The sequence below is a fragment of the Podarcis muralis genome, chromosome 12 (genome assembly GCF_964188315.1).
Source record: "Podarcis muralis chromosome 12, rPodMur119.hap1.1, whole genome shotgun sequence".
Lineage (NCBI taxonomy): Eukaryota > Metazoa > Chordata > Lepidosauria > Squamata > Lacertidae > Podarcis > Podarcis muralis.
The window spans coordinates 5,577,741-5,649,829 of NC_135666.1; the positions used below are offsets into that span (position 1 = coordinate 5,577,741).

General features: G+C 47.8%; 1 pseudogene across 1 annotated transcript; it reads left to right on the forward strand.

The window, feature by feature from the left end:
• The first annotated feature begins 1,175 nt into the window (after positions 1-1,175).
• On the forward strand, positions 1,176-25,324 carry LOC114607900 (uncharacterized; annotated as a pseudogene). Its single transcript, XR_013390241.1, has 4 exons — positions 1,176-1,685; positions 5,463-5,648; positions 22,917-23,096; positions 25,056-25,324. The product of XR_013390241.1 is annotated as an uncharacterized LOC114607900 (transcript).
• The last annotated feature ends 46,765 nt before the right edge of the window (positions 25,325-72,089 follow it).

Consider the following 72,089-nt stretch of genomic DNA (forward strand, 5'->3'; position numbering starts at 1 on the left):
GAGTCTTCTCTTCTCATGAGGTGGCCAAACTATTGGAGCCTCAGCTTCAGGATCTGTCCTTCCAGAACTCAGGGCTGATTTCCTTCAGAATGGAGAGGTTTGATCTTCTTGCAGTCCATGGGACTCTCAAGAGTCTCCTCCAGCACCATGATTCAAAAGCATCCATTCTTCGGCGATCAGCCTTCTTTATGGTCCAGCTCTCACTGATTACAAAATTTAAAAGCCCAGGACAAGATAAAATGATATAACATTGCATATACATAAAAACCCCCACAGTTCTAGGGGGTCATTTAACTGTCCAGAAACCCTTCTGACCTAGAAGTTTCCCATCGGTCGATATATATACTACTAATTCTGGGAGCTAATCGTTGCATGTTGTAATTTGATTGCTGCAGCACAAAATTTGGCCACCTTGTACGGTGGAACCTTGGTTCCCAAACTTAATCCATTCTGGGAGTCTGTTCGATTCCCAAAACAGTTCGGGAGCCAAGGCATGGCTTCTGATTGGCTGCAGCAGCTTCCTGAAGCCAATTGGAAGCCGGGCCGGGTGTTTGGCTTCCAAATCACGTTTGAAAACCAGAACAATTACTTCTGGTTTTCGTTCTTTCGTGAGCCAGAACGTTCAGCTCCCAAGGCGTTCGGGAGCCGAGGTTCCACTGTATATTATAACAGGATCTCTACCGAGCAACAAAGTGGCAAGAAACCGATTGCAGCATCCAGTATATTTCTGGAGTAGTGACAGAATAAGGCCAAGCACCGAAGAAGAACTTGTTGTTTGGCCAGAGTCATAGGGACAGCACCTCTCCAAATATTTTTCCCAGCCTAACCTACTTTGCAGGGGACGCGGGTGGCGCTGTGGGTTAAACCACAGAGCCTAGGACCTGCTGATCAGAAGGTCGGCGGTTCGAATCCTTGCGACGGGGTGAGCTCCCGTTGTTCGGTCCCTGCTCCTGCCCACCTAGCAGTTCGAAAGCACGTCACAATGCAAGTAGATAAATAGGTACCAATCCGGCGGGAATGTAAACGTCATTTCTGTGTGCTGCTCTGGTTCGCCAGAAGTGGCTTAGTCATGCTGGCCACATGACCTGGAAGCTGTACGCTGGCTGCCTCGGCCAATAAAGCGAGATGAGCACCGCAACCCCAGAGTCGGCCATGACTGGACCTAATGGTCCTTTACCTTTACCTTAACCTACTTTGCAGGGAGGAAAAAGTTGGCAGAGGGAAAGCCATGTACTTTCTTGGGGAAAAGTTTGGGTGTAACCGCAACTAAAGTGAACAAAGGCTCGAGCGAAACACACAGGTTGCAAAATGGGCTTGGCCAGGAAGTGGCTGCTGTTAGCTGGTGAGGCAACCTGGTTGGGTAAACTCCGGGAAACGTAGATGTCGACAGGTTGCATGCAAAGCCCGTTTCCTGCTCGCCTCCCCAAAGAAGGAATTTCCTGCGGGAAGTCCAGAGCAGTGCCTTAAAAAGCGCTCGGGACCTGCCTTGTTCTCAGAAGACAAGACGCTCAGCCACCGAAGCACACATCCCGGGAATGATGCGAGGTCCGTGGTTGCTTTCCCTGATTGTCGGCGTCACCCTGGTGGTGGCTGCCATCTCTGAGGCTGAAGTGCCGGCCAGAGAAGGAGGACCAACTTCGGAAGATGCACCTGAGAAGGAAGAAGCCCACCTTGAGCGCCAGCAGGTAAGTCTTGGCGATGTATCTGAAGGAGAGACTTCAGGGTTAAGATCTCGGCTATCGGTGGTTGCTAGCCATAACGGCTCTACTTTTTTTTTTTTTTTAAAGATTTTTATTAAAGTTTTCAAAATATTACAAAAAGAAAAAAGAAAAAATACAAAGTAAAAACAGTTAAAAACAATTCAATCTTTCCGTATCTTATCTTTCATTTGTTTGTTCCCCAGACCTCCTCACACCTCCCTTTTTTGTATTCCAGTGCAATTAGGTGGTTCAGCAAATCCTTTCCCTCTTTGTTTTTATCCTAATCTTTGATCTTAATATATGATAACTTTAGATTATCACCTGTTAACAATCCATTTTTGCACATCTTTATAACATTACTGCTAAAAACCACTTAACTTCAATCCAACATCATTCTAACATTCATTAATTTTGCAGTATTTCTGTAAATAGTCTTTAAATTTCTTCCAATCTTCTTCCACCGACTCTTCTCCCTGGTCATTTCCGCCAGTTCCATATAGTCCATCACCTTCATCTGCCATTCTTCCAGGGTGGGTAGATCTTGTGTCTTCCAATACTTTGCGATGAGTATTCTTGCTGCTGTTGTTGCATACATAAAGTTCTATCCTTCTTTGGCACCAATTGGCCCACGATGCCCAGGAGAAAGGCCTCTGGTTTCTTCAAGAAGGTATATTTAAATACCTTTTTCATTTCATTATATATCATCTCCCAGAAAGCCTTAATCCTTGGGCATGTCCACCAAAGGTGAAAGAATGTACCTTCAGTTTCTTTACATTCATAACGGCTCTACTTTGCCTCCACAATCGGAAGCAAAACGCTTCTGAACCCAGTTGCCAGAGCCCGCTGGAGGGTTGAGGGATCTTGTGTTCGAATCCTGGTTTTTGGCTTCCCACAGGCCACTCTGAGAACAGGATGCTGGACTAGATGAGCCATCGGCCTGATCCAGCAGCCTCTTACCTTCTTACCTCCACCCCCATCATTCTGCCCGGACACTGAAGTCCAGTGCCCAGGGCCTTCTGGCGGTTCCCTCCCTGCGAGAAGCAAAGCTACAGGGAACCAGGCAGAGGGCCTTCTCGGTAGTGGCGCCTGCCCTGTGGAACGCCCTCCCACCAGATGTCAAAGAGAAGAACAACTACCTGACATTTAGAAGACATCTGAAGGCAGCCCTGCTAGGGAAGTTTTTAATGTGTGATATTTTGATGTATTTTTAATCTGTGTTGGAAGCCGCCCAGAGTGGCTGGGGAAACCCAGCCAGATGGGTGGGGTACAAATAAATAATAATAATAATAATAATAATAATAATTATTATTATTATTATTACGATCTCTCCAAGGGAGATGGCGGCATCTTGGACCACTCAGAGTTCGGCGTGACATGTAGCAATATTTTTACCGATCGGGCTTTGCTGTTCAACACAGCAAAAGGCTGAAAAAAGAACAGATGGTGGACCTCTTTCAATGATGAAAATCTGTGGGTTGGTTTCCAAAGTGCCATTGTGGTCCAGGAATAGGCTTCTGTTATTTGTGGCATTTTGGTTGTGGGCATGGTACAGCGAGGGGGGAAAGTATTTGATCCCCTGCTAAATTTGCCCGTCTGCCCTCTGACAAAGAAATGACCAGCCCGTAATTTTAATAGTAGGTTTATTATACAGTGGTGCCTCTCAAGACGAAAAGAATCCGTTCCGCGAGTCTCTTCATCTTGCGTTTTTTTCATCTTGCGAAGCAAGCCCATTAGCGGCTTAGCGCTATTAGCGGCTTAGCGGGCTTAGCGCAGTGTTTCCCAACCTTTTTTGGGCAAAGGCACACTTGTTTGATGAAAAAAATCTTGAGGCACCCCGTGACGTCAGCGCGCAGCGTCACGCCGGGAGGGAAGGGCGCCGGGGCGCTGCTGCTGCTGCTGCCGCCGCCGCTCCCGGCAGGCATGGGCCCAGCTGAGGCGGCGGCGGCTGTTGTGGTGGTGGCGGCGATAGCGGGCGGAGGAGGGGCGGCGGCGGGGCCGAGGTGGCCGGCGGCGGCGGGGGAGGCGGCGGCGGGTGGAGCAGGAGGGCGGCCGAGGCCGGTGAGGGAGTAGGGTTGCCCGGGGCTTGAGGAGCCGTCGCCGGGAGTTGCTGCTGCTGTTGTTGCTGCTGCTGCCCGGACATGCCGGCCTCCTCCTCGTCCGCTGTCTCGCGCTCCTCCCTTTTGCGTGTGCTGCCCCGCCGCCGCCCCATTGGCCAGGTCCTGTCAGCTGATCCTGTGTTATTTCCTGTGTGTGTGTGTGAGGGGAGAATGGAGAGAGAAACCTCGGCACCACCACCGCGGAGCCGCCCCCGGCTTGACGCGGATCCTCGCCGCCGCCGCCCCGCCTCTCGCCGCCCGACTCGCCCGCCTCCCTCCCACGGCACACCAGGCAACGTCTCGCGGCACACTAGTGTGCCGCGGAACACCGGTTGGGAAACACTGGCTTAGCGGATCAGCTGATAAGCGGCTTAGCGGCTTAGCGGATCAGCTGATAAGCGGTTTAGCGGATCAGCTGATAAGCGGCTTAGCGATCAGCTGTTAAGCGGCTTAGCGGATCAGGTGCTTAGCGGCTTAGCGGATCAGCTGTTAAGCGGCTTAGCGGATCAGCTGTTAAGCGGTTTAGCGGCTTGGGAAAAAGGGGGGGGGAGGGAAAAAAACCCTGCAGGAACTCGCAAAACATTTTCGTCTTGTGAAGCAAGCCCATAGGAAATTCGTTTTGCGAAGCACCTCCAAAATGGAAAACCCTTTCGTCTAGCGGGTTTTCTGTCTTGCGAGGCATTCGTCTTGCGGGGCACCACTGTAGCTGTGAGAGACAGAGAATGACAACAGGAAAACCCCCCCAGAAACCCAGAAGGCTAAAGGCAGAGATTGATGTGCATTATAACGAGTGGAATAAGTATTTGATCCCTTTGCAAAAGATGACTTAGTACTTGGTGGCAAAACTCTTGTTGGCCATTACAGAGGTCAGACGTTTCTTGTCGGTGGCCACCAGGTTTGCACACATCTCAGGTGGTCTTTTGTCCCCCTCCATGTTTGACGGTGGGGATGGTGTTCTTGGGATCATAGGCAGCAAATTCCTCCTCCTCCAAACACGGCGAGTTGAGTTGGTATATAAATTTTCCCTTGGCTTTTTTGCTGGCCCAAGTAGGCCCAGCATGGATAGTTGGCTCGGGTGAATACCTGATGTTTCCTCCCTTTATGGTCTTGATTTATGGGCTACTACTAAAATGAGGCTGCATTTTAAACTGTATTTTAGTTAACTGTTTCTTTTTACTTTTTTTCTATTACGTTTTATTGTATTATTTTCTATTACGTTTTATATTCAGTGTTAGCTGCCCGGAGCCCCGCCCTGGCCAGGGAGGGCGGGGTATAAATGAAAATTTATTACAGTCATACCTCGGGTCGTGAACGTGATCCATGCGGGAGGCACGTTCGCAACCTGCCACACCACATCTGCGCATGCGCATGACACCATATTGTGTTTCTGCGCATGCGCAAGCGCCGAAACCCGGAAGTAACCCACTCCGGTACTTCCGGGTTCGGCACGGTCCGTAACCCGAAAATGCGCAACCCGCAGCGTTTGCAACTCGAGGTATGGCTGTATTATTATTATTATTATTATTATTATTATTATTATTATTATTATTAAATTCACTGTCTGGAATTCTGATTCCAACTATGGGTTTCCTGGGAGAACCTGGCGGAGGAATTTCATTCTGCCTCTTACCTTCCCTCTTAATTCTCGGCATCTTTTGTCTATCAGGGTGCACGGGTCGCTAAAGCCTGGTGGAAAAAGTGGATACGGGAAAGTAGGAGGGAAGAGCCCCCGACCCCAAGGCCTGGAGTGTTCGGCCCGCTCGGCAATGTGACAAGCACCGTGCATTGCAATACAACAGCAAGACATGGGAACGGAAGTCAGCCGGTCCCCACCCTCTCCGCCTCCCCCCACTGACTGTTTCCAGTGGACCCTTAGCTCTGTAGCACCCTAAGCTTTTTCAAGCCCACACTGGATCCGCATGCCTGCATTTCTGTAACTTGCTCCTGGTACCTGTTTCAGTGTATCTGTTTCAGTGTTTGTACCTGTTTCAGTGTATCTGAAGAAGTGTGCATGCACACGAAAGCTCATACCAAGAACTAACTTAGTTGGTCTTTAAGGTGCTACTGGAAGGAATTTTGTTTTGTTTTGACTATGGCAGACCAACACGGCTACCTATCTGTAATTGCTCCTGGTAGTTAAGGCTATGTTGACTAAGGCTACGTTACACACACACACACACACACACACACACACACACACACACACACCGTGTCGGAGGCAGATTGCCTCTGAACATCAGTTTCTGAGAATCGCAAACGAGGAGAGTTGCTGTCACGCTCTGGAGAACTTCCCAAAATGAGCGCCAGAGCGGCCACAGTGGGGAAAGGATGCTAGACCGGACGGGCCTTTTTAGATGCTTAGATCCCTTTCTTGACTTCAGCCACCGCCGGAGAAGGGCAGCGAAGGAATATTCTCTCTTTCTAGATTATCTCACAGTCAGTGATAACCATCTTCGGGAGATTGCAGACTGTACTTTCTTGTAGGTTTCTAAGGTTTTTTGGATGCCTGCCTGTCATGGATGCTTTTGCTGAGATTCCTGCATTGAAGGGGGGGTTGGACTAGATGACCCTCGGGGTCCCTTTCCATCTCTACAATTCTGTGTTTCATTGTCTTGTTATATGGAGCTTCTAATTTTATAGCAATAAACACTATTACTGGCAAGGCATTACTTGTGTGTTACCTTGTGTCAATGCACCGGATTGGATCCACTAATCTGGATCAGGACCTTGCAGAAAGGTGGTGTGTGTGTGTGTGTGTGTGTGTGTGTGTGTGTGTGTGTGTATATCCCTTTGCCCTTGCAGCACTCTCAACCTGGGTAAATCGCAAACCTCCCCCTCATTGCCCTAATTAGAAAAGAATTTTTTTGCTAATTGCACGGATGATGGAACAACTCGCTTGCCCCGATTACCTCTGTGTCATGAAGCAATGACCGGTGAGTGGTGAAAGCCGTCTCTTCTGCATTGCTGAACTGCAGAATTAAATTGTGGCGCACAGGGCGGAGGTGGGGTGTGCCGCATGTCATGGGATGTTAAAATGCATGCGCCACTGATCAATAGGAAGACGAACTGCCGCGCCATGATAAAACACTATTAACAGAAGGATTGATACAATTCCATAGGCTGGGGTCTCCAAGCCCTGCTTCTAGCGTATCCAGAAGCAGAGAGACAGGCAGACACAAGCTGCACAGTTGAGGGAGGAGCTGCCCAGCTACGAGATAGTAGCTAAGCAACCAGAAGGGAGGGAGCAGCTGGGCAAGACATCAATTGAGAGTAGGGGGAACCCCCTCCCTCCCCCCGAACTTGGAGGTTCGAGCGTGTCAGAGAACAAAGGAGACGTGGGGGGGAGGGACTTGTCGTTGGCACGCTTCTTGCTGTGGAAGTGGGCAGGAGTCAGAGTAGGCAACTGATCTCCAGGGTTGCTTGTTTGTGCTTGTAACATAATGCAATAAAAGGACTATAAATCTACCAGATGCTCGTTAATTCTTATTGGTAAGCCACCAGAAGGGAGAGGGGAACTCCTGTACTTGACGCTATCTCTCATGCAGCCACAGCCCTTGAAAACCCTTAAAGGTAAAGGGACCCCTAACCATTAGGTCTATTTGTGGCTGACTCTGGGGTTGCGGCGCTCATCTCACTTTATTGGCTGAGGGAGCCAGCGTACAGCTTCCAGGTCATGTGGCCAGCATGACTAAACCGCTTCTGGTGAACCAGAGCCGTGCACGGAAACGCCGTTTACCCTCCCACCAGAGCGGCACCTATTTATCTACTTGCACTCTGACGTGCTTTTGAACTGCTAGGTTGGCAGGAGCAGGGACCGAGCAACGGGAGCTCACCCCGTTGCAGGGATTCGAACTGCCGACCTTCTGATCGGCAAGTCCTAGGCTCTGTGGTTTAACCCACAGCGCCACCTGCATCCCTTGAAAACCCTTACTCAATCCTATTTTCTTACTGTACGTGAAGAGCCCTCCTCGCGCCTTACCTGGAGTTGTTTCAGCGACTCGGTTCCTGGTAAGCTATTTCTCACCAGTTTTGTGGCAGTCCACATTCTTGTGGCACTGGCCTCCCAGATAATGACCCCAACAGAAATCCCGCATCAGTAGGAAGGCTGAACCAACCTAGCATCTTTGGGAATGCAGGGATTTGCTGGTGGTGTTCTTGTTTTTTGCCTGGTTCTTTTAAGGATCCAAAGGCAGCAAGCACTCTTACGGGCAAGGGTTTATTAATGCAGAAAAGTAACAAGGCACACGTACGTCTGAACGAAACCTAAGCAGACACAGAACGAAAGTACCTAGGCAAAAATGAACGAAAAATGTGGAATAGCGTCGCTCGTGCTCCTTCTGTTGCTGCTGGGGGAAACAGCTGGTGGGTATTGGCAGCAGGCAGGTCCCCTCGTAGCCGAAGCTGGAAGATGCTTAACTCAATCCTGGGTGGGTCTGAGGCTGGGCTCCCTCACCGCCCGTCCGTGTAGAAAGCATTGAACTTTGTGGACCGATGGTCTGATTCCGTGGGAGGCAGTATCTGCGCAAAGTGTGCTTGGCGAGTTTTAAAAGGAAGCGTCGTGGCGAACCTCTCCAATAGATGGAGAAGCAACGTTCTGGTGTTGCAGCGCTTTTGCGCCAAGATTGGCCGCTCTCGTTCGCATTTCCCGGACCGGTTTGTGCGCGTCTTAGAAGGCTGGTTTGGGGGAGAGAAGAGAGGCTACAAAGGACGCCTTGCTAGCTGCCATGATGGTTGCAAGCGCCTCTTGGCGGATGAAGGCGATGGGGATGGATCAAACTGGTCCTGCACCCGGTCTTCCACCTGACGTCCCAGTGCCCTTTGACGCATCTGGCCACATAGCACATGCCGTGGATCACCTTCGCTTCCTGCAGCGGAAAGATCCGTGGGAGGCAGTGAGAAGGGGAAGAGGCCGCCAACAGCCGCTGGAACAGGCGTAGGCAAACTCGGCCCTCCAGCTGTTTTGGGACTACAACTCCCATCATCCCTAGCTAACAGGGATGATGGGAGTTGTAGTCCCAAAAAAAGCTGGAGGGCCGAGTTTGCCTATTGCTGAGCTAGAACTTGATATGCACGGAAGGGGAAGGACCCACTGAGGAGGAATGGCTTAGGAAACTGATGGGCTATGCTGAAATGGTGGGATGGACTGCAGAAATGAAGGGGACGTAATGGCAAAGTGTTTAAGGGAGAATGGAGACCACGGGTGGATTATCTATCAAATTATCATTAATACATGAAGTCTCTGGCAGGAGATAATAATAATAATAATAATAATAATAATAATAATAATAATAATAATAAATTTATTACTTATATCCCGCCCAGCTGCCTGGGTTTCCGCAGCCACTCTGGGTGGGTCCCAACAGAATATTAAAAATACAATAAAACATCAAACATAAAAAACTTCCCAAAACAGAGCTGCCTTCAGATGTCTTCTAAAAGTCAGATAGTGGTTTATTTCCTTGACATCTTATGGGAGGGTGTTCCTCAGGGCGGGAGCCACTACTGAGAAGGCCCGCTGCCCGCTTATATTGAAATATAAGCAGTGGATTATTGAAAGAATTAATGACAGTGGGGTTTAGAAAATTAAAACGTGTTGTAAAACAGCAAAAAGGAGTAAAAAACAAACATTAGGAAAGGAGGGGTGGGAAGTCAATAACACACACACACACACACAGAGAGAGAGAGAGAGAGAGAGAGAGTTTGGAATATTTTTGGAGATTTAATAAAAATATGGAGAAAAAGAGAATGGGAAGAGGCCAGGTGGTCAGTCAAGGGGTGGGATTTCCGAGTCCCCAATGAGGGTCAGGTTCAAGGAGGGCCATTTGTCTTCTGTTTGTGGCCCCCAGATGTGGTTCTCTGGTTGCAGCGGCAGAACTGAGAAGCCGAGCCTAGCCCTGCTTTCGGTTTCCCACAATGCGCCACACTGATGCTAAGTCATGGGCATTGTGGGAAATCATTAGAATGGCTTACCTGCCTGCTCAGGATGCCAAGCCAGAGGTGGAGGGGGGAAGGAAGGGGTCCCAGGGCAGGTGTTGGTGTCCTGGCAAGTGCCTTAGGATGCTGAGTACTAGTGAAGGACTCCTTCCCTCCCTCAAGACAGACAGATACCAACAAGATTACTGCAATGCGCTGTACTTGGGGCTGCCCCGTGCTTGGTTCAGAAGCTGCCTCTAGTACAGAGTGCAACAGCTAAATGGGTGCTCAGTGAGGCCCTGGCAGGACACAAACATCTCACCTAGGTGAAACAGTGGCCCAGGCTGACTATGAGCTAGAAAGTCAGGTCCAAGTTTCTATTTCGAACAACTTGGTGCCCCAGAGAGCCTGCTCATCTGCTCTGTGCCCTCACCTGTGCCTCCTGCTTGGCTGCATCCTTGGGGCCTCCATCGCCTACCCCTCTTGAATTTGTGTCTTCTGGTGGGGTGGCAGCCCCTCTCAGCACCAAGCCCACCACTAACGCCAGCAGCGAGAAGCACCGCATCGCCCGCGAGGTGCTCCGAGGCGCCACACGACTCTTCGCGTCCGGATTTGGGAGGGGAGAAGCTCCTGTTTGTGGAGGAGGAATTGCAGGGAGAGAATGAAAACCAGGAGCAGGGCTTTAAGGACCAAGGAAGTTCCCCAAAACATCACCTTTGCCTAGGGGAGCTGGAAAGGGGAACAAAGGCAGCAACTAAGTTGGGGAGGAGTACAGAAAGCCTGCAACCTATAAAGCCTTAAGCAGCTCAGCACCCCAACACCTCAAGGATCCCCTCTCCCCATATGAACCTACCCGGACCCTGAGATCATCTTCTGAGACCCTCCTTCGTGTGCCTCCTCCTTGAGAGGTCCGGAAGGTGGCAACAAGAAAACAGGGCCTTTTCTGCAGTGGCTCCCCCTCTGTGGAATGCTCTTCCCAGGGAAGTTCGCCTGGTGGCTTCATTATACATCTTTAGGCACCAAGCAAAAACCTTCCTTTTTAACCAGGCCTTTGGTTGATCCAATTTAACATCCTATGCCCTTTTAAAATATGTTGGTTTTTTTTGGAGGGGGGCCGGGGGCTATTTGGTGGTTGTTTTTATTCTTGTTAGGTATTTGGTGGTTTTATATCTTGATTTTATTCTGTGAATTGCCTTGAGACCCCCGGGTATAGGGTGGTATATAAATTCAGTAACAACAACAACAATTTGCTGGTGGTTTTTTTACTTTTTAAAAAAACGGCTCCGTTTTTGGTCTTCCTGACTTCAAGTTTTTTTGGGGGGGAAACGAACCTTTGTGTAAGTTGCGGGCTTACTGTATGACAAAAGTAATAAGGGATGATTTAGTATTGGCAGTTGTATGAACCTGAGCAGTAGGACCAATCGTCTGTACCCTTGGGAACATCGTCCAATGGTCAGTTTCCTTCCAAAAACCATTACAGGTTCTATGCTGTGCTGATGCCTAATTATCGTCTTCCAAAGCAACTACAGTGGTACCTCGGGTTACATACGCTTCAGGTTACATACGCTTCAGGTTACAGACTCCGCTAACCCAGAAATAGTACCTCGGGTTAAGAACTTTGCTTGAGGATGAGAACAGAAATTGTGCTCCATTAGCTAAATCCATTAGACAAACAAGGCCCCATTAGCTAAAGTGGTGTTTCAGGTTAAGAACAGTTTAAGAACGGACCTCCAGAACGAATTAAGTACGTAACCCGAGGTACCACTGTACTCTGTTCCGAACTTAAAAATGGAAAGCGTAATGCTGGTGGTCAACAGAAGAGGTTTAAAGATTCACTCAAGGCAAATCTTAAAAGATGTAGTATAAACACCGACAACTGGGAAACACTGGCCTGCGAGCCCTCCAATTGGAAACCAGCCTTTACCAAAGGTGTCATGGGCTTTGAAGACACTCGAACTCAGGACGCAAGGGAGAAACGTGCTAAGAGGAAGGCACGCTTGGCAAATCCACACTGTGATCAACTCCTGCCCGGGAACCAATGTCCCCACTGTGGAAGAACGTGTGGATCCAGAATTGGCCTCCACAGTCACTTACGGACTCATTGTTAAAAACGTGTTTATGGAAGACAATCTTACTCGACTCCAACTCTACAGTTCTATGATTCTGGGAGAGGGGGGTCACAGCATCAAGCAGAGCTTGGCCCTGGCACCTTTCTGTATGGGGATCCTCCACCCCATAAACTTAATTCGGTCCATTGGGCTCCTGAGGCCATTTGGCCAAGCCACACTAACTTGCCCTGCCCCTGATGCCACGTGTGGGGCAGGGAAGATCACAGCTGGGCCCATGGGACTCACCCGGTACTCCGGCAGACGCAAACGTCAGCTGATCTGCAGCGCAGGGAGACGCAGGTGACCTGGCGGCATTGTGATGTCAGGTGATTGGCAGGTGTGTGGCCCCGCCCATCTGCCCATCTTGGGGGGGGGGAGGCGGGGAGATAATAATCCAGCCCACCAAACAGATTCAGTCCCACATCTCTGGCGCTAAACTGAAAGGATTAAGAACGGGAAAGATTAGATGGCTGAATAAGCTGAAGGATTTGGGTAAACATCTCCCTCTTGTGGCGACTGGCCATGTGCGAATGAATCACCGGAGATCAAACTCCGCTGGCAGTTCCGTCGATCGATATGTCATTTATTTATTTAGTCCAAAAGAAATTACACGCCGCCTGATTGTAATTACTTAAAAAAAATTAAAAATCCAAAGTAGTTTATGAAAAGAACGAAACTACAAAATTTCCGATAAGAACAGTGAAAAGCAGCTGCTTAAAATCTTCGGGGAATGATTAAAATGAACAGTAAGCTAAACATTCTAAATAATAATAATAATAATAATAATAATAATATAATTTATTTATACCCCACCCATCTGTCTGAGTCTCCCCAGCCACTCTGGGCGGCTCCCAATCAAATGTTAAAAACAGTACAGCATTAAATATTAAAAACTTCCCTAAACAGGGCTGCCTTCAGATGTCTTTTGAAGATAGCATAACTGCTTATTTCCTTCACATCTGAAGGGAGGGTGTTCCACAGGGTGGGTGCCACTACCGAGAAGGCCCTCTGTCTAGGTATCTAGGGTAGTCCTGTCCAGACAAAAAAATGTTTTAAAGAGGCGCTGAAAACAATTTAGTGAAGGTGCCAGACTGATGTCAATCGGCAGGAAATGTCTGGGTGCGGCCACACTAAGGTAAATATTGATCCTTTACAAATGCAGAATGAATATTAGGCGGCACCTGGGACAATGTGAATTCCACAGTGCCAGGAATCCTGGAGGAAGTTCCCAGGTGAATGAATCATAGAGTGGTACAACTCCACAGGTGAAAAGGAAATCATTGCAGACCCGGAAGGCTCTGCCACACACGGAGAAAGGCCCAGGATCAGGTCCATGGGGCTGATCCTGCAGGCGCCTCTTATGTCAGCCTGCCTTTTGGGTAACCCAGCACTGACTCCAGACCAGACTTTCCAAGTGAAGTTGGAAGGGACAAGGTACTGTATTTTTCGCCCTATAGGACACACTTTTCCCCCTCCAAAAATGAAGGGGAAATGTGTGTGCGTCCTATGGGGCGAATGCAGGCTTCAGGAAGCTATCTGCAAGCGTTGGGAGCCCGGTGGGAACTCCCGCCAGGTTCCCAAGGCTTGCGGAGAGCAGCCTGCAGCCCAAAGCACGGGGCGTGCAGCGGATAGCAGCCTGTTCTGGGGGCTGGGTCGGGGGAAGCTCAGCTTCCCCCACCCCAGCGCTGCAGCTGGGGAAAAAAATAATCCCCCCCTTTATTCCCCCCGAAAAAACTAGGTGCGCCCTATAGGGTGAAAAATATGGTAACTGTTAGGTGGATTTGTAGCTGATTGGCTGACCAAACCCAAAGAGTTCTCATTTGTGTTTCCTTGTAATCCTGCAAAAAAACCAACCAACCAAGGTCTTTGAATTTTTTAAAAAAGGGGCAAATGTTTAATGCATATCTTTTAAGCTTTGTACAGAGATTTTTACATTAGTATAACTGACTCTGTATATTAAGGCAGCTTCCGATTCTCGTGCGATCCTTCCTGGTCTCTGCAACCAGCAAGGGTGTTGGGCAATTCCCTCGCGGAGTTGTATGGCTGGATGATTCACCTGGGAATTTCCTCTAAGATTCCTGGCGCTGTTGCAAGAGCCACATAATGTTCATTCCGCATTTCTAAGAATCTTTTTGTTTGGCCGCACCCACACTTCAGAACTCCCTGCCTGTTGAAATCAGAAAGGTGTCTTCACTGTTCTCTTTCTGCACCTGTTGTTGCTGTTTAGTCGTTTAGTCGTGCCCGACTCTTCGTGACCCCCTGGACCAGAGCACGCCAGGCACTCCTGTCTTCCACTGCCTCCCGCAGTTTGGTCAAACTCATGTTTGTAGCTTCGAGAACACTGTCCAGCCATCTCGTCCTCTGTCGTCCCCTTCTCCTTGTGCCCTCCATCTTTCCCAACATCAGGGTCTTTCCCAGGGAGTCTTCTCTTCTCATGAGGTGGCCAAAGTATTGGAGCCTCAGCTTCAGGATCTGTCCTTCCAGTGAGCACTCAGGGCTGATTTCCTTCAGAATGGATAGGCTGGATCTTCTTGCAGTCCATGGGACTCTCAAGAGTCTCCTCCAGCACTGTAATTCAAAAGCATCAAAAGCACCTGTTAAAAACACTATATTTCCGGGTGAGCCCACAAAGATATGTAGAAGGCTAGCCTGTGTTTTAATTGGTTTTCAGCTTATCGTTGATTTCAACTATTTCTCTGGATGTTTTAAACAGCTGGGTTTTTACTTTATAATATTTCTCATTTCTCATTTCATATGCTCATTTCGTAAGCTGCTTTGAGGGTTTACCCCTAAGCAGTATATCAATCCTATGAAATAGATAAAATAAAATAAAATTTAAAAATACTGTACTGTTGAAATGGCGGCGAGATCACACTGGCCTATTTATTCTGCCGGTGATGCCAATAAAGGTTTGATGATGATGATGATAAAAAAACCCAAAACATTACATATGGATTGAGGAAACTGTGGCTTGTTCACATATGCCAGCTATTGTAGAATCATAGAATCGTAGAATTGGAAGGTGTTAAGTTGTGGGTGAACATATCAGACGACACAACGATTCTTCAAACAGCTCTTGTTTATTCACAGGCCAGGACAGAACTGAAGGGTTCAGCCAGCCTGCTTATATAGAGCTCCACTACAATGCAACAGTAACCACTTTCTGTAACTATCCAATCAATGAACGTCACTCCTTATTTGCATATGTGGACCTGAGTGAAAACTATCTACAGTACCCCCCTGCTGGCCCAGGGTGAGAACTTCAGTGCATAACAGAAGGGACCCGAGGGTCATCTAGTCCAACCCCCTGCAAGATGCGGGCCGATCGCCCTGCAGGCCGCTATCTGGTGTATATCCTGCCCTCTCCCCCTTCCTCCCTCCCTCCACCCCCCTCAAAGAAAGCTGCACAGGCAGCTATCTGATAGAGGGAGAGGGGGGAGAAGGCGGGAAATACATCAGATAGCTGCCTGCAAGGCTTTCTCTGAAGGGGGGGGGTGGGAGTTGGAGGGAAGAAGGGGGAATTTCAATGCGGGGGGTTGACAATTATTATTTTTTTGCACCGGGTACCACCTCACCTTGCTACGCCACTGCCGGCGGCTCCTGCACCAAGTGATGAATTCCTTGAAGGCTGTATCTTCTGCCCCTGTGCTGGTTCCGGGGTGTGTGTGTGTGTGTGTGTGTTACCGTGCAGCGTGGTCTGTGTCCAGTCCGAGTCTAAAGCGGGGTCCAAGGCAGGGAGTCGGGTCTGGTCAGGAACTCTGGCAGAAAGCCAGACAGGGTGCCGGCAGGAACAGGTAACCAACGATGTTGCTCCCGCCACCTGGGACTGGGCAGGCTGGCCTTTATCTCCTCTGAGGCATAGGGCGGCCCCCTCCACAGGTGACTCGCCTCTCCTGGCCTGGATGCAAGCACTCCTCCTGCGGGAACTTAGTTCCCTCTGCCTCTCTGCCCTGAGCCTCTGCAGCTCAGGAGAGGCTGGAGGGTTACCGGACCCAGAGGCAACCTCAGCTTCCACTGACGGGGCTGAGAGTGGCGCACCTGCAGGCAATGGGTCCTCCATCACCTCAGGAGCCAGAGCAGACTCAACTGATGCCTGCACCTGAGGATCCAGCACAGGTGAGGACCCTTCAGGCTCAGGCCCCAGTCCTGGCTCAGCTGGTTCTGGAGACAGGGAATCCTGTGCAGCCTGGGATTCCTCAGGTTCAGCCTCCGAATCCGATTCCCAGGCCATCACAGCCCCTGTGGATTCTGCCGCCTGAGGCAGTTACCTCGCCTTGCCTCATGTGTGGACTGGCCCTGCATCTAGCCCAAGTCCCCGCGATGCAGGAATCGCAGCTAAAGAATCCCCGGCTGGCTCATAGGTCATGTCACATTTTTCAGCTTTTAGCTTCCCAAAATGAAAGGTGCTAAAAAGTTCTATCCCGGCTTGGGAATACAAAAGGTATTTTGGTGAAAGGAACGTGATTTGGTCTTGCTGGGCAAGCACAATGTGTGTAAACCTGAACAGAAATCACTAAACATGATTGCCAACTATTTGCAATCATATTATTATTATTGATTGCTGCTATTATTGTTTAGCACTGCCTGACATTTCAAGAAGGCAACATTAAAATTCTTTGGTTTTCCGAAAGCAGTTAATATGCTTCTGCATCAAATTTAGAAGGCAGGAGCGTCTCCAGCCCCATCATTCAGCCCGGACACTGAGGTCCAGCTCCGAGGTCCTTTTGGCGGTTCCCTCCCTGTGAGAAGTGAGGTTACAGGGAACCAGGCAGAGGGCCTTCTTGGTGGTGGTGCCTGCCTTGTGGAACACCCTCCCACCAGATGTCAAGGAAATAAACAACTATCTGTCTTTTAGAAGACATCTGAAGGCAGCTCTGTTTAGGGAAGCTTTTGTTGCCCAGTCACAAAAATAAGAATAGATTTGAATGCCTCATACCCAAATAAGCCACATTTTGAAGGCCACTCAGTGACGAAATTTGCAAAGATTCACCCCCTAAAATGATGGCTAAAATAGCCACCCAACCTCTGGTTAAAAACCACCTGTGGAGGAGAGCGTGCCAACTTGAATGGATCCTTCAACGAACCTGTCACTGGCCCTGCTTAGGGGGCTCAGACCCCATACCCGTTGCTGGTCACACTGTTTTCACCCTATCCTGGGAGTGCGCAGCCTGGGAGTCATTCTGGACTCACAGCTGTCCATAGAGGCGCAGGTCAATTCTGTGTCCAGGGCAGCTGTCTACCAGCTCCATCTGGTACGCAGGATGAGACCCTCCCTGCCCGCAGACTGTCTCGCCAGAGGTGCATGCTCTGGTTATCTCCTGCTTGGACTACTGCAATGCGCTCTACGTGGGGCTACCTTTGAAGGTGACCCGGAAACTACAACTAATCCAGAATGCGGCAGCTAGACTGGTGACTGGTAGCGGCCACCAAGACCATATAACACCTGTCTTGAAAGACCTACACTGGCTCCCAGTACGTTTCCGAGCACAATTCAAAGTGTTGATGCTGACCTTGACAGCCTTAAATGGCCTCAAAGGCCCAGTATACCTGAAGCAGCGTCTCCACCCCTATCGTTCAGCCCGGACACTGAGGCCGTGGGCCTACTGGTGGTTCCCTCCCTGCGAGAAGTGAGGTTACAGGGAACCAGGCACAGGGCCTTCTCAGTAGTGGCGCCCGCCCTGTGGAACGCCCTCCCTTCAGATGTGAAGAAAATAAGCAGCTATCTTCTCTTTAAAAGACATCTGAAGGCAGCCCTGTTCAGGGAAGTTTTTAATACTTAATGCTGTACATGCTGGAGGGGATTGCAGCCTACTGTTCCCATAACTCACTAAAGATAAACTATGACAAAACAAAAATTGTGGTGTTCACTAGAGCTCGCCACACCTTTAGATGGTCTTTAGACGAACATGTGATTTTTAAATATCTGGGTGTCACATTCCAGGCTACATCTAGTTGGCTAGCCCACTTTAAGGCTGTAACCATCCTAACACGAAGAACAATTGGTGTCCTGCTTAATTTCTTTCATACCCGGGGAGGACAATTGGTGATCCCGGCATTAAGAGCTTTTGTTGGGAAAGCTATTCCCCAGATGTTATATGGGATAGAACTCTGGGGGTGGAACCAGAGGCTGTTGGAACGGCTTGAAATTTTGCAAAATTATTATCTCAAGAGGATTCTAGGCCTTCCTCAAGGAACCCCAGCAGCTTTCTTGAGGGTGGAGGTTGGTTTACCCTCTGTGTCTGCCAGGGCCCACTTAAGATTCCTACGATTTTACATCAACCTTGCAAACACTTCAAACACCTTATTGGCCAAAGAAGCCTTTGTATCTCTTCAAAAGAACACCACTTGGCGTCAAAACCTATCTGAGATCCTGGTTAGATACACCCTACCGGAGTTTAATATCCTCAAACTGTGGAGCCCGGACAAAGTTCGGGAATGGATCCTGGAGAGAGACGCTTTGCTAGATATCACAAAAATACAGAACCCAGGGTCCTCCCACTGGTTTCCCCGACTGAAAACAGTCAAAACCTGCGCCAATTACTTGGCGAATATCACCAATCCCACCCTTCGGAGAGCCTTCACCATGGCCCGTTTTCAAACCATTCCTACGGCCTATCTGTCAGGCAGATATGCAAAAATCCCAGTAGAGCAGCGTATATGTCCTTGTCATATGAGAACCAAAGAGGATCTCACACATTACATGTTGTATTGTCCCATCTATTCGGCCTTCAGGGATGCGATGTTACAAATTATTCCCAAATCAATAGTCAACTCTGAGGACCAAGTAAAGTTTTTACTGGTGGACGCTGATCCACGGATTTCTCACGTGGTAGCGGTCTTTGTGGTGAAGGCTATGAAAACTAGAGTACGGTTCCTGGAGGAAACGGTGAGGTCCCTCCCATTGCTCTCTTAACCTGTTGCTGTATCTTCTTTCCTGAATGGTGGGTTTTTTTGGGTAGTTTCCTTGCTGGGACAGCATGGCATGAATTTTAGCTTACTTTTATAATTTTATTGTCTATCTTTCAATAATGTTTTATGGTATTTTGTGTAAAGGCATGGACCTCACAAATTTAATAAACTTGAACTTGAACTTCTTAATGCTGTATTGTTTTTAACACTTGATTGGGAGCCGCCCAGAGTTGCTGGGGAAACTCAGCCAGATGGGCGAGGTATATATTATTATTATTATTATTATTATTATTATTATTATTATTATCCTCATTGCCAACCTTGGCTCTTTCTGTTGCAGGCAAGGAGCACCTGTTCCGAGTGCGTATGCGTCAATGGCACATGGGTTCTGACCTGGAGGCCTGGATGCGGCAGTACCATAGCAGGAGGTATCCCTGAACATGATGCATGGAAAGGAGGTATCCCTAAACATGAGGCATGGAAAGGTCGCTGCAAGAACACTCCCTGTTAGCAACATACCCTTGGCAGCCCCTCTTCTCTCTGTCCCCCTCCAGTCTCCAAAGAATCATGGACTGGTCCAGGAGATGCAACCGAGGATATTCCACCCAGATGCAAAGTCTCAACGAGCGAAGAGTCAGCTCTTGCAGAGGTTTCTCACAGTTCTTCCAGCTCTTATGTCTCAATAAAGCATTTGCAAAAGTCGGTGGCTTTGTTTTGTCTGAAAATAAATTTAAAAACACCCTCGTAAGCGGGGCAGCTTAAAAACAGCTCGCAAGGATGAAGGCAGAAAGCAGCCGTATTCTTATAGCTGGGAAGTGGAAGAGGCAGGCGGAATATAAATTGGAAGAATTGCATAAAGAGGTGTGGGATATAGCTATTAAAGATAAATCAATATGTGTCATAGGGACGCGGGTGGCGCTGGGGGTTAAACCACAGAGCCTAGGGCTTGCCGATCGGAAGGTCGGCGGTTCGAATCCCCGCGACAGGGTGAGCTCCCGTTGCTCGGTCCCAGCGCCTGCCAACCTAGCAGTTTGAAAGCATGTCAAAGTGCAAGTAGATAAATAGGTACCGCTCTGGCGGAAAGGTAAACGGCATTTCCGTGCGCTGTTCTGGTTCGCCAGAAGCAGCTTAGTCATGCTGGCCACATGACTCAGAAGCTGTGCGCCGGCTCCCTTGGCCAGTGGCGTAGCGTGGGGGGTGCAGGGGGGGCCGGCCGCACCGGGCGCAACATCTGGGGTTAGGGCAAATCCACAGGTTAGGTGGTGCAAATCCACGGGTTAGGGGGCGCAAATCCACGGGTTAGGGGGCGCAAATTACTTGCCTTGCCCCGGGTGCTGACAACCCACGCTACGCCACTGCCCTCGGCCAATAAAGCGAGATGAGCGCCACAACCCCAGATCGGCCACAACTGGACCTAATGGTCAGGAGTCCCTTTACCTTTACTTAACATGTGCCATTAAGTAGTGGCAGAGCATATTCCCGCGCTGCCCAGGGCGGGCGTGCTCCCAAGGGGAAGGTCCAGGCAAGCAATTTGGAGCAAAACAGCAGTCAGGAGACCATGATCTTTATTGTTGCGCAACAGGTCCCCACAGGAGTAAGATAAGGTTATCAGATTTTTTTCAATGAATCCGGGGACACTTTTCAACTTCAATGGATTTTGTATGGGGACTGATTTGTAAATCGAGGGAAACGGGGGTAACCTTAGAGTAAGAACCCTGAGCACAGAGTGACACCCTCTTTTAAAACTTCCCTCTTTGCCCCAGAATACAATTAGAGCAGCATCATTGATACATCATCACTACATCACTAAAAAAAGGTAAAGGACCCCTGACAGTTAAGTCCAGTCGCGAACGACTCTGGGGTTGCGGCGCTCATCTCAGTTTACTGGCTGAGGGAGCCGGCGTACAGCTTCCGGGTCATGTGGCCAGCAGGACTAAGCCACTTAGTACCAGAGTGGTACCTATTTATCTACTTGCACTTTGACGTGCTTTCGAACTGCTAGGTTGGCAGGAGCAGGGACCGAGCAATGGGAACTCACTATGTCGCAGGGTTTCGAACTGCCAACTTTCTGATCAGCAAGCCCAAGAGGCTCAGTGGTTTAGACCACAGCCCCACCTGCATCCCTGTGTATACAGTGGTACCTCAGGTTACAGCCGCCTCAGGTTACAGACTCCGCTAACCCAGAAATAGCACCTCAAGTTAAGAACTTTGCTTCAGGATGAGAACAGAAATCGCGGCGTGGCAGCAGCAGGAGGCCCCATTAGCTAAAGTGGTACCTCAGGTTAAGAATAGTTTCAGGTTAAGAATGGACCTCCAGAACAAATTAAGTTCTTAACCCAAGGTAAAGATAAAGGTAAAGGGACCCTTGACCACTAGGTCCAGTCATGACCGACTCTGGGGTTGTGGCACTCATCTCGCTTTATTGGCCGAGGGAGCCAGCGTACAGCTTCTGGATCATGTGGCCAGCATGACTAAGCCGCTTCTGGCGAACCAGAGCAGTGCACGGAAATGCTGTTTACCTTCCCGCAGGAGTGGTACCTATTTATCTACTTGCACTTTGACATGCTTTCGAACTGGTAGGTTGGCAGGAGCAGGGACTGAGCAACGGGAGCTCACCCTGTCGTGGGGATTCGAACCGCGACCTTCCGATTGGCAAGCCCAAGAGGCTCAGTGGTTTAACCCACAGCGCCACCCGCTTGGCTTGTCACTAGCATGTCACAAATGGGGAGGGGTATACAAGGGTTACACAAGTTCAACATTAGGCCACTTTATCAGACACCTTTCCCAACACTTCTTAAGGACCCATCACCGAAAGAACAAGGAAACTCTTGACATCTCCTTGCCCTCAGGACTTGCCTGGAGATGGGCTTTCAGAACACCTGACTTGCTCAACGGCCTCTGCGGATGCCTAGTGTTGCCCCCCTGGTCAGTCCCTGGGTGGGGGGGCCATGGGTGTGCTCTCATGCTTGGGGAATTATGGTGGGATGCCCTGTTCCCAGTGGCGTAGCGTGGGTTGTCAGCACTCGGGGCAAGGCAAGTAATTTGCACCCCCTAACCCGTGGATTTGCGCCTCCTAACCTGTGGATTTGCGCCCCCTAACCCGTGGATTTGCCCTAACCCCAGATGTTGCACCCGGTGCGGCCGGCCCCCCCTGCACCCCCCACGCTACGCCACTGCCTGTTCCTGCAGCCTACGTGACTTCCTGCTTCCTGGTTCATGGAGGGAGGTGGAGCCCAAATTCACCTTTCTTTAAGGGTTAAAATGGCACTGGAATGAGGAGAGTCGGTTAAAGTATGGATTTTGTACGAATTTATAATGCTAGGTATCTTCCCTGAGCTGTCAAGTCAAAAGGATACGTTCAGGCACAATATTTAATAATAATAAAAATAAATATTTTTTTATACCCCGTCCTTCCTGATTTAAAAACCGGGCTCAGGGAGGCTAACAGCAAATATAAAACATTGATTAAAATGTGACTTAAAAACAGCATAAAACAGCATCATCAATATCAATAAAATTCAAAAATTCAGGGGTCATTTGTGGGGGAAAACCAACCAACCAACCAACCAACCAACCAACCAACCAACCAACCAACCACCCAGTCAGTAGACCTCACATGATCACCTACTATGGCCAGCGAGGAGACCAGGGAGGAATTTAAATGTGGGGTCTCAGAAAGGGTTTCTTCATAGAAGAAGAAAGGGAAAAGGGAATAGAGGATCAGGCTAATTCAAATTGAAGGTCAGGCGGAATAGCTCTGTCTTACAGGCCCTGCAGAAGGAGATCAAGTCCTGCAGGGCCCTAGTCTCGTGGGACAGAGCATTCCACCAGGTCGGAGCCACCACTGAAAAGGTCCTGGCCCTGGTGGAGGATAGTCTGGCTTCCTTAGGGCCTGGGACCTTCAAGCCATTATTATTCATGGACCTTTTATAACATTGTAACTTTAAAGATGTGCCCCCCCCTGTCATTTCCGTAACAAACTAGTACCATGCCTCTTCTGCTAGATTCTTACCCAACTTAGTCCTTGATTTTAGTTCCCCTTTCCAGCACAAAGCGATCGCTTTGGAAACTTCCTTCCCGCTTGCGGAACGCATTCCTCTCCAAATCTCTCCCTCTGGGCACTCATTCTCTCCCCGTACCTCCTCCGCCATCAACAAGAGCTTCTCCCCTCCCCAAATCCACACGCAAAGAGTCGTGCGGCGCCTCGGAGCGCCTCGAGGGTGATGCGGTGCGTCTGGCTGCTGCTGGGGCTAGTGGTGGGCTTGGTGCTGAGAGGGGCTGCCGCCCCAACAGAAGACACAAATTCAAGAGTGGCAATTTTTGTGGAAGGCGATGAAGGCCTCGAGGATGCTGCCAAGCAGGAGACACAGGTGAGGATGGAGAGCTGGTTGGGGCACGCGAATGATTTGGTCCTTTATATCCTTTACACCCGCCAAGCGGGTGGTGCTGTGGGTTAAACCACAGAGCCTAGGACTTGCCGATCAGAAGGTTGGTGGTTCGAATCCCCGCGACGGGGTGAGCTCCCGTTGCTCGGTCCCTGCTCCTGCCAACCTAGCAGTTCAAAAGCACTCAAAGTGCAAGTAGATAAATAGGTACTGCTCTGGCGGGAAGCTAAACGGCGTTTCCGTGCTCTGCTCTGGTTCGCCAGAAGTGGCTTCGTCATGCTGGCCACATGACCCGGAAGCTGTACGCCGGCTCCCTCAGCCAATAAAGCAAGATGTGCGCTGCAACACCAGAGTCGGCCACGACTGGCCCTAATGGTCAGGGGTCCCTTTACCTTCATCTTACCCTTGCAATAGAAACTTGGGCACAGCTTGGGGGCTTAAAGGCAACCTGGGCAGCTGTTTCGCCTTATGCTCTGGTTATCTCTCGCTTGGACAACTGCAAAGTGCTCTACGTGGGGCTACCTTTGAAGGTGACCCGGAAACTACAACTAATCCAGAATGTGGCAGCTAGACTAGTGACTGGGAGTGGCCGCCGAGACCACATAACACCGGTCTTGAAAGACCTACATTGGCTCCAAGTACATTTCCGAGTACAATTCATAGTGTTGGTGCTGACCTTTCAAGCCCTTAACGGACTCTGGCCAGTAAACCTGAAGGAGCGTCTCCACCCCCATCGTTCTGCCCGGACACTGAGGTCCAGCTCCGAGGGTCTTTTGGCGGTTCCCTTCCTGCGAGAAGCCAAGTTACAGGGAACCAGGCAGAGGGCCTTCTCGGTGGTGGCGCCCGCCCTGTGGAACACCCTCCCATCAGATGTCAAAGAGAAAAACAACTACCATACTTTTAGAATACATCTGAAGGCAGCCCTGTTTAGGAAAGCTTTTAATCTTTAACAGACCACTGTATTTTAATACTTTGTTGGAAGCTGCCCAGGGTGGCTGGGGAGACGCAGCCAGATGGGCGGGGTATAAATAAATTATTATTATTATTATTATTATTATTATTATTATTATTATTATTAGTCCAAGGGGTCTGTGTCCTGCCAGAGTCTCAATGAGCCCCACCTAGCTGCTGTTTTCTATACTAGAGGCAGCTTCCGAACTCAGTGCAGGGCTAGACCCATGTTCAGCGCACAGCAGTAGCCTAACGAGGCAGTCTGGTTTAGGATCGGACTTTGCCTTCTCTGAGATGGGCTACCTGCCCAGGTGGATGAGCCCCATCTACCTCTCACTTCTTTCTACCAACTTCTTCTTTCCTTCTTTTATTTTTGTTTTTTATTTATATTTCCAAATTTATCCATTTCGTTAGTTTAACTTTTTATTTTATTTTAAAAAGATTCTTTATTACAAAACATTTTACATAGAACGTAAAAAGAAAGAAAGACTACATAAACAGACCATAGACACTGACTAACAACACCTCATTTGACATTACATACCCTTTAACTTCCAATTAACCTCACTGTGATTTTTATACCTTACTAGTGGCGCTGTGGGTTAAAGCCTCAGCGCCTAGGACTTGCCGATCGAAAGGTCGGCGGTTCGAATCCCCGCGGCGGGGTGCGCTCCCATCATTCGGTCCCAGCGCCTGCCAACCTAGCAGTTCGAAAGCACCTTTGGGTGCAAGTAGATAAATAGGGACCGCTTACAAGCGGGAAGGTAAACGGCGTTCCGTGTGCTGCGCTGGCTCGCCAGATGCAGCTTTGTCACGCTGGCCACGTGACCCGGAAGTGTCTTCGGACAGCGCTGGCCCCTGGCCTCTTAAGTGAGATGGGCGCACAACCCCAGAGTCTGTCAAGACTGGCCCGTACGGGCAGGGGTACCTTTACCTTTACCTTTACATCACCTTTCCAATGTTTTGCTATCCTTGCCACTCTTTCTGTTGCAGGCAAGGTGGAGCTGTTCCAAGTGCGTATGCGTCAATGGCAGATGGGTTCTGAGGTGGAGGCCTGGGTGCGGGAATGCAATAGCAAGTATCCCTCATCGTCACCGACGGAAACGTCGCTGCAAGAAATCTCGCTGTTAGCAACGTAGCCTGGGCCAAACCTCTTCTCTCTGTCCTTCTCCAGTCTCCAAAGAATCACGGACTGGTCCAGGAGATACAACCGAGGCTATTCCATCCCGATGCAAAGTCCCAACGAGCGGAAAGTATGCCCTTCGAGAGTTTCCGCACATCTCTTCCAGCTCTTATGTCTCAATAAAGCATTTGCAAAAGTTGTGGCCTCGTTTTGTCCAAAAAGAAATTTAAAAACACCCTCGTAAGCGGGGCGGCTTAAAAATAGCTCGCAAGGATGAAGGCAGAAAGCGGCAGTACAGTGGTACCTCGGGATGCGAACGGGATCCGTTCCGGAGTCCCGTTCGCATCCAGAAGCAAACGTAACTAGCGATGGCATGTCTGCGCACGCGTGCATCGCTTTTCGCCGCTTCTGTGCATGCATGTGACGTCATTTTGAGCATCTGTGCATGCGCGAGCGGCGAAACCCAGAAGTAATGCGCTCCGTTACTTCCGGGTTGCCACGGAGCGCAACTCAAACACACTCAACATGAAGCATATTCAACCCGAGGTATGACTGTATTATTATAGCCGGGAAGTGGAAGGGGCAAGCAGAATATAAAATGGAAGAATGGCATAAAGAGGTGTGAGATAGAGCTATTAAAGATAAATGGGCATGTGCCATTAAGGTAAGATGGGGAATATGCAGGAGCAATGATTCTGAGGCGATATGGAGGGTGTTTGTAGAATGTGTACTGTTAAAACGGAAAAGGGTCAAACCATCGCAAGAGGTGTTGAAATTTGGAGAGGTTGGATAGTTGCAATGGAATGGTCTCGGTGGTGATTATTAAAATTATTATGATTATTAAGGTAAAGGGACCCTTGACCATTAGGTCCAGTTGTGGCAGACTCTGGGGTTGCGGCGCTCATCTCACTTTACTGGCCGAGGGAGCCGGCGTACAGCTTCCGGGTCATGTGGCCAGCATGACTAAGCTGCTTCTGGCAAACCAGAGCAGCGCACGGAAATGCTGTTTACCTTCCCGCCAGAGTGGTACCTATTTATCTACTTGCACTTTGACGTGCTTTCGAACTGCTAGGTTGGCAGGAGCAGGGACCGAGCAACGGGAGCTCACACCGTCGCGGGGATTCAAACCACCAACCTTCTGATTGACAAGCCCTAGGCTCTGTGGTTTAACCCACAGCGCCGCCGGTGTCCCATCTATTTATGATTATTACTTTGTAATAATAATAATAATAATAAAATTACATTGAAAAAGAAAGGAAAGAAAGCAGCAGTAAAAGATGGAGAACACTGAAGTGTAAGTGCAAAATAATATCTTCCATAAAGTAAAATAAATTAAAATGGGAGCTGGGAGGGGGACACACACAGAGAGAAATAATAGATTCATAGAATGGGAGAGTTGGAAGGGACCCCAAAGGCATCTAGTCCAACCCCCTGCGTTGCAGGACTCATACCTGGGTGGCTCAAACCACGAACCTTCTAGTTAACAGCCAAACACACTGACTCACAAGAGAGAGGATCCCTAGTTCTGAAATCTCATGTAGCCACTTCAGATCGAGATATACCCTTCAAAATAATTTTTATTTGCGAATCCTTCTTTGTTATAAGAGGAGGAGGAGGAACTGAACTTTGCCAACTGATTTGAGGCCTAACAGTGTGATCATTGCTGTTACCAATATATGTATTAAAGGTATGAATTGACTGCCTCCCTGGTCTCTTACCGGCTGGGGTGCGAGTGTAGCAAGGCAACATTTGAAATTGAAATTGAAATACAGTGATGCCTCGCAAGACGAAATTAATTCGTTCCACGAATTTTTTCGTCTAGCGAATTTTTTGTCTTGCGAAGCACGAAATCCCATAGGAATGCATTGAAAATCAATTAATGCGTTCCTATGGTCAAAAAAAGTCCAAACAAAGCCAAATTTGGTACAACAAGAGTTTATTAAGTGCTCTTTAAAGTCACACATACTGTAAAGAGCACTTCAAAATTCAAACCCAGAATTTTTTTTAAAAAAACAGCAGAGTGGCCCAATGGTCACAGAAAATCATAAAAATGCAGGGAAAAAAAACAAGCTTCCAGATTCTTGCAAACCCCTCCCCAACTGTTCCCCCAGTCACCCAGCACACAGAAATTCAAATCCAGATTATTTTTTTAAAAAAACAGCAGAGTGCCACAATGGTCACAGAAAATCATAAAAATGCAGAAAAAAACCACACAAGCTTCCAGATTCTTGCAAACCCCTCCCCAACACCAAGTCCTTGAATTCCAAACACCCCAACCCAAAATCCAACCCCCCCAAAAAAGTTTTAAAAGCTTAACTTACCAAATGGCTGCAAAAAAAGTTTTGGAAAAGCTTCAAAAATCACCAAAGTCTTTAAAAACCTCAAAAAGGGCTACTATGTACACTGCGTTCTATGAGTTGCTCTTCGAAGTCAAGTCGCAACTGTATTAACTGTGTTAAGAAAAAGGAAACAAACTTGCAAGACGTTTTCATCTTGCAAAGCAAGCCCATAGGGAAATTCGTCTTGCGAAGCAGCTTAAAAAACGGAAAACCCTTTCGTCTAGCAAGTTTTCCGTCTTGCGAGGCATTCGTCTTGCGGGGCACCACTGTACTTTATTGTCACTTGTACAACTTGCATACAGTGAGATTAGACGAGCAGCCCCCACTCAGCTCTCTTAGTCTTAATTCCCCTCCTTTACTGACGCACACCCACCAAACCCAAAAGTCAGTTGTCCTGTTATCTTTTCATTCAGCAGCCTAACAGCCCACGGATAGAAGCTGTTCTTTACCCTGTTGGCGTGACTAATCTTCTATATCTTCTGTCTGAGAACAGGAGATCAAGAAAGTGCCGGCCAGGGTGTGAATCAGCCCTGAGAATTTTCCTCACTCTCCTGAGGCAACGTTCTTCCGCTATTTCATCCAGCGGATTCACGGGACAGCCCATAATATATTGTGCTGTATTCACCACCCTCTGTAGGCACTTCCTATCAGATGATGTCAAACCAGCGTCCCACACCGTGATGCAGTAGGAAAGGACACTTTCTATTGAGAGCCAGTGTGGTGTAGTGGTTAAGAGCGGTAGTCTGCTAATCTGGGGAACCGGGTTCGCGTCTCCGCTCCTCCACATGCAGCTGCTGGGTGACCTTGGGCCAGTCACACTTCTCTGAAGTCTCTCAGCCTCACTCACCTCACAGAGTGTTTGTTGTGGGGGAGGAAGGGAAAGGAGAATGTTAGCCGCTTTGAGACTCCTTAAAGGGAGTGAAAGGCGGGATATCAAATCCAAACTCTTCTTCTTCTTCTTCTTCTATTGTGGACCGGTAGAAGGAGATCATCAGATGTTGATTGACATCGTTCTTCCGCAATACTCTGAGGAGATGGAGTCTCTGTTGGGCTTTCTTAACCACCTGGGTTGTATTGATTTTCCAAGTAAGGTCTTCACTGAGATAAACTCCTAGGAATTTAAAGGAAGAGACTCTGTCCACACAGCGGGGCTAGTTCTCTTCTCTTCCTCCAAAAGTCCAACACCATGTCCTTTGTAGATATGCCCAGGGAATTTGAGGTCACCATTTTGCCAGAGCTAAGCTGGTCTTGGTCTGGTCAGTCCTTGGACGGATAAAGACTTGGCAACCCCATGCAGACCATCCTGAAAGTAGTTCTATCCTGGAAGTAGAAGGGGCCAATGGGAATGTCAGAAAACGCACACACACACACTGCAAAGTACGTTCATCATTTCATTCATTTTCACTCATTCGTTTTATTTGCATGCCAAGTTTCCACCCCAAAAAAATTATGCTCAAAGCAGCTTACTGGCAAAGCTGGTAGAGTATGCATTTGAAAGAAACACTGCAAAACAATTTCACAATAACGTAGCAAAACAATAGCAAATATAGGTAAAGGTGAAGGGACCCCTGACCATTAGGTCCAGTCGTGACCGACTCAGGGGTTATGGCGCTCATCTCGCTTTATTAGCCGAGGGAGCCGGCGTACAGCTTCCGGGTCATGTGACCTGCATGATGAAGCCGCTTCTGGCGAACCAGAGCAGTGCACGGAAATGCCGTTTACCTTCCCGCCGAAGCGGTACCTATTTATCTACTTGCACTTTGACGTGTTTTCGAACTGCTAGGTTGGCAGGAGCAGGGACCGAGCAACGGGAGCTCAACCCGTCGCGGGGATTCGAACCGCCGACCTTCTGATCGGCAAGTCCTAGGCTCAGTGGTTTAAGCCACATACAAAACCCTCCCCCCATATTTTGATACTATAAATATAACCTTTAAAGCCCTGAACGGCCTCGGCCCAGTATACCTAAAGGAGCGTCTCCACCCCCATCGTTCTGCCTGGACACTGAGGTCCAGCTCCGAGAGCCTTCTGGCAGTTTCCTCCCTGTGAGAAGTCAAGTTACAGGGAACCAGGCAGAGGACCTTCTCGGTGGTGGCGCCCGCCCTGTGGAACGCCCTCCCACCAGATGTCAAGGAAATAAACAACTCTCTGACTTTTAGAAGACACCTGAAGGCAGCCCTGTTCACGGAAGTTTTTAATGTCTGATGTTTTATCTATAATAATAATAATAATAATAATAATAATAATAATAATAATTATTTCTGTTGGGAGCCAGCCAGATGGATGGGGTATAAATTTATTATTATTATTATTAAATTAAATGACACGCAGCATCCATGAGCAAAAATAACCAAGGAGCTTCACACTTTCAGCTTAGTCCTAGAACCAACCCTCCCATCTTTTCACAGTTGATTTCTGGGAACAAGGAGGAGGAAGTAAGCAGAACCATTTTCGCACTGGCCGAGCTTGTAGAAGCTATGAGAGGGGCAAGAACACACTCTCTTAGGGTAGTTTTCTGCACAGCTTCCCTTGAAGACTACTATGTACAGTAAACCATATTTCTCGAAGACAGTAGCCCCCAATATAACCTCACATGCACACAGTTGATTTCATACGGGAAAGTTTGTTTGTTTTTCTGGAAGAAGCTACTGGTTTGGACCGAATTCTGCAAACTTCTGAATTAGGTAAATGTTATGGAGAACAACCAGTGGAAGGGAGGACATCTGCTTGGAGTGCAGAAGGTCTCAGGTTCAATTTCCAACATGTTCAGACAGGGCTGGGAGAGACCCTTGCCTGAAACCCTGGGGAGATGCTGCCAGCCAGTGCCACCTATATTGAACTAGATGCATGAGGCAGATTCCTATGTTGTGGCAGGACTTTGGCTCAGTGGTCGAGGATCTGCTTTGTGCAGAAGGTTCCAGATTCGATCTCTGATCACTGATCTCTTCGGGTCGGATTAGGGGGCTGTCCCTTTTCTTAAATGTTGAAGAGCAGCGCCCACTCAGTGCAGATAATATTTACTTATTTCATAACGTTTATACACTGCTTGAGGGTTGAAAGAACAACAACCCACGACTGTCAAAGTACCGTATTTTTCGCTCCATAGGGCACACCTAGTTTTTAGAGGGGGAAATCAAGAAAAAAATATCTTATTTCCAACCCCCAGCCCCAAAGAGCAGCATACAGGCTGCACGCAACCTCTCCCTGCCGGAGGGGTTGCGCGCGGCCATGGCACAAGCCAAGACAGCGAGCGCCTCGCTGCGCAGCTGGAGGAGAACAGAAGGAGTCCCTTCTGTTCCTCCTCCGGCTTCCAGGCAGGCGCGTGGCTGAAGGGGCACTGCGCAGTTCTCCCTCTCTGCGCAGACCCTCTCTCCGGCTTCCAGGCAGGTGCGCACCAACCCCTCTCGCTCTCCAGGCTTCAGCGAAAGCAACGCGAAGCCTCCAGAGCGCAGAGGGAGCACTCCCTTTGTGCTTCGGAGGCTTCGCGTTGCTATCGCTGAAGCCAAGGAGCCTGCATTTGCTCCATAGGACGCACACACATTTCCCCTTCATTTTTGGAGGGGGAAAAGTGCGTCCTATAGACTGAAAAATACGGTAGTTTGCAAGATACAAAGCAATAAAATTATCCAAAGGGAAAATGAACAACAATAAAAATAACAATAGATTAAAAGGTCCATCAACTTTCTAAACATCCAGACAGGCTTGTCTAAAGGATGTTTTTAGCAGGCACCAAGAAGTGCATAGTGAAGGCGCCTTCCAGATTTCAAGTGGCAGGGAGTTCCAAAGTTTAGCTGAAAGATAGAGTTGTTATTTCTTCATATTTATCCATTCTTACTTTGTGTCGACATGCAATTCGTTCGTATGTAGCTAATCTGCCCATATCATCAATCCATGTTCTCAGTGGAATCTTTTTGCAGCTGTTCCAATTCATCAAAACAAGTTTTTTTGCTTCTAATATAGCACGGTACATCCATTTTTTTTGATCCTTTGTAATCTCCCACATTTCCGGAATATAATTTAGAATTAAATTCAATTCCCCTAAATAACATTTTTTTTTTTAATTACTCTTGCTATAAATATCCTCACCTCGCTTCCTTCCAGAAGAAATCTGGAGGGAATATCTAAGCGATAAGGCGGATAGTGGGGGGAAGTAGGGGGAGGAGAGAGAGGTGGGGAAATATTGTTAAAAAGGTGCAGTCATAGGGGTGTGTGTGTGTGTGTGTGTGTGTGTGTGTGTGTGTGTGTGTGTATATATATATATATATATATATATATATATATATATTAGAGTTGTTACACATGCGGAGATAGAAAATATGGATAGACCAGTCGTCTGACTTGATGCAAAGCAGTTCCTTATGTTCTTCTGAATCCAGCAGTGCCATTTATTCCTTATTCCCCCATCAAGGCCCCAACCCAACTGACAGCCGACAACGTTCATGCGATGGGGAAACTCTGAGGTTCCAACGGCTGAATAGGTGGTTTCATGATGTTCCTCTCCCCCCGGAGCAGGACTTCCTTCCACCTTGAGGACAGATGACAACCCTGAATCTTCTCCCCTTCTTCTCATTCTCTCCAGGTCGCCATGCCCAAATCCAGACCCAACAAGTTCTGCAGCTTCTGGCTGCTGGTGTTGCTGGTGGGCTTGTTGGTATGGGGGGCTGTAGCCTTACAGGAAGACTCAGCTCCAAGAGCCTCCATCTTGGGGGAAGGAGATGGAGGCCCTGAGGATGCAGCCAACCAGGAGATACAGGTGGGTGCTGAGATATTGTACAAAGGACCTCTTGCAGAAAAGGTCCATCTCGCCAGAGTGGTGCATGCTCTGCTTATCTGGTTATTATCGGCCAGTAAAGCGAGATGAGCGCCACAACCCCAGAGTCGGTCACGACTGGACCTAATGATCAGGGGTCCCTTTACCTTTACTTAACACGTGCCATTAATCAGTGGCAGAGTCGGACACTACTGGACCTAACGGTCAGGGGTCCCTTTACCTTTACCTTACCCTTGCAATGGGATGCGGGTGACGCTGAGGCTTTTACCCACACCCACGGGCTTGCCGATCGAAAGGTCGGCGGTTCGAATCCCCGCGACGGACTGAGCTCCCGTTGCTCGGTACCAGCGCCTGCCAACCTAGCAGTTCGAAAGCACCCCCGGGTGCAAGTAGATAAATAGGGACCGCTTACTGGCGGGAAGGTAAACGGCGTTTCCGTGTGCTGCGCTGGCTCGCCAGATGCAGCTTTGTCACGCTGGCCACGTGACCCGGAAGTGTCTCCGGACAGCGCTGGCCTCTTGAGTGAGATGGGCGCACAACCCCAGAGTCTGTCAAGACTGGCCTGTACGGGCAGGGGTACCTTTACCTTTACCTTTTTACCCTTGCAATAGAAACTTGGGCACAGCTTGGGGGCTTAAAGGCAGCCTGGGCAGCTGTTTCGCCTTATGCTCTGGTTATCTCTTGCTTGGACAACTGCAATGCGCTCTACGTGGTGCTACCTTTGAAGGTGACCCGGAAACTACAACTAATCCAGAATGCGGCAGCCAGACTGGGGACTGGGAGCGGCCGCCGAGACCACATAACACCGGTCTTGAAAGACCTACATTGGCTGTCAGTGCGTTTCCGAGCACAATTCAAAGTGTTGGTGCTGACCTTTAAAGCCCTAAATGGCCTCGGCCCAGTAGACCTGAAGGATTAATAATAATAACAACAACAACAACAACAACAACAACAACAACAACAACAACAACAACAATACCCACCCATCTGGCTGGGCTTCCCCAGCCACTCTGGGCAGCTTCCAACAAAATATTAATATACAGTAATGCATCAAACATTAAAAGCTTCCCTAAACAGGGCTGCCTTCAGATCTCTTCTAAAAGTCTGGTAGTTGTTTTTCTCTTTGACATCTGATGGGAGGGCCTTCCACAGGGCGGGTGCCACCACCGAGAAGGCCCTCTGCCTGGTTCCCTGTAACTTGGCTTCTCGCAGAAGGCCAGAAGGCCCTCGGCGCTGGAGCTCAGTGTCCGGGCTGAACGATGGAGGTGGAGACGCTTCTTCAGTATAATAATATGCTCAGAATTTGTGTGTGTGTGTTTGGTTGTGGGTATAGGAGGGGTAGTAAAGGTAAAGGTACCCCTGACCGTAAGGTCCAGTCGCAGACAACTCTGGGGTTGTGCGCTCATCTCGCTCTATAGTCCGAGGGAGCCGGCGTTTGTCTGCAGACAGCTTCCAGGTCATGTGGACAGCATGACTAAGCCGCTTCTGGCGAACCAGAGCAGCGCACGGAAACGCCGTTTACCTTCCCGCCGGAGTGGTACCTATTTATCTACTTGCACTTTGACGTGCTTTCGAACTGCTAGGTTGGCAGGAGCAGGGACTGAGCAACAGGAGCTCACCCCGTGGCGGGGATTTGAACTGCCGACCTTCCGATCGGCAAGCCCTAGGCTCAGTGGTTTAGACCACAGTGCCACCCGCATCCCACATAGGGGTAGTAGTAACTCCTACCCCCTGACTCTGCCATGTTCATTCTCCCATGGACTTTCCTTCCACAGGGTTTGAGGGTCAGGAGGTCCACTAGATGGAGATGCTTTGCCTGCGCTTTCGTCAGATGGGTGAACGGCCGGAGGATTGTCACAATTCGTCCAGGATGCCTCGGCGCCTTGAGAGGCCGCTAAAAGTCTTGAGGCGATCCGAAAAGGAAGCGTTAACAGCATCAAAGCACCCCTGTCGCCCAGTGGTCTTCTGGGAAATGCACAAACAGGCGGAACCAGTTTTGCAAGAACCTGACGACGCTACAACATCCCTGCGCTGTTGTCTTTTGGGGGAAACGAAAGCTTGTTTTAGCCGCCAGGCAAAAAATCCCTCTTTCCCCAGACCTTTGGCTAATTAAACAATTGATGGCATGGCAAACTGTGTGTGTGCATGTGAGGTTATTTTTTGGGGGGGCCCTGCTGTCTTCTAGAAATAGTATAGTACACAGTAGTCTTCAAGGGAGAATGTGCAGAACATGAAACCCTAAGACAGTGTCTCCTTGACCCTCTCAAAACTTCTACAAGCTTGGTTCCAAAGAAGTCCGTTAGTCATAGCCAGGGCTGGATTTAGGTTTGATGCGGCCCTCAGCTATTGAAGGTGATGGGGCCCTTGAGATGTCCAGCTGTCCTTTGTCAACAACAAATTGTCCCTTTTGTGTGTGTTGAATATATGCTATATGGGACGTGGGTGGTGCTGTGGGTTAAACCACAGAGCCTAGGACTTGCCGATCAGAAGGTCGGCGGTTCAAATCCCCGCGACTAGGTGAGCTCCCATTGCTCAGTCCCGGCTCCTGCCAACCTAGCAGTTCAAAAGCACGTCAAAGTGCAAGTAGATAAAGAGGTACCGCTTCGGTGGGACGTAAACGGCGTTTCTGTGCGCTGCTCTGGTTCGCCAGAAGCGGCTTAGTCATGCTGGCCACATGACCCGGAAGCTGTACGCCGGCTCCCTCGGCCAATAAAGCGAGATGAACGCTGCAACCCCAGAGTCGGCCACGACTGGACCTAATGGTCAGGGGTCCCTTTACCTTTACCTTTTATATTCTATACAGTAATTTTTGGACCAAATAAGTATCTCAAGCCATTTGCACATAACAAAAATATGTATTTTAGCAAAGTAATTGTTACAACCAGTCCATGTAGAATGTAGGCACCCTATACAGTGGTACCTCAGGTTACAGACGCTTCAGGTTACAGACGCTTCAGGTTGCAGACTCCGCTAACCTGGAAATAGTACCTCGGGTTAAGAACTTTGCTTCAGGATAAGAACAGAATATATATATATTTTTTAAAAAAGTACAGAAATTGGGTGGCGGCGGCGCAGCGGCGACGGGAGGCCCTTATAGCTAAAGTGGTGCCTCAGGTTAAGAACAGTTTCAGGTTAAGAACGGACCTCCAGAACAAATTAAGTTCTTAACCCGAGGTACCACTGTATATAGAAATGAGCAAACCAGTGATATTTGAAGGATCAGGCTAGCAGGCGGGGACCATTCCTTACACAACACAAAACACTGTTGCTTTATGTAGGTTTTATTTTATTTGTTTTATATTTTGGAAATGTACATCCAGGTTTTTTCCCCTTTAAGTTTTTGGGGTCCCCAAGAGAATGTGGCCCTAAGCTATAGCTATAGTGGGGTATCAATAAATCATCATCATCATCATCATCATCATCATCATCATCATCATCACCATCATCTCACAGGGCACTTGCATTCCTGTGAGATGCAGCCTAAGCATTTCTAGGCTTCCAGAGTGCTGAGAGCGCCTTACAGAGCAAGCAAATATTTTAGCTTTGCCTTTCGCTGACTTAAGTCGGCGGGTCAACTTTCCCCCTTCATTTATTTATTTTTTAAAGAAACATGCCATTTACTGATTTTCACAGAAGAAGAATAAAAACGAACAAAGCAAAACTTTTTCTTCTCTTCATTCCGCCGTGGCTGTTTGCCGCAGCTCACGGTCCCAAACGAATCCACCTCTAACGTTCTGCCAGGATGGAGACGATATATTTTCCAGGACGATATCAAATTCCGCAAAGCCTTTTGCCAGATCTGAGCTTCACGTATCACTTTCCTGGCGATGGAAGCCGATGCGACCCGAGAGTCTCATTTTTGCAACTCTCTTTCTCTCGCGGCCTGAAAATCCTCCCTTGCCAGCCCTATTTTAAAACAACAACAACCTTGTCTTGTTCGATGTGCTAGGAGGCTCTTGGGAAATATCTCCTGCTGCGATGCCCCGTGGAAGGGGCCTTTCTGCTGCCTGTTTCCCTCGGGGTAAGAGGGTGGGCTTCAAGTCTTGGGAAATAGGACAGCAGCCACAAACCTCCCTTTGTGAGGCCTGCCAGGAAACCCTTGTCATGAGATCACCTGCTCAGGTGAGCACTGCCTTACGGGCAAGAGAAACAGCCAACACGCTCAAGAGCTCCTTGCAAAATCCTGGTTCCTCCGAATGTAGAAGATGAAGGGAATTTACCTCCATCTCCTGATTCTCGGGGTCTTGGCTGCAGCCGCCGTGGCGAGGCCAAGCCAGCAAGGAGCGATGCCAAAGGAAGGAGCGGACATTGCACAAAGACAGGACAGAGGGATGGTACAAGGGGATGCAAGGCAGCTGCTAGCTATGGTAAGTACAGACCCTTCAAGTCTCTCTATTTTCCTGGGGCAGTACTAGATTTAAGGAAGTTCCTGATTTGATCCCAGAAGGTCCAGCTTTTCCTTAGGATGTCCCTATTTTCATTGAAGAAATGATGGAGGCCATGTGACCTTCAAGCCAAGGAGATAAGTAACCTTTAGGTAAAGGTAAAGGGACCCCTGACCATTAGGTCCAGTCGTGACTGACTCCGGGATTGTGGCGCTCATCTCGCTTTACTGGCCGAGGGAGCCGGCGTACAGCTTCTGGGTCATGTGGCCAGCATGACTAAGCCGCTTCTGGTGAACCAGAGCAGCGCACGGAAACGCCGTTTACCTTCCCGCCAGAATGGTACCTCTTTATATACTTGCACTTTGACGTGCTTTTGAACTGCTAGGTTGGCAGGAGCAGGGACCGAGCAATGGGAGCTCACCCCGTTGCGGTGATTCGAACCGCCAACCTTCTGATTGGCAAGCCCTAGGCTCTGTGGTTTAACCCACAGTGCTACCCGCGTCCCTCTAAAGTAACCTTTAGCAGACATTTAAAGGGACGTTTCTTAATGCTCATGGTTTTATTATGTTACCCCCCCAAAATTTTTAAAATTGATTTTCCAGATTTTTCACACAGAAAAAAGGAGAAAAAAAACATGACAAAACACACAACTTAGACAATAAACCAAACACATAAAAAAAATATTACTTCAAATACCTAAATCTCTTAACATTGGTAACTGACTTCCTCAAATCCCCTCTCTCTGAATTTCATTATATCACCTGTATAACAGTTCTCCAATTTCATATTTCTAATAATATTAACTCCTTTCATTAACTAACCTCTTCTCCTTTATTATTCTTCTAATCATTAATATTTACTACCACATATTCTTATTCTACCCCTAAGCCTATTTGTTACTTCCAAGAATTTTCTATTTCTCTTATATTACAAAATGTTTTGTTATGTTTTTATATATGCTGGAAGCCACCCAGAGTGGCTTTGGCAACTCAGGCAGATGGCCGGGATATTATTATTATTATTATTATTATTATTATTATTATTATTAAATAGGATGTCCCTATTTTAATCAAAGAAATGTTGGAAGGTGTGTAACTCAAAATGCCTCTTTCTGTCCTTCTTACTCTGACAACGAGGAATCAGAGGCAACATAACGGAAGTTTATCAAAGATTAACTTCCTGATGCAACAAAATAGACCATTGTTCCAAGTCATGTTCTCAGGATATTATCTGGATTGCTATTGCAGTCTTGTTCGGATGCTAACTCTGTTTATATTGTAAACTGCCCTGTGGTCTTCGGATGAAGGGCAGTCTAGAAATTTAAGTAATAATAATTCACAGTGGTGACAGATAGAAGGGTTTATTATTACCTACAATGGAAGAGAGGTTATTGAAATTATTGGATTTGGCTGAGGTGACAAAGTTAATGTGTTTACTTAGAGAAAAATCCTTGTTGACATATATTAATGAGTGGAAACCCCTTATGGGCTTTCTGCCCCAAAGTGAGCCTGTGATATCTGGCTTTGAGGACTGAAAAAAAAGTTCGGTTTATGGAAACCTGAAAGTGAGTGTTCCAGTTTGCAAATGTTCTTTGGAACCCGAATGTCCGATGTGGCTGCTGCAGGAGCTTCCTGCAGCCAATCGGAAGCTGCGCCTTGGTTTCTGAACGTTTTGGAAGTTGAATGGACTTCCGGAACAAATTCCGTTCTACTTCCAAGGTACCGCTGTACTGCAAAGGGAAGTAGAAATGTATTAATATTGATTAACCTATAGCACTGACACGTTTACAAGGGGGTGAATGGTATACAATACGGCATGTTTCATTTAAATTCTGTTTTTTGGCGTGTGTTTGTAATATATAAATATCAATAAAAACCATTTTGAAAACAGGGTGGCAGAAAAAGAAAGGGTCCTCTTCCACCATGTGGCCTCTGACAGGTTAGACATGATAGAAGTTTATAAAATTATACTAGCAAGTTGAAAGTAGAGAGAGAAAATTTTCCTTCCCTCTCTCATAACTCAAATACATCCATTGAAGAGGAATGTTGGAATATTCAGGACCGATCAAAGACATAGCTGTTAATGTTTCCCCTTTTTTAAGGGAAATCCCTTATTCTGAATAGAATTTGTTATGTACTGAAGTGATCACCCTGGGCCAGCAGGGGGATATTGTAGATAGTTTTCACTCAGGTCCACATATGCAAATAAGGCATAAAAAGTGATTGGATAGTTACAGAAAATGGTTACTGTTGCATTGTAGTGGAGCTCTATATAAGGAGCCTGGCTGAACCCTTCAGTTCAGTTCTGTCCTGGCCTGTGAATAAACAAGAGCTGTTTGAAGAATCGCTGTGTCGTCTGATATGTTCACCCACAACTTAACAGAATTCCTCGCAAGAAAAGGGAAAAGTTGACAGCTATGATGAAAGAGACGACTTCTCCAAGCAGCTGCGTAGCTAAACTACAGAAAACGAGTTCTAGTGTTCCGAGAGAGGAAGAAAGAACTTTCTTTGACTAAGTAATAACACCCTAAATCCCCTTCTTTTTATTTCCTCTCTCGATCTCAGGACCCGAGAGGGCAGCGGTCCGGGAAGGGGAAGAAGAGGAAGGGCTGGAACACAGGATCCATTGCGATTCTGGGCTCCAACGTGGCCCAGGGGTTCAAAGGCTGAGGAGCCGTTCTCTTGCAGAGGAGAGGAACCGGTCGAGAGGCAGGAATCCATTATCCTGGATGTCTCCATGAGGGCGAGAGGGTGACCTCAAGGAACTTGGCATGCCTGTGGGACAGAGATGGCCCAGCAGAAATGGATGGGGGGCTTGAGGAGGTGACACCCCCTTCTCCTGCCTCTCCAATTTCCCAGATGCCAATGTAATCTTTCCCAGTTCTCGTGGTGGCGGAGGAGAGATGTTTCTCTATCAATAAATCTCCCGTAGAGAGTGAGCTCGCCTTGCCTCGTGGCTGTTTATTTGCACGCAGGTTGGAGCTTGGGGATGGAGGGCCAAGTCCTGGACCGGCTAACCCCCACCCCTGTGCTTTGTGTTGATGTTTAGTCATTTAGTCGTTTCCGCCTCTTCGTGACCCCCTTGACCAGAGCACGCCAGGCACTCCTGTCTTCCACTGCCTCCCACAGTTTGGTAAACTCATGCTGGTAGCTTCGAGAACCCTGTCCAACCATCTCGTCCTCTGTCGTCCCCTTCTACTTGTGCCCTCCATCTTTCCCAACATCAGGGTCTTTTCCAGGGAGTCTTCTCTTCTCATGAGGTGGCCAAAGTCTGGGAGCCTCAGCTTCAGGATCTGTCCTTCCAGTGAGCACTCAGGGCTGATTTCCTTCAGAATGGATGAGTTTGATCTTCTTTAAGTCCATGGGGACTTTGGGGACACGGGTGGTTGGGGACGCGGGTGGCGATGTGGGTTAAACCACAGAGCCTAGGACTTGCCGATCAGAAGGTCGGCGGTTCGAATCCCCACAATGGTGTGAGCTTCCATTCCTCGGTCCCTGCTCCTGCCAACCTAGCAGTTCGAAAGCATGTCAAAATGCAAGTAGATAAATAGGTACCGCTGCGGCGGGAAGGTAAACGGCGTTTCCGTGCGCTGCTCTGGTTCGCCAGAAGCGGCTTAGTCATGCTGGCCACATGACCCAGAAGCTGTACGCCAGCTCCCTCGGCCAATAAAGCGAGATGAGCACCACAACCCCAGAGTCGGCCACGACTGGACCTAATGGTCAGGGGTCCCTTTAAGTCCATGGGACTCTCAAGAGTCTCCTCCAGCACCAGAATTCAAAAGCATCCATTCTTCGGCGGCCAGCCTTCTTTAGGGTCCAGCTCTCACTTCCATACATCACTACTGGGAAAACCATAGCTTGAACTATACGGACCTTTGTCAGCATGGTGATGTCTCTGCTTTTTAAGATGCTGTCTAGTTTAAGATGCTGTGACTGTGCCACTAGATGTCACTAAGAGACCACGTTGCGGCTGATCTTTGAGAGCGACTGAGAGTCATAGAATTGTACAGTTGGAAGGGATCCTGAGGATTATGTAGTTAGTACAATGCGGAGCAGATCCTGGCAGCGATTTGGTAAGTTCTACTTGCAAGGTCTCCCAAGGGCAATTTGTAACATAGGCAGCCAACCCGTTTCCCAGCTCTGCAGTTCCACCAATTTAACCGATGTCCTCTTGAAGCTTAATCCTGCGTTTAATGACCAAGCTGAAGAGCACTTGTGATTATATCTGTCTGGCCTGACTCTTCCCTAAGCACAGATTTCCCAAGCCAGTGCTATTTTTCTAGAAAAATAACTCTATCTTAAACGCCTCTCTTGTTCTCTTAGAATAGCTGCCACCTAAGAAGAGCCAAAAGGGACGTGGGTGGCGCTGTGGTCTAAACCCGTTGCTTGGTCCCTGCTCCTGCCAACCTAGCAGTCCGAAAGCATGTCAAAGTGCAAGTAGATAAATAGGTACCACTCCGGCGGGAAGGTAAACAGCATTTTCGTGCGCTGCTCTGGTTCGCCAGAAGCGGCTGAGTCCTGCTGGCCACATGACCCGGAAGCTGTACGCCGGCTCCCTCGGCCAATAAAGCGAGATGAGTGCTGCAACCCCAGAGTTTGTCACGACTGGACCTAATGGTCAGGGGTCCCTTTACCTTAAGAGGAGCCAAAACTGGCTGGGGAAAACCCCCCTGTCCACGCACTGATTAAGTAAGATGTGCATGTATTTTGCGGCCAACTACTGTACTTTTCTGTGTATAAGACTAGGGGCTTCTTATACACAGAAAAGTATGGTATTTTGTGCAAATGTCCAGGGCAGCTGTTTACCAGCTCCATCTGGTACACAGGCTGAGACCCTATCTGCCTGCGGACTGCCTCGCCAGAGCGGCGCATGCTCTGGTAATCTGCAATGCGCTCTACGTGGGGCTACCTTTGAAGGTGACCCGGAAACTACAACAAATCCAGAACGCGGCAGCCAGACTGGTGACTGGGAGTGGCCGCTGAGACCATATAACACCGGTCTTGAAAGACCTACATTGGCTCCCAGTACGTTTCCAAGCACAATTCAAAGTGTTGGTGCTGACCTGTAAAGCCCTAAACAGCCTCAGCCCAGTAGACCTAAAGGAGCATCCCCATCCCCATCGATCAGCCCAGACACTGAGGTCCAGCGCTCAGGGCCTTCTGGCGGTTCTCTCCCTGAGAGAAGTGAGGTTACAGGGAACCAGGTAGAGGGCCTTCTCGGTAGTGGCGCCCGCCCTGTGGAACGCCCTCCCACCAGATGTCAAAGAAGCAAACAACTATCTGACTTTTAGAAGACATCTGAAGGCAGCCCTGTTTAGGGAAGCTTTTAATGTTTGATGTATGACAGTATTTTAATATTTTTTTGGAAGCCGCCCAGAGTGGCTGGGGAAGCCCAGCCAGATGGGCAGGGTATAAATAATAAATTATTATTATTATTATTATTATTATTATTATTATTATTATTATTATTAATGCTGCAGAAAAACTCTTGTGCACGAGGTGCAGCCAGCCCACAATAAAATACCCATCTGGAAGCTCTCTCTCTCTCAGCAAGGAAAAACATTTGTGAAAAATCTAGGGCACCATCCAATCAATACTTTCTAGGGCAAAATTTGGAAATGGGCTGGGTTTGGGGCGTGTGTGAATCAAGCACACCTGTGTTTGTCCCCAGCCATGGCAAACAGAGGAGCAGATGGGCCATTGGCCACTTCACAGCCAGTGACAGATGGGAGTAAAATCCTTGATAAATGTTTAGTTTCCCTTTTACAGCCAGTAAATTCCAATTAGCATTTTCCCATATAGGTGCTCAACACGCTCAGTTTTAATATACAATCTGGATTTCTCTGCGGCTGCCAACGGACAAGCAAAAACTCGCTGGAACACAAGATGCTGGATCAGGTCGGTGGTCTGAGAGACAGTGTGGTGTAGTGGTTAGAGCGTTACGCTAGGACCTGGGAGACAAGGGTTTGAATTCCTACTGGGCCATGACATTCACTGGGTGTAACATTGAACCAATCGCTGTCTTCTCTCTTTATATATATTTTTATTTATTGATTATTTTTTTAAAAAAATAATTTTTATTGAATGATATTATGTTACAAAAAACAATACAACCATACTACCACTAAATATAATTAAGAAATAAAAATTGCATACACCAATATTTAGTTTATTAATTTTTAACATATCCTTTTTCAACAATCATTTAACAGAATTTCATATTTTATACAATTTTTTTTTTACTTCCATCAATCGCACCTGAAAATTTTCCAATCTTTTTCACTTTATTTTCATTTCTTAATTTCACCATTGCTTTTAATTATCTTAACTAATAACTCTCTTCATAACCTTCCTTGCAATATTTCATATGTTCATCCTTAGGAAACTTCTTGTAATCCTACTAGCGTAACCTGTTGATTACAATTGCTTTTCAAATAGTTCACATATTTATTCCAGTCTTCTGAGAATCTCTGGTCCCGCAGGTTTCGTCCCCCCCCCCCAATAAATTTTTATTGTTTTCATCGAACATACACTTATAATACAAATATGCCACATAATTATCTTTAGCTCTGCTGAGCTTCGGACTTCCCTCCACCCCTTCGGTAAGTATCGTATAATTTCTGACATCGCGTATTTTATTTAGTTAACTTTATTGTTTACCATACGTTGTAAGAGTTATTCCAGCCCTGCCAGTGTCTTTAGGGTTTTACGATTATCTCTTATATACACCATATATTTACTCCAGCTTTCTTGAAACTTCTGTTCATCCTGGTCTCGTATTTTTCCTGACAATCTGGCCAGTTCTGCATAACTCATCATCTGAAACCTGCCATTCCGCAATGGTAGGTATTACATCTGTTTTCCAGTTCTGGACCAGAATAATTCTTGCTGCCACCGTGGCATATAGAAAAAGTTTTTGATCCTTTTTTCTTACAGTGGTACCTCAGGTTACATATGCTTCAGGTTACATACGCTTCAGGTTACAGACTCCGCTAACCCAGAAATAGTACCTCGGGTTAAGAACTTTGCTTCAGGATGAGAACAGAAATTGGGCTCCGGCGGCGCGGTGGCAGCGGGAGGCCCCATTAGCTAAAGTGGTGCTTCAGGTTAAGAACAGTTTCAGGTTAAGAACGGACCTCTGGAACGAATTAAGTACTTAACCCGAGGTACCACTGTATTTCCTTCCCCATCAATCCCAGTAGAAAGGCTTTGAGCTTTTTTGAGAAAGTGTACTTAAATATTTTTTTTGAGTTCATTGTAAATTATTTCCTAAATTTTTTTCACTTTACCACAGGTCCACCACATGTGGTAAAGATCTCCCTCCGCCTCTCTACATTTCCATCATTTCTTATTTTTCATTCTGTACATCTTTGCCAATTTTGCCGGCGTAAGATGCCACCTCTAAATCATTTCCCATAAATTCTCCTTCAATGCTGTAGAAGCCGTAAATTTCATATTTACATTCCACAATTCATGCCATGCATCTAATTCAATATTATATCCAAAACCAGTGGCCCATTATATCCAAAATCAGTGGTCCCGCAGGTTTCGAATCCTTCCTCTCATCTTATCTAATTCTGCATAGTCCATTAATTTTGTCAGCCATTCTTCTTTCGTCGGTAATTCTTCTTGTTTCCATTTCTGGGCCAACAACACTCTTGCAATAGCTGCCTTCTCTCAGCCTAACCTAAACAGAGGATGGATGGCCATCTGCGAGGGAATTACCGTATTTTTTGCTCTATAAGACTCACTTTTTCCCTCCTAAAAAGTAAGGGGAAATGTGTGTGCGTCTTATGGAGCGAATGCAGGCTGCGCAGCTATCCCAGAAGCCAGAACAGCAAGAGGGATTGCTGCTTTCACTGCGCAACGATCCCTCTTGTTGTTCTGGCTTCTGAGATTCAGAATATTTTTTTTCTTGTTTTCCTCCTCCAAAAACTAGGTGTGTCTTGTGGCCTGGTGCGTCTTATGGAGCGAAAAATACAGTATTTAGTTGAGATTCCTGCATTGCAGAGGGTTGGTCTAGATCAGTGTTTCCCAACCTTTTTTGGGCAAAGGCACACTTGTTTCATGAAAAAAATCTCGAGGCACACCACCATGCCAGATGGGGAAAGGTCACTTTTTACTTATGTAAAAAAAAATAAAAAAATAGTAACAGCATAGAAGGTAATGGTTAGGCTAGCATCCCTCTTCCAAATATGCTAGGTTTTTATTTGCAGGGACTGTTCTACATGGGAAAGCATTCAGCACTGTCATTCTCCCATCTGCCATCTGAATTGGTACTATTCTGGGTCAACTTACTCTGCTGCATGTGTAGATGAAAATGGCACCAAGTGTGGGGGAGGGGGCAGAACAGGTTTCAGATACAGGATATTAAGCATACACGTACTTCAGATTGAACTGGTTGCTTGCTTTGCAAGTTTTCATTTCCCAAATGACTGCCTTGGCAAGCGCAATACCTACCAGGCTCAACGCCGGTCTCGCGCTGCCGCTTCCCGCGCTCTCAAGGACCCGGGAGGAGGAAGGCGTGAAGGGAATCCCGAAGGCGCGAAAACCTCGCTCATGCGCAGGCCTTCCGCCTGCGACAGCTCAGTAGGCCGGCCGAAGCGAGCGGCGATGGGATGTGGGAGGGAGCTCGCTCGCCGCCCCACGTGTGCCTATGTGGGGCACATTACAGCCCCGTGACGTCAGCGCCACGCAGGCAGCCAGGCAGGCAGACGGCGAGAGCCCCGCGCTGGGCGGCCTCTCCTCGCCGCCGCCGCCCCGCCTCTCGCCGCCCGACTCGCCCGCCTCCCTCCAGGCAACATCTCGCGGCACACCAGGCAACGTCTCGCGGCACACTAGTGTGCCGCGGAACACCGGTTGGGAAACACTGGTCTAGATTACCCTCAGAGTCCCTTCCATCTCTACAGATCTATGATTCCCTGGCTTGTGAGCTGCCTTCTTTCCTTCGACTCTCTCATCTGTCTCTTTTCCCTGCACTTAATTCGGCTTATTTCTCTTCCCCCACCTCCTTGCCCAGTTTTACAGCTCACAGGCCAGAACAAAGCGCATTGTAAAATGTGCAAATCTCTGTTCGCAGCGGAGTGGTCGGCAACCTCCATTAACTTTCTCGTAATAAATATTATCTCCTCGGTGTCTCCTCGCACGGAACTGGGGGTGGTGTTGTTTCAAAGGAAAGAGAGAGAGAGATTGGAGGAGTGAAATCAACATCGCAACATGCGAGGCTGTAAAACAAGGAATCGTTACACTCAAATTGCTTTTCCACAGGGAGACCTGACGGAGAAGAAAAGGGAAATTGGACAGCCGGGGGTGGATGGGGACGTGAGAAAATGGGGAGCAGGCATTAGGGTGAACTTTCTCAACATCCACTTTGTTGGACTGGTCCTGTTGTGCGGATGCCTGATGATCGTCTTCCAAAGCAACTACTCTATTCTGAACTTAAAAATGGAAAGCGGTCCCCACTGTGGAAGGACGTGTGAATCCAGAATTGGCCTCCACACGGACTCATTGTTAAAACCGTGTACATGGAAGACAATTTGGTCTTTATTTCTATTGCACAAATTCTTGCTTCTCGACCCTCGGACCTTGACTTTGTGACTCCTTGCTTCTTGACCCTCAGACCTTGACTTTGTGACTCCTTGCTTCTCGACCCTCGGACCTTGACTTTGTGACTCCTTGCTTCCTGATCCTCGGACCTTGACTTTGTGACTCCTTGCTTCCTGACCCTCGGACCCCTGGCTTCTGGACTCTCGTTCCTGCTCCCACCCCACCATCTTGCCCCCGGTCCCGACATCCTCAACCGGGACGTTGATCGCCCATAGACCGGACCGTGAATTCAAAGCCTTATGAGGGACAGTTGAAGAAGCTGGGGATGTTTAGCATGGAGGAGGAGGAGGAGACTGAGAGGAGATATGATTTTCATCTTCAGATATCTTAAGGGTTGTCACATGGAAGAAGGAACCCTCCTACTTTGGAGGGTAGGACTCGAACCCATGGCTTCAAGTTACAAGGAAGTAGATCTTTCTGACAACAAGGGCTGTTCAACAGTGGAACGGTCTCCCTCAGAAGGTGGTGGACTCTCCTTCCTTGGAGGTTTTTAAGCAGAGGATGAATGGTCATCTGTCATGGATGCTTTAGCTGAGATTCCTGCATTGCGGGGGGTCAGACTAGATGACCCTCGGGTCCCTTCCAGCTCTACAATTCTATGATTCTGCTACAAATATCCTTCCTGGAAATGCTAGAGGTTGAACTTTAGAACTTCCGGACACAAAACCAGTGATCTTCCTCCGTGCTGTAATCATTTTACATTGCGATGGCGTCAGATTGGGCTCTTCTGCCAACACGGCATCCTGGGACCACGAGTGGCGTAAAACCACAGACTGTGACTTTTGCTGGCTCTGCAGCCTTCATTCCTGACCTGCCTGAATCTGCTGGAATTATGGCTCAAAAAGCCCAGGGCATTACCTGCGGTTTAGGGATTTGAAGTTAATTAATTGAGCATAAACATGCTGTTTCACATTAATAAATGGTGTTATTGGATTATTTTTATATGTATTTGATGACGGAGGATTTGCTGCAGGCAAAATCTAGGCATTTACTTCCCACTGTGGAAGGACGTGTGAATCCATAATTGGCCTCCACAGTCACAGTTTACGGACTAACTGTTAAAACCGTGTTTATGGAAGACAATCTTACTAGGCTACGAGGGATCGCAACCAGGGACGGAGACCTTGAAAGTGTTAAGAAAGACCAGAAGGCGGAAAATATGAAAACAATGAGAAGAGGCAGGAACAAAGATTTGGAGATATGCTTCAGAGGTCCAGACTATGGGGAGCCTGGAAAAATTGATACAGTGGTACCTCGGGTTAAGTACTTAATTCGTTCCGGAGATCCGTTCTTAACCTGAAACTGTTCTTAATCTGAAGCACCACTTTAGCTAATGGGGCCTCCTGCTGCCATTGCGCCACCGGTGCACGATTTCTTTTCTCATCCTGAAGCAAAGTTCTTAACCCGAGGTATTATTTCTGGGTTAGTGGAGTCTGTAACCTGAAGCATATGTAACCTGAAGCGTATGTAACCCGAGGTACCACTGTAATTACAATTTGGACTATAATGGGTCGTTTTTTAAAATTTTAGTTTATTATTTTTAATTGGATTATGATACGGATTTGTTGATTGGCTGTTTTTATTGGAAAATCAATAAAAAATTTTTTTTAAAAAAGAGGGATCGCAAAAGAAGAAGAAGAAGAAAGGTTCCAATTACATCACTGTCTGGGCGGAATGCCTTCTGCAAAAACAACAGAACTTTCCCCCCTCTCTCTTTTCCTCTCTTCACATCTGCTTTGGGGGTTCCACAATCCTCTGGGGTAGTTGTAGGATTGGTGCAGGGATTCAGGTGGAGGAGAGGGTGGGGTAGTTACGCTGAACTTTCAGAAATCATTCCACACATGCAACAACTTGCAAAGGCGAGTCTCCGCTGGAGAGAACAGGGTTGTTCTTCTGCCATTCCTCTCCTGTCTTCGTGTTTTTTCTATATGTAATAAATTTGCAAGGAAAGGCGATAACAAAAAAAGACAATGAGAAGCACTGATTTAATAACTCCAAAAACTCACATTCGTCCACCTGTTTCTCTAACAACAACCTTTCCCTTTTCAATCTTCTCGCTTTATGACTGACACCGGAGATTATTCTTTCTTTCCACGATTTCCTCTCTTCCTGAATGTGCGCGATGTTTTCTGCATTCAGTTTGCTCCTTTGCAAACGCCATCTGCCTCTGCTCCTCTGCAAATCTCTTTTAATAAAACTGCATCTGCACCTCTGCTCACTTCTTCGAATCCTTCTGTGTCTTGGCTGCTTTTAAAATTTTATTTGCAGCTCCTGCAGGAAAATGGATGGGGCTGGGGTACCAATAAGCTCTGAGAGGAGCTGGCACAAAAACAGACGCCCGCTTTCTCTTCCTCGCATCTCCTTCCTTGGTCCAATTTCCCAGGTCCAATTCCTGGCCTCCTCAATGAAAAGCCTCTGTGCTGGTCCCGTGGGTTACCCGAGAGGCAAGGTCCAAGTCCGGTCCGTGGTCAAAGGTGCAACGTGGAGGCAGTCCGTAGTAGCTGAAGATGGGTGCAGGGCAGGGAGTCGGATGAAGTCAGGAACAGGCTTGCAAGCAGGGAGCCAGGGCGGGTCAGGAGCTCAGGGAGGAAAGCAGGAGAGGGTTCAGGCAGGAACTAGCAGGGACGTGGGTGGCACTGTGGGTTAAACCACAGAGCCTAGGGCTTGCCGATCAGAAGGTCGGCGGTTCGAATCCCCACGACGGGGTGAGCTCTCATTGCTCGGTCCCTGCTCCTGCCAACCTAGCAGTTCAAAAGCATGTCAAAGTGCAAGTAGATAAATAGGTACAGCTCCAGCAGGAAGGTAAACGGCGTTTCTGTGCGCTGCTCTGGTTTGCCAGAAGCGGCTTAGTCATGCTGGCCACATGACCCAGAAGCTGTACGCCGGCTCCCTCGGCCAGTAAAGCGAGATGAGCGCTGCAACCCCAGAGTCAGCTGCGACTGGACCTAATAGTCAGGGGTCCCTTTACCTAGCAACCAACAATGTTGCTCCCGCAACTTGGGACTGGGGCTGGCTGGCTTTTACCTCCCCCGAGGCATAGGGCAGCCCCGATCCTCAGGTGACTCGCCTCTCCTGGCCTGGAGGCGAGCACTCCTCCTGCGGGAACTTAGTTCCGTCCGCCTCTCTGCCCTGAGCCTCTGCAGCTCAGGAGAGGCTGGAGGGTTACCAGACCCAGAGGCAACCTCACCTTCCCCTGACGGGGCTGAGAGTGGAGCACCTGCAGGCAATGGGTCCTCCATTCCCTCAGGAGCCAGAGCAGACTCAGCTGGTGTCTGCTCCTGAGGATCCGGCACAGGTGAGTACCCTTCAGGCTCAAGCCCCAGCCCCGGCTCAGCTGGTTCTGGAGGCGGGGACTCCTGTGCAGGCTGGGATTCCTCAGGTTCAGCCATCACACTCTCTCTGGATTAGGAGAGCTACATTCGGACCCCAAAACTTCCTGAGATAGGGTTGCGGCCACCGAGACCATATAACCCCGGTCTTGAAAGACCTACACTGGCTCCCAGTAAGTTTCCGAGTACAATTCAAAGTGTTGGTGCTGACCTTGAAAGCCCTAAACAGCCTCGGTCCAGTAGACCTGAAGGAGCATCTCCACCCCCATCGTTCAGCCCGGACATGGAGGTCCAGCGCCAAGGGCCTTCTGGTGGTTCCCGCATTGCGAGAAGCGAGGTTACAGGGAACCAGGCAGAGGGCCTTCTCGGAGGTGGCACCCGCCCTGTGGAATGCCCTCCCACCAGATGTGAAAGAGAAAAACAACTACCAGACTTTTAGAAGACACCTGAAGGCAGCCCTGTTTAGGGAAGCTTTTAATGCTTAATAGGTTATTGTATTTTAGTGTTTTGTTGGAAGCTGCCCAGAGTGACTGGGGAAACCCAGCCAGATGGGCGGGGTATAAATAAATTATTATTATTATTATTATGATTATGATTATGATTATTATTATTATTATTATTAGTAGTAGTATTACAAGTTTCCAGTCTCAATGGCCAGAGCCAGGCAAGGTGATATGACTGTCTATGGTATCAGGATCGACAGGGGCAGATCTGGCTTCCAAGGAATGCATCGCCTGCCGCTGCCATGGTAACAATGACAGCTATGGCACAGCCCTTGGAGGCAGGATTTCTTCCTCCTTGGTGGCATCCTGGCTACAAGCCTTATGAGGAATTATTGAAGGAGCTGGATATTTAGACTGTGAAAGAGGAGACTGAGAGGAGATATGAGAGCCATCTTCAAATATCTCAGGGGCTGTCCCACGGAAGAGGGGGACAAGCTCGTTTCATCCTGCTCTGGAAGGCAGGACTCGAACCCATAGCTTCAAGTTACAAGAAAGGAGATTCCAATTACAGTGGTACCTCAGGTTACATACGCTTCAGTTTACAGACTCCGCTAACCCAGAAACAGTGCTTCAGGTTAAGAACTTTGCTTCAGGATGAGAACAGAAATCGTGCTCCGGCGGCACGACAGCAGCGGGAGGCCCTATTAGCTAAAATGGTGCTTCAGGTTAAGAACAGTTTCAGGTTAAGAACGGACCTCCGGAACGAATTAAGTACTTAACCTGAGGTACCACTGTACAGTGGTACCTTGGTTCTCAAACTTAATCTGTTCTGGAAGTCCGTTCCAAAACCAAAGCGTCCCTAAACAAGGCTGCTTTCAGATGTCTTCTAAAAGTCAGATAGTTGCCGCATTCTGGATTAGTTGTAGTTTCAGGGTCACCTTCAAAGGTAGCCCCACGTAGAGCGCATTGCAGTAGTCCAACCCCCTGCAATCCAGGAATCTTTTCTCCAACGTGAGGCTCGAACCCAGGACCCTGGAATTAAGCATCTCATGCTCTTCCGTCTGAGCTATCCCAGCTGATTTCTTAAGAAGAAACTCGGACACAGTGGTAGGTAAGTAGCTGGTCCCTGGTGGAGCCACCAGCCTTCTGATTCGATGCAATCCTCTACTTTGACAACCCTCCTAATGCCCCACTCGAAAAACCCATCCAAAATCTGGTCTGCAATAAAAATGCAAAGTTATTGAGTGACTCTTGATCCCTTTTGCCTTGAGTCTCATTTCACTCTGTATTGACATTATGCCAGGGCAGCTGATCGGATTATAAATAGCCTCTGCCTCTCTACTTGATTGCAGCTCTGCCAAGCCTGAGCTCCCAATTTTCATTTGATTCTTCCAAAGTCTTTGCAAAGTGCATCTCCCCTTTCGGAATTATGGTCGGCCTTTGGCAATTCGGAGAGGTCAGGAGTACTAAAACGCAACCATCAAACTTGAGATCGTCCTCTGCAAACTGAGTGAGGAGCCTGGAATTTAATTTCTGGGCCTCTCCGATGGTGATTTTGAGCCAGGAATGGACAAACCGGTCCTGTTCCCATTCCTCACTGCCCCCCACCTCTGATATCCCCCTCATTTCTCCATAAATATGAGAAATAATCCCCACTTCCCCCTCTTGCACTTTTATATGTGTTACCATATTTTTCACTCCATAAGACACATGTGGTTTTTAGAGGGGGAATGCAAGAAAAAAAATATTCTTTAAAGGGAGCGCTGAGCAGAGCCTGTATGCATCCCAGGCTCTGCTCAGCGCTCCCTTTCACGAGCTGCCTGGAGCGTGTGTGCGGCTCTTGGGGGCTTTTCTGGGAGGTGGGGGAAGGGACAGAGGGGCTAAGCCAGAAGCTAGAACAGTGAGAGGGAGCGCTGTGCAGCCCTCCCTCTCGCTGTTCTGGCTTCTGGGATAGCTGCGCAGCCTGCATTCGCTCCGTAAGATGCACACACATTTCCCCTTACTTTTTAGGAGGGAAAAAGTGTGTCTTATAGAGCGAAAAATACGGTCGAGTCCCGCAGGGCCCTTGTATCTTGTGACAGAGCGTTCCAACAAGTCGGGGCCAGTACTGAAAAGGCCCTGGCCCTAGTTGAGACCAATCTAACCACCTTGCGACCTGGGACCTCCAAAATGTTGTCATTTGTGGACCTTAAGGTGCTCCGTGGGGCATAGCAGGAGAGGCGGTCCTGTAGGTACGAGAGTCCTAGGCTGCATAGGGCTTTAAAGGTCAAAACCAGCACCTTAAAGCTGACCCTGTACTCCACCGGGAGCCAGTGCAGCCCCGAAATTTGGAATTCCCTACAAACTCTTGCCAAAGTTTTGCAGTGTTTTGCAGCAAATCCTCCCCCCCCCCACATTTTGCAACAACCCTCAAGCTGAGTAGTTGATGCTCATAGCTATCACCCCAAAACCCCACGTTGTGCGAGTCACTCCAGACAAGTGCCAAAGTTTGGCAATAGTTTTGCGGCGTTTGTCCGAGAAAGCCCTGTATTTTGCAGTGCCCCACAAACTGAGCAATCGATACCTAGGGTCATAGCGATCGCTCCTAAACCCAAAATTGTCCAACTGGGCCTCATTGTTAACGGCGAACAGGGAAAGGGTCTTGCGAACAATTGCAGTTACTGGCAAATCACAGACTAACAACCGTGGCAGAGCAGAGAGAAAGAACAAGAGAGAGGAAACAGGAACATTTGTAGCTCGGAGCTATTCCGGCGAAGCGATCCAAGATAATGTTTTTCATTGATCGCAAAATCTGACAATCGCTTCTTCGTCTTGTGAACTTCTTTTTCTTTGTTTTATTCTATTTTTCTTTGGCAACTCAAACAAGAGCGGTTTCGTTGGCTTGCAGGCAACGTTTTGCGCTCGCGATGGAAATACAAATGTTCTCAACTTATTCGCGACAGCCTCTCCCCCTCTTCCCTTTCTCTTGCCGCAGTTTGACGTTCTTGCTCTGGCGGTTTAAGTTCTCGATGTGGGAACCTTTGGGGCTGAATCGTAAACACGGAATGGAAAAGTTGCAGCATTTAATTCCCCTCAGGAAGAAAAGGTCATATCACCCGTGGGGCTTTTCAGTTTAGAGCAGGGGTCAGCAAACTTTTTCAGCAGGGGGCCGGTCCACTGTCCCTCAGACCTTGTGGGGGGCCGGACTATATTTTGAAGGGGGAAAATGAATGAATCCCTATGCCCCACAAATAACCCAGAGATGCATTTTAAATAAAAGCACACATTCTACTCATGTAAAAACACACTGATTCCTGGACTGTCCACGGGCTGGATTGAGAAGGCGATTGGGCCGGATCTGGCCACGGGCCTTAGTTTGCCTACTCATGGTTTAGAGAAAAGGTGAGTAAGTTGGGACATGATCGAAGCGTATGGAAATGGATAAAAGCCCCCCATCCAAACAATGACTATCATCAGTGCAAGTAAGGATTTTTTTTTTTATCATCTACAATACAGTCTAATTTATTTTATAGTACAGTACAGTGAGTATTGCTTTCATTTTATGGATCAATGGTCTCGTTTGATAGTGAAATCCATGTTAAATTGCTGTTTTGATGATTATTTTTAAAAGTTTGGAACTGATTAATCCCTTTTGTATTACTTTCTATGGGAAAGCACGCCTTGGTTTTGGAACGCTTTGCTTTTGGAATGGACTTCCGGAACGGATTAAGCTTGAGAACCAAGGTGCCACTGTATATTTATAATCTTTATGAAGAATATTACAAGTTAAAGTAAAAAAGAAAAAGAGAAAAAGAAAGAAAAATAGTATATGAAACATTTTGAAAGGCAGAGGAAAACAGTAACAATAAGACCATAAAATTTCTTTAAGGTTATGGAACCATATAACATAGATGGAAATGAACGGACTTATTGTTTCCCTCACATATACGGTATATTGAATCATGGGTCAATATCATTTGAATAAATATGTTCCAAATATCATTAAATTTTTTCCTACATAATCTCCACTTGAAAGCGATCCATTCTTAGGTTGCAAGAGTTGTCATGTCCTCTATCTGTTGATCGAAAGAGGCCATATTCTTGTCCTTCCAATGTATCAATATCCTTGCAGGTGTAATTGCACAGAGAATCCATTTGCGTTGACAATTGCTTTATAACGTGATCGCAGGACACCCAGAAAGTATAAAACGATGCAGCTACATAAGAAGATGAGTCATTCACTGTGGCAAACGCTTCCTCTCTCTCTTTCACTTTGCTGATCCGGTAAGCACTTAATTGTGTGTGGTTGGGATAGGACTGACTATAAAACATTGTGTGGGTTTGCAAAATAAGGAACCCAAAGTTCTTTCTGCTAAAAGCACACGCCCATTAGCCGGGAGATGTAAAAAGGAGGTAATGATCGGGATGGATGAGATAAATGGAGAAGTATTCTTCAGCTGTTAAAAAGACAGAGCAGGTATAATGAGCCCTACTTTTCTTATCTTACAGGACCGAACTCTGCACATGAGCTTGGTAACAGATGACACAACCTTGATGGCAGAAAGTGAGGAGGAATTAAAGAACCTTTTAATGAGGGTGAAAGAGGAGAGTGTAAAATATGGTCTGAAGCTCAACATAAAAAAAACGAAGATTGTGGCCACTGGTCCCATCACCTCCTGGCGATGGGAAGAAATGGAGAAGAAATGGAGGCAGTGAGAGATTTTACTTTCTTGGGCTCCATGATCACTGCAGATGGTGACAGCAGCCACGAAATTAAAAGACGCCTGCTTCTTGGGAGAAAAGCAATGACAAACCTAGACAGCATCTTAAAAAGCAGAGACATCACTTTGCCAACAAAGGTCCGTATAGTTCAAGCTATGGTTTACCCAGTCGTGATGTATGGAAGTGAGAGCTGGACCATAAAGAAGGCTGATCGCCAAAGAACGGATGCTATTGAATTCTGGTGCTGGACGAGACTCTTGAGAGGCCCGTGGACTGCAAGAAGATCAAACCTCTCCATTCTGAAGGAAATCAGCCCTGAGTGCTCACTGGAAGGACAGATCCTGAAGCTGAGGCTCCAATACTTTGGCCACCTCATAAGAAGAGAAGACTCCTTGGAAAAGACCCTGATGTTGGGAAAGATGGAGGGCACAAGGAGAAGGGGACGACAGAGGACGAGATGGTTGGACCTTGTTCTTGAAGCTACCAGCATGAGTTTGACCAAACTGCAGGAGGCAGTGGAATACAGAAGTGCCTGGTGTGCTCTGGTCCAGGGGGTCATGAAGAGTCGGACACGACTAAACAACAAAAAGAGTCACGAGCCATCGCCAACTGTTGCATTTTGGCATTGGTGCAAAGTGCGTATCCATTTATTTAAGACATTTCCTGATGAAAGGAATTTGCGAACTTGTCAAGGAACTGATAAAGGTTCATGACTGAGTCATCTGCAATTCAACAGATCACTCTCCTTCCCGGGCTGAGAGGAAAAAATGGTGAAAACAGGTTATTTATTGGGACAGTGTGATTTTTGCAGCTGCTGTTAAAGTTGCAAAACAATGAAGCAATGGAGAAATTTCTGAAACGACAATGGGATATTAGCTCCTTCCAAGGCATCATAGAGAACAGCAATAACCGGGGGAAGATAGACATAATATTTTATGAGGGCAGGAAGAAACATCACGGACAGAATAATTGCCACACACAGGAAGAACAAGGATATAGTTTGAGTGCCTCACTTGTAGTTTCATAAATCATTTAATGTGTCAACATGAAGTGAAGTTATTAATATTGCAGTTCTTGTAGGTGGGATTATTATTTTGACTGGAATGAGTTGTTGTTGTTTAGTCATTTAGTCATATCCGACTCTTTGTGACCCCCTGGACCAGAGCACGCCAGGCACTCCTGTCTTCCACTGCCTCCCGCAGTTTGGTCAGACTCATGTTTGTAGCTTCGAGAACACTGTCCAACCATCTCGTCCTCCATCGTCCCCTTCTCCTTGTGTCCTCCATCTTTTCCAACATCAGGGTCTTTTCCAGGGAGTCTTCTCTTCTCATGAGGTGGCCAAAGTCTTGGAGCCTCAGCTTCAGGATCTGTCCTTCCAGTGAGCACTCAGGGCTGATTTCCTTCAGAATGGAGAGGTTTGATCTTCTTGCAGTCCATGGGACTCTCAAGAGTCTCCTCCAGACCATAATTCAAAAGCATCAATTCTTCAGCGATCGGCCTTCTTTATGGTCCAGCTCTCACTTCCATACAAGGCAGTGATCCATGAAGGGGGACTGGAATGTAATTGAAATTAATAAGATTTTGGAACGCAGAAATAAAGAAAATAATCAAACCATCAATTCTAGCACGTGGGGGGGGGGCGCCACCCAAATTACATAAGTTGGTATTTGAACGATTGGTGTTAGTAATTGTTTTATAATTTGGCATTGCTATAATGAGGCTATTATTGGACTGTACAGTGGTACCTTGGTTCTCAAACTTAATCTGTTCCGGAAGTCCGTTCTAAAGCCAAAGCGTTCCTAAACCAAGGTGCACTTTCCCATAGAAAGTAATGCAAAATGGATTAATCCGTTCCAGACTTTAAAAACAACCCCTAAAATAACAATTTAACATTTAATTTTACTATCTAATGAGACCACCGATCCATAAAATGAAAGCAATAATCAATGTACTGTACTATAAAATAAATAAGACAGTATTGTATATGATAAAAACAAAAAATATTTTTTTTCTTACCTGCACTGATGATAGTCATTGTTTGGATGGGGGGCTTTTATCCATTTCTGCAGTCACACAATCAATCAGTCAGTAGCTGAACTGGGTTCCACATAGTCACAAAAACAAATTAACTGAAATAGCCTCAAAAACAAAAATGCAAAATAAACAGCAAAAACAAAAGTGCCAAACTTAATCCATTCCAGAAGTCTGTTTGACTTCCAAAATGTTTGAAAACCAAGGCACAGCTTCTGATTGGAGCAGGCACCCCAGAAACAATAGCTGACAGCCGCATCGGATGTTTGGCTTCTGAAAAATGTTTCAAAACCAGAACACTTACTTCCGGATTTTCGGCATATGAGAACCAAGGCATTTGAGAACCAAGGTACCACTGTAATTGAAAACTAATTAAAAAATTATTATCATTTTCCAAGACATACCCACACAAAAGCCTCAGGGCAGTTTAGAATATAGCAACATAAGGAACAACAGAGTGGAATTGGATAACATCATTTTCACACAATACGAAAAAGATAAAAAAATGTTAATATGATTGCAATTCATAATAATAATATCTAGTCTACCATGTATTTTGGAAGGTGGTTTGGCTGTCCGTTTGGCTATTTGCCCACCTCTTGAGATGTCACCGTCAAACGCGACACGACGGTTTCTGAGGTGGAGGATGCAACCTTTGCCAAAGTTTGGGTTCCGGCCGCCATTTTGAAAATGGAGGCCCGAAGAGGGTGCTGCTCATAGCTGCCCCCCTGCCTCCTCTGTGGGTGTGGCCCACCCCTGTCCCTGCTGCTGTGCCATGCTGGCGCCGTGGGCGAACCTGACGCCTCCTCTGCCGAGCTGCATCCCATGGGGACCATTCCCACAGGCGGGCCATGCTCCAGCCATGCTCCCATTGAGGATGTGGCAAGGTCATGGCACAACTACCACAGAGGAGGCCGTAGGATGTCTTGCCTCTGTGGCAAAACCATACCCTCCAACATTTCTCCGATGAAAATAGGGATGCCCCATTCCATAATGATTTACTATTTATACCAGGTATAGGCAAACTCGGGCCTCCACATGTTTTGGGACTACAACTCCCATCATCCCTAACTAACAGGACCAGTGGTCAGGGATGATGGGAGCTGTAGTCCCAAAACATCTGGAGGGCCGAGTTTGCCTATGCCTCATTTATACCCCACACATCTTACTGGGTTGCCCCAGCCACTTTGGGCAGCTTCCAACATACATTGGAACCTCGGTTTTCAAACGTAATCCGTTCCGGAAGACCGTTCGACTTCTGAAACCTTCGAAAAGTGAAAACTCAATACGGAAGCCTCAGTACAACAGGGAAACTCAAAACAGAAGCCGTGTAGCATGTTTGGCTTCCGAAAATCATTAAAAAACTGGAGTAGTTACTTCCTTGTTTTCGGCGTTCGAAAGTCGGAATGTTTGACTACGGAGGTGTTTGACAACTGAGGTTCCACTGTATATAAAAACATAATAGAACATTAAAAAGCTTCTCTCTACAGGATATATATGGCAAGGCTGTATATTGTCTCCCTGCTTATTTAACTTATATGCAGAATTCATCATGCGAAAGGCTGGGCTGCATGAATCCCAAGCCGGAATTAAGATTGCCGGAAGAAATATCAACAACCTCAGATATGCAGATGACACAACCTTGATGGCAGAAAGTGAGGAGGAATTAAAGAATTTTTTAATGAGGGTGAATGAGGAGAGTGCAAAATATGGTCTGAAGCTCAACATCAAAAAAACGAAGATCATGGCCACTGGGCCCATCACTTCCTGGCAAATAGAAGGGGAAGAAATGGAGGCAGTGAGAGATTTTACTTTCTTGGGCTCCATGATCACTGCAGATGGTGACAGCAGTCACGAAATTAAAAGATGCCTGCTTCTTGGGAGAAAGGCGATGGCAAACCTAGACAGCATCTTAAAAAGCAGAGAAATCACCTTGCCAACAAAGGTTGCATAGTTAAAGCCATAGTTTTCCCAGTAGTGATGTATGGAAGTGAGAGCTGGACCATCAAGAAGGCTGATCGCCGAAGAACGGATGCTTTTGAATTATGGTGCTGGACGAGACTCTTGAGAGTCCCATGGACTGCAAGAAGGTCAAACGCATCCATTCTTAAGGAAATCAGCCCTGATTGCTCACTGGAAGGACAGATCGTGAAGTTGAGGCTCCAATACTTTGGCCACCTCATGAGAAGAGAAGACTCCTTGGAGAAGACACTGATGCTGGGAAAGATTGAGGGCACAAGGAGAAGGGGGCGACAGAGGACGAGATGGTTGGATAGTGTTCTCGAAGCTACAAACATGAGTCTGACCAAACTGCGGGAGGCAGTGGAAGACAGGAGTGCGTGGCGTGCTCTGGTCCATGGGGTCACGAAGAGTCGGACACGACTAAATGACTAAACAACAACAACAATACAGGATAGCCATCAGACGGCTTAGGGGTCAGATAGCTTCATAGCCTCCAACATTTCTCCAATGAAAATAGGGATGTCCTAAGGAAAAGTGGGACATTCTGGGATGAAATCGGATATCCCGGGACAGCTTCTGCAAATCAGGGACATCCCTGAAAAATAGCAAAACATCCCAGGCTGGCCCTGCCTGCAGTGGCCATCAAATTGGGAAGCACATGCTGTCAGTGTTGGAAAAGCAAAGGTCCTGACTTCCTTTGTCTCCTCAGCCTGGTCCTCGGACCCTTGTCGGCATAAGAGTCCACGAGAAGAATAACCTTGCAGAGTATTTTCTCCTTTTATTCTTATAAGTCTTTATCTGCAAAACGACCGACCAACTGTACACACATCTACACTAGTTTTGTTGTTTAGTCGTTTAGTCGTGTCCGCCTCTTCGTGATCCCCTGGACCAGAGCACGCCAGGCACTCCTGTCTTCCACTGCCTCCCGCAGTTTGGTCAAACTCATGCTGGTAACCTCGAAAACACTATCCAACCACCGTGTCCTCTGTCGTCCTTTTCTCCTAGTGCCCTCCATCTTTCCCAACATCAGGGTCTTTTCCAGGGAGTCTTCTCTTCCCTCTTCTCATGAGGTGGCCAAAGTATTGGAGCCTCAGCTTCAGGATCTGTCCTTCCAGTGAGCACTCAGGGCTGATTTCCTTAAGAATGGATAGGTTGGATCTTCTTGCAGTCCATGGGACTCTCAAGAGTCTCCTCCAGCACCAGAATTCAAAAGCATCAATTCTTCAGTGATCAGCCTTCTTTATGGTCCAGTTCTCACTTCCATACATCACGACTGGGAAAACCATAGCTTTTACTATACGGACCTTTGTTGGCAAGGTGATGTCTCTACTTTTAAACACTACTAGCTTTCACCAACCAACCCACACCAACACAATCAATGACCACTCTATATATACAGGTACAATTAGCTGAAAGGTTGCATGAGTCACTGTAGGCCACTGACTCACGCTGACTTAGTTTTTTTAGCATTAAAGAAATAGTGGCCAATTTTTAGCCATGACACATGATTCCGGCAGCTAGCACAGGAAGGCAGAGGCTTGCTTCCCCGTACTTCTTCATTCAATGTGAGATCGGTCCTCATTTCCTGGAACCTGTCCCTGCCTCTGGGCTCCCGCTGTATAACGATCCAATTAAAATGTGGAGGCGTCTTAATCAGGGCAAAACCCCAGGTAATCCACCAGGTACCAAAAACACCTCTTTTTGCAGCTGTGATTATAGTTGCAGCTGCTCTTGGAACACATTGCAGCCTCACAGCTCTCCCCTATTGATGTAAATATCACTAAACGTCATGCATGTATATCAGATTCAGATTGGCTTACATCCTGTAGGAGGGATGACAGCAAGGAGCTGAGGATGGGGGTGAGGGAACGAAGGATCAAAGGGAAAAATAAGAATCGTTCTGTTATGGAAAAAATTCCAGGGTGAGAGACTACTCAACAGCTTTGCTTATTGGGGTGTAAGTCCCCTGTGGGTCCCTGGGGTCAGTAAAAGAAGGAAGTTCCAGCCAAGCAATTTGGAGCAAAACAGTAGACCATGATATTTCTTGTTGCGCAACAGGTGCCCACAAGAGTAAGAACCCTGAGCATGGGGTGATACCCTCTTTTAAAACTTTCCTCTTTCCCCCAGAATAGAAATCGAGAGGCATCATTGATCATCACTACATCACTAGCATGTCACAAATGGGGAGAGGTATACAAGAGTTACACAAGTTCAACATTCGGTCACTTTATCAAACACCTTTCCCAACACCTCTGTTATGTACTAAGCTTGGATCCTAGAACAATAGGCAGGTAGGATCCTTGTTGTTGTTTAGTCGTTTAGTCATGTCCGACTCTTCGTGGCCCCCTGGACCAGAGCACGTCAGGCACTTCTGTCTTCCACTGCCTCCCGCAGTTTGGTCAAACTCATGCTGGTAGCTTCGAGAACACTGTCCAACCATCTCGTCCTCTGTCGTCCCCTTCTCCTTGTGCCCTCCAGCTTTCCCAACATCAGGGTCTTTTCCAGGGAGTCTTCTCTTCTCATGAGGTGGCCAAAGGATTGGAGCCTCAGCTTCAGGATCGGTCCTTCCAATGAGCACTCAGGGCTGATTTCCTTCAGAATGGAGAGGTTTGATCTTCTTGCAGTCCATGGGACTCTCCAGAGTCTCCTCCAGCACCATCATTAAAAAGCATCAATTCTTCGGCGATCAGCCTTCTTGATGGTCCAGCTCTCACTTCCATACATCACTACTGGGAAAACCATAGCTTTTACTATACGGACCTTAGGTAGAATCCTAGAATGCAACAACTGATTGGCTTGCAGGAGAAGACCAATCAGGCTCCAGGAGGGAAGTCGAATCAGCCTATCAGACGGGACTCATTGTGTAAATACAGTGATACCTCTGGTTACGTACTTAATTCGTTCCGGAGGTCCGTTCTTAACCCGAAGCACTACTTGAGCTAATGGGGCCTCCCGCTGCCACTGCGCAATTTCTGTTCTCATCCTGAAGCAAAGTTCTTAACCCCAGGTACTATTTCTGGGTTAGCAGAGTCTGTAACCTGAAGCGTATGTAACCCGAGGTACCACTGTAATGTATATAAAAGCCTGAGGCTTGGGAGGAAATTCAGTCACTGTTTTACAAGCTGCAATAAAGAGCATGAAATCACTGCAGGACTCTGAGGATATTTCAACCTCTTAAGTACCTGTCACCGAAAGAACAAGGAAACTCTTTCCATCTCCTTGCCCTCAGAACATGTCTGGAGATGGGCTTTCAGAACACCTGACTTGCTCAGCGGCGTCTGAGGATGTTTAGTGTTGCCCCCCTGGTCACTCCCTGGGTGGGGGGCCTTACATGTGCTCTCACGCTTGGGGAATTATGGGGGGATGCCCTGTTCCTGCTGCCTGCGTGACTTCCTGCTTCCTGGTTCATGGAGGGAGGTGGAGCCCAAATTCACCTTTCTTTAAGGGTTAAAATAGCACTAGAATGAGGAGAGTCAGTCACAGTTTGGATTTTGCACTAATTTATAAAGCTAGGTGAAATATACTCAGAGTCGAGCGTGGATTTTATGCGCTTTATTCAGCTCATAGTAGTGAGGAATGGAATTTCCCCCGAAATGTCTGCTTTATGTACGTTATTTACACAATGGGCCCCACGTGATTGGCTAATTCTGGGATTCTCCTGTAGGCCAATCAACTTGCGGATTCACTTCCACCTGGAGTTGGATTGGGTGGCTCCTGCAGACCAATCAGACTGCTGCATTCTGAATCCTGTTGTTCTAGGACCAATCAGATCCTATTCAACTCAGTACATAACACTAGGTTATCTTCCCTGAATGGGACGTGGGTGGCACAGTGGTCTAAACCACAGAGCCTCTTGGGCTTGCTGATTGGAAGGTCGGCGGTTCAAATCCCCCCGACGGGGTGAGCTCCCATTGCTCAGTCCCTGCTCCTGCCAACCTAGCAGTTCAAAAGCATGTCAAAGTGCAAGTAGATAAATAGGTACAGCTCTGGTGGGAAGGTAAACGGCGTTTCCGTGCGCTGCTCTGGTTCGTCAGAAGCGGCTTAGTCCTGCTGGCTACATGACCTGGAAGCTGTACGCCGGTTCCCTCGGCCAGTAAAGCGAGATGAGTGCCGCAACCCCAGAGTCGGCCACGACTGGACCTAATGGTCAGGAGTCCCTTTACCTTTACCTTATCTGAGCTGTCTAGTTGAAAGGATACATTCAGGCATCATATTTGTAGCATTGTAACAACTTTAAAGATGTGCCCTCTCCCTTGTCATTTCCATATAGCTCCATGTATCCGAAGTCTAGTTTTTAATGTTTGGCCTGGGTGGTTGGATCTCTTGAGATGCTAAGTGGACCCTCCAGACGAGCGCAGGCCAAACTCTCAGACCAAGTGGGCTGCAAAAGTACTTTGACACGGAAACTGCAGGCCACTCACTGAATTAAATTTCCCCATCGTTAATTAAAGCACCCAGAACATAATTTTATTTAACATACACACATCCTTGACTCACATCCTAGCAACACGAGCAGATTTTACTTTTGGACAGTAGGGCCATTTCTAGACACACTCCTGCAAAGTGGTCGTTTTGACCTACAAATTGTGGTGTGTGTGTGTATCGAGCCTTTTCCAGCTTCGGGGAATTAAAAAACCATGATACTAAAATCACATTTTAATAATTGCATGCTAAAATTACATGCCTGGGTAGCCTCGCTAAAATAAAATGTTTTTTTTAAAGCAGGCGCTGAAAAGAATAGCGATAGTCCCTGCCTAATAATAATTGTGTCTTGTACCTTATTATTCCCGTATGTGATAAATAAAATCCATTTCCCAACTAATTTGTTCTCTAATTGCCCTCTTTCTCTAGCCATAATGATACTGGCTAGCTTAAGCTGAATCCCAAATCCGTATTAAATATTTTTCTGCTTTAAGGGGATTCCCCCCCCCCCCAACTTCTCGACAGACAGACTTTCAGGCAGCTGTAAACAAATGAACTGCACTTTAAATTGTTGTTGTTGTTGTTTAGTTGTTTAGTCGTGTCCGCCTCTTCGTGACCCCCTGGACCAGAGCACGCCAGGCACTCCTGTCTTCCACTGCCTCCCGCAGTTTGGTCAAACTCATGTGGGTACCTTCAAGAACACTGTCCCACGATCTCGGCCTCCCATCGTCCCCTTCTCCTTGTGCCCTCCATCTTTCCCAACATCAGGGTCTTTTCCAGGGAGTCTTCTCTTCTCATGAGGTGGCCAAAGGATTGGAGCCTCAGCTTCAGGATCTGTCCTTCCAGTGAGCACTCAGGTCTGATTTCCTTCAGAATGGAGAGGTTTGATCTCCTTGCAATCCATGGGACTCTCAAGAGTCTCCTCCAGCACCATCATTCAAAAGCATTGATTCTTCAGCGATCAGCCTTCTTTATGGTCCAGCTCTCACTTCCATACATCACTACTGGGAAAACCATAGCTTTAACTATACGGACCTTTGTTGGCAAGGTGATGTCTCTGCTTTTTAAGATGCTGTCTAGGATCACTGCCTTGCCATGGCGAAGGGGCTTGAATAACTCAGAGAAGCTATGAGCCATGCCATGAAGGGCCACCCAAGATGGACAGGTCATAGTGGAGAGTTTTGACCAAAAGTGATCCACCTGGAGCAGGAACCGGCAAGCCACTCCAGTATCCCTGCCAAGAAAACTCCATGGACAAAGACAACAGGCCCTTTAAATAGATGCTGCATTTAGGTAGGTCGGCGAAAATGTTTAGCGTTGGCTCTGTTGCCCTGGCTTGGGGATATTTTGACAATTTCCCCACTTTATCCTCACAGCAGCCCTGTGAGGTGGGCTCATCTGATGGGGAGTGACTGACCTAGCTTTGCCCACTGAGCCTCACAACCATTCGAGGGACTGAAGGCAGGTCTTGCCATTCTAGTTTGACCCTGTCATCACTGCACCACACTGTGTCCTTTGACCCAGTGAAATGGGTGAGGATTCTGGTAAAAAGGGGGCATGTTATTCCTTGAAGGAGAACTACTGTACAGTGGATGCTCGGGTTGTGAACGTGATCCGTGCGGGGTGCATGTTCGCAACCCACAGCATTCGCAACCCGCGTCTGTGCATGCGCAAAGCACGATTTAGTGCTTCTATGCATGTGCAACCGCCAAAACCAGGAAGTAACCTGTTCTGGTACTTCCGGGTTTTGACGGTCCATAACCCGAAAAAGGGTTCGAATCCCCGCGGCGGGGTGCGCTCCCGTTGCTCGGTCCCAGCGCCTGCCAACCTAGCAGTTCGAAAACACCCCCGGGTGCAAGTAGATAAATAGGGACCGCTTACTGGCGGGAAGGTAAATGGCGTTCCGTGTGCTGCGCTGGCTCGCCAGAGCAGTGATGTCACACTGGCCACGTTACCCGGAAGTGTCTCCGGACAGCGCTGGCCCCCGGCCTCTTAAGTGAGATGGGCGCACAACCCTAGAGTCTGTCAAGACTGGCCCATACAGGCAGGGGTACCTTTACCTTTAACCCGAAAAAACGCAACCTGAAGCAGCTGTAACCCAAGGTATGACTGTACTTGAAAATGATTTACAGATGGTATTTAACTCTGTGTAGACTGTGTAGAGCACGATTTCTGTTCTCATCCTGAAGCAAAGTTCTTAACCCAAGGTAGTATTTCTGGGTTAGCGGAGTCTGTAACCTGAAGCGTATGTAACCCGAGGTACCACTGTACTATGTTCTAGAAGCTTTTGATTTTTTTCACAGGTCCACCAAACATGTTTAAGTGTCCCCTCTGTTTTACCACACCTCCAGCACAAATCTGGTTTCATCACGTTGTCCCGTTGCACCAGAAGTGGTTCAGTCCTGCTGGACACATGACCCGGAAAGCTGTCTGTGGACAAACGCCGGCTCCCTCGGCCTGAAAGCGAGATGACCGCCGCAACCCCAGAGTCGCCTTTGACTGGACTTAACCATCTAGGGGTTCTTTACCTTTACCTTACCATCTGCAGATTGGATGAGTGTCCCCTCGATTATCTCATCCAAGTCAGTTATATAGTTGTTGAATGACAATGTGCCCAGGACAGAACCTTGCAACACCACGCTTGTCACTAATGCTGCGCTGTTGCATCAATGAAAGCTTTCAAAATATCCCCCACCCAAAAAACAAGATGTCAGTCTGAAGGGACCACAAATTGAATCCTTTTATCCAGTGAGCTGGCTTAACTGTCAGTGAAGCTGAATTTGTTTGTTTCAGAATTAGTGCCTTTCCCCCAGTGATGATGCCAAAAGCTGACTTTGCTTCCAGGCCAAACAAGAGACTGGCTCACCCCTCCAAACCCGCCCCTGATCTCTGGACTGAGTCCCGGGAATTCCAGCAGGGGAAAGTAAATAAGGCCTCGGTCTTCAGATCAACAGCTGGGGGTTTTTTTTTACGGCTATAATATAATGAGGTATAATTCATTAATTTGCCAGGGAAACAGCCGTGTGGGGAAAAAAACGTTGGCTTAGAAAGGAGGAGTAAATCCATAATTCTTCGTCCTTCTGGATGCTGTGCTAAAATGAAAACGATGCTTTTCAGAATTATTGCGCAGAATCAATGCACACAGAAGTGTCAGTCAACCCTACCCTTTTGCAGGATACTCCATTCCAGGGGTCAGCAAACTAAGGCCTGGGGGCTGGATGTGGATCCCCAGGCTCATAAATCCATCCCATGGACCCTGCCGCCTGATCGGTCAGTTCCCGTGCGCTGCGGACGCCTCGCCGTGCGGGCACTGACGTCTGTGATGCTGGCACTGCTTCTGGGTGGGCGGCGACACTAGCACAGCATTGGATTGGCTGCAGGAAGTTCCTGCAGGCAATCCGAAGCCTCACCGGCTGCGGCTGGGGTAAACTCGGGGTGGCCATGGACGGAGAGTCGGGTGTGCGGGCGACGGGTCTGGGCCGCGCCATGGGCATTGTGACGGGCGCGTCGTGGGGCTTCAGCCGGAGCTTGACGTGTCTTCTGGCCCTGTGCCTGGTGCCCGGCTGGGTGCTGGTGGTGGTGGCGCACTTGGCGGGCATCCTGGAGCAGCTGGAGGGTGCGCTGCGTGCCGCCTGCGCGGCCTGCCAGCCAACCTGGCCTTGGACGACGAGCTACAGCGTGTGGTGCATGCCATCTGGGAGATCCATGGGTACGGGCCAATGGAGCAGCTGCGAGTGGGCAACACCAAGATGTGCTCCTGAGTGCGTGCAGAGTGCGTTCCTCCTCCAGGTCCGGAGGCAGCTGCGGGACTGGCTTGCAGGGTATTTAAATTTTTCAAAATATGAATATGATGAAAATGATGTATAGATGGTATATTACACCTGTGAAATTAGCTAAAATATATAAGAGAAGTAATAAATGTTGGAAATGTAAAGAAAAAGAAGGAACATTCTATCATATGTGGTGGGAATGTAAGAAAGTAAAAAACTTCCTGGAAATGATATATAATGAGATGAAAAAGATGTTGAAATATACATTTTTTTAAAAACCAGAAGCATTTTTACTTGGTATTATAGGTGAGGATATTATTAATAGGCAACATGTTAAATTGCTTTTATATGCAACAACAGTGGCAAGAGTGTTATTAGCCCAGAAATGGAAGCAAGAAGAAATTCTGACGAAAGAAGAATGGCAGATAAAATTAATGGACTACGCAGAATTAGAAAAAATGACAGGAAGGATTCGAAACCTGCGGGACCAGAGATTCACAGAAGATTGGAAGAAGTATACAAACTAGTTGAAGAGCAACAGTAATCAACAAATTACGCTAGTAGGACTACGTCAGGGGTCAGCAAACTTTTTCAGCAGGGGGCTGATCCACTGTCCCTCAAACCTTGTGGGGGGGCCGGTCTGTATTTTTTTGGGGGGGAAATGAACGAATTCCTATGCCCAACAAATACCCCAGAGATGCATTTTAAATAAAAGGACACATTCTACTCATGTAAAAACATGCTGATTCCTGGACGGTCCATGGGCTGGATTTAGAAGGTGATTGGGCCGGATCCGGCCCCTGGGCCTTAGTTTGCCTACACATATCCTACGTGTCAAGGAAGCGGGTGGCGCTGTGGGTTAAACCACAGAGCCTAGGACTTGCCGATGAGAAGGTCGGTGGTTCGAATCCCCGCGACGGGGTGAGCTCCCGTTGCTTGGTCCCTGCTCCTGCCAACCTACCAGTTTGAAAGCACTTCAAAGTGCAAGTAGATAAATAGGTACCGCTCCGGCGGGAAGGTAAATGGCATTTCCGTGCGCTGCTCTGGTTCGCCAGAAGCGGCTTAGTCATGCTGGCCACATGACCCGGAAGCTGTCTGCAGACAAACGCCAGCTCCCTCGGCCAATAAAGCAAGATGAGCGCTACAACCCCAGAGTCGGTCACGACTGGAACTAATGGTCAGGGGTCCCTTTACCTTTACCTTTACCTATCCTACGTGTCTTTCAACTGTGGATCCAACAGAGGGCAGCACAGCGCCTCTTCCAGACGCATTTTACACCTCTATCAGAGAAAGAATGGAGAAGAGAGCAACAGAGCGACACTTTTCGCATGCTTAGCAAGAATCTATCTTGCGGATTTCAGCTGCCAGCTGTGGTGCCTCTGGGAGCACGAGAAGCAATTGCCTGCTCAGTGCGTGCTCAGGCTCAGAATGACTGATGCCCCCCATTAGGAAGCCAAGCTGTTTTCATGTGACACATCGCAGGCATGTCATGTGCCTCCTTGTTTGGCCAAGACATTTGCTGAAAGGATGGCTCTGGTGGAAAGTTACAGCGAGAGGGAAATCGGACATAAGGGGACTTGGCTCTTTTGCCTGGCTGTCTCACCCAGGGGTAATAATAATATAATAATAATTTATTATTTGTACCCCTCCCATCTGGCTGGGTCTCCCCAGCCACTCTGGGCGGCTTCCACAAATACCAAAAATACACTAATATGTCATACATTTAAAACTTCCCTGAACAGGGCTGCCCTAAGATGTCTTCTGAATGTCAGGTAGTTGTTTATCTCTTTGACATCTGGTGGGAGGGCGTTCCTCAGGGCGGGTGCCACCACCGAGAAGGCCCTCTGCCTGGTTCCCTGTAGCTTTGCTTCTCGCAGGGAGGTAACTGTCAGAAGGCCCTCGGAGCTGGACCTCAGCGTCCGGGCAGAACGATGGGGGTGTAGACGCTCCTTCAGGTATAGTGGTAGGCAACGAAGAGGCGCCCTCCAGCCAACGTAGCTAATTGTCAGAAGATTCAAAGCAGATAAAAGGAAGTGCTTTTTCCACAGTTAACCTGTGGAACTCCCTGCCACAGGAGGCAGGTATAGCAAACAACCAGGATGGCTTCATGGAGGAACAACCAGGACAAAATTCATGGAGGAAGAGAGGGCTATTGAGGGCTACTTGCCACGATAACTCTACCCTGGCTCCACAGTCAGAGGCAAAAATGCTTCTGAACACCATTTTCTGGAAGCCACAGGAGGGGAGAGTAGGCTCTTGTGTTCGAATCCTGCTTGCCGGTTTCCCATAAGACCAGAAAAATGCAACCTGTGCTGCTGATACAGTAGAAGTCGTACGACTCATGCAACACGTTGGCGACTAATATACACACAATAATTACCAAAATGATTATACATTCTTTCTCAATCTTCTGAGAAAAATACAAAACTTTGTGCAAAGCCAGAGGCTTGCGAACTTCCCAACCTAAGATGAACTTATAATGTCTGGTTTCAAGGGATTTTTCAAATGCTTAACTCAGTCTTGTTTTCTTTATCTTTTTAGGTAAGTTCATGAAGATACCAAGAAAAGGTTAAGTTTGATGTTGTTCACAATACTGAGAGGTGCTAGTGAAGTTGTAGATGGATGTTAATGAAGTTGTAGAGACAGGGTGACGGCAGCAGTTTCGCCCTGGCAGTCCAAGTAATCAAGAGGCCGCTGTTCGCCCCCAATGGGGACCTTTTACTGGGGCTTGCAGGTAGCCCAAGGTAGTTTTCCGGGCTTCTTCAGTGGTCTAATCTCAAAGCCTTGATACGTATATTGATATTCAGTTTCATAGAGAATAACTCTTTCTTGGCTTAAGCTTAAGAGACTGATTAGCAAATCAGTCTCTTAAGCTTAAGCCAAGAAATAGTATCAAGGGAAAGATGGAGGGCACAAGGAGAAGGGGACGACAGAGGACAAGATGGTTGGACAGTGTTCTCGAAGGTACCCGCATGAGTTTGACCAAACTGCGGGAGGCAGTGGAAGACAGGAGTGCCAGGCGTGCTCTGGTCCAGGGGGTCACGAAGAGCCGGACACGACTAAACAACTAAACAACAACAACAACAGTATCAATATGATAGCCATGTTCAAATATATAAAAGGATGTCATATAGAGGAGGGAGAAAGGTTGTTTTCTGCTGCTCCAGAGAAGCGGACGCGGAGCAATGGATCCAAACTACAAGAAAGAAGATTCCACCTAAACATTAGGAAGAACTTCCTGACAGTGAGAGCTGTTTGACAGTGGAATTTGCTGCCAAGGAGTGTGGTGGAGTCTCCTTCTTTGGAGGTCTTTAAGCAGAGGCTTGACAACCATATGTCAGGAGTGCTCTGATGGTGTTTCCTGCTTGGCAGGGGGTTGGACTCGATGGCCCTTGTGGTCTATTCCAGCTCTATGATTCTATGATTCTAAGGACAAGCCAGTTTGCACGGCTTTTAGATAGGATCGGACAAAGAGGATGAGGCTACCCACTGCAAAGGCCTATGCTCTACCTCTGCTGTCTGAGGCATCATCCCTTTCCTAGAATCATAGAATTGTAGCGTTGAAAGGGGTTCCGCTGGACATCTAGTCCAACCCTCTGCAATGCAGGAATCTCAACTTTGCTGGAAACCACAGGAGGGAAGACCGAATCGTTGCAAGGCACGGATTCCCCTTTCCTCTCCCGCTCTCCGACCCTGACCTGTCAATAACGACCCCTGCTAATTATTATTAATAGGGAAGGTGAATAGGAAAGGCATTTACCGATGGCACAGAGCAAACCACCCCCCTCCACCGCTGGGCGAACCTCCGATGCCAGGAGGGGGTGGAAAAAGGCTTTCTTTGTGGCCATGCTGCAATTATGCGTCCCCTGTGGCTTTCTGCCGCGCGTATAATTTTTGACGAACGAGGCCCCGAGGCCTTCGCTCCGATGGCGAGTTGTTTTGATTGCAACAGGCTTTGATTCATGGGAGCCAAATATATATTTATTTTCGTTTTGCTCAGCCACCCTACTGCTCCAGTTTTCCTCCTCGATGTTCCCCGCTTGGCGGGCCTCCCTCTTCTCCGTCGACTTCATTGTGGGGAACGACAGAGCTCCTGTTGACCCAACAGGGATGGCCTCTGCGGCTCGAGGTGTCCTTTTTGCTCATCCGTACACCGGCCACTGTCCTGGTTGCGTGGCGGGGTGTGTGTGTGGTGGAACAGATGGATGGGCGTTGCACCAAACACCTCCCCTGGCAGGCTCCAGTTGTTCCTCTCCTTCGGCAAATGAACATCGGGTTCCTTGCCCTCCGCTCCCCTCTCCGGGGCCCGTCTCAAGACACGATGGACCAAAATGGCGACATGACACAAGTAAAATCACGCGTGGCCAGGAGGAAGAAGACAGGGGAAAAGCTTCTCTCCTGCTCTATAGAACTTGAGGGCATCCAATAAGTTGGACACTGGAAGATTTGGGAAAGGACTCCTTCACTCGGAGCATTGTTGGACTATGGAACTCCTTGCCACAGGAAAAAGCGACGGGAGACCAGGCTCGATGGCTTTAAAAGAGGATTGGGCAAAATTATGACGGAGGAGAAGGCTACCCATGGCTGTTTCTCGCCAACTGCCTCTTATCCTAGAGGTATCCTATGGCTATTTTGGCTAGTAGACATGGAAAGCAGTGCTGGATTTACGTATAAGCTAAATAAGCTATAGCTTAGGGCCCCACTCTCTTGGGGGCCCCCCAAAAAATCCAAAGGGGGGGAAAACTGGATGTACATTTCCAAAATATAAAACAAATAAAATATAACTTACATGCAGCAACTGTTTTGTGCTGTGTGGGCTCTTCTTTTTAATAGTATTTCAGTTCAACCATTACAGTGGTACCTCTGGTTACGTACTTAATTCGTTCCAGAGGTCCGTTCTTAACCTGAAACTGTTCTTAACCTGAAGTACCACTTTAGCTAATGCGGTCTCCCACTGCTGTCGCGCCGCCGGAGCACGATTTCTGTTCTCATCCTGAAGCAAAGTTCTTAACCCGAGGTACTATTTCTGGGTTAGCGGAGTCTGTAACCTGAAGCGTCTGTAACCTGAAGCGTATGTAACCCGAGGTACCACTGTACTTTGATAAAATACATATTTTGTTACATGCAAATGGCTTTAGATACCTATGAG